Raw genomic sequence first — 72,089 nt, 5'->3', positions numbered from 1 at the left:
TTGCGCTGAGGAGCTTTACACTCAGAACCCTTCTCTCTGCACCCTGCCAAAACTACATCCCTCCTGGTATCACCACCTTCAGGGAGGCACTCCACACACCCTGCTGGGGGTTCCTTAATCCCAGTCGCAGTGAAAGCTTCTGGAACATGATGCACTGGAAGAAACTTTACCAGAGACATCAACGGGAAGAAAAAATCCCATACGTTCTCAAAATTAAGTTTATTCTATCTGAAGAACAAAGACTACAAAGACTTCAACTATGAGGACAACTTCTAGAGAGTAATCTCAGAGAGCACTGTGAGAGATTGAGTACTCAGATTAACTGGAATTGCTATGATCTGATGATTTAAAATGATGTCTATTGATGCCCAGAGGTATTTTCAGGTCCAAGCTTTCTTTGCTGGGCATCTGTTACATACAGCAGTGACAATCTGTTTGGAAAGATCAGGGAACACAAAATCTAGAGGTGCATCGGTGTGTGAGCGCCTGCTCCAAAACCTCTTTGAAAATCACCCTAGGGAACAGCCATCAGCCAGCGATGCAGTTTGGAAGCAGCTAAGATGCAAATAAAAACTCGTGTCAGCTGAGGATTTTGGACTTAACGCCATTTTGCTGATGCAGATATATATTCAGATTTCCCTGGCCTCAGAGACTAAACCCAGTTTAAAAGAAAAATCTATATAATACCATTTGAACAACGTCGCTGCTCGCGGGGCTGCTATCCTCACTTTCGAAGCGCTGAATGAAAGTGTTGGAATTTACACGTCCACGTTACGAGGACTCGGGAGTCACATTTCCCTACAGAGCCAGAACATCTGCTGCTCATGGCATGGGGACATGCCTACCCATGCCACACTGCTTCAGCATCGTGCTATCACCTACCTGACCACATTTCATATGCAGCTAGCCCGTACTGTGACACCTCCACAATGAGTAACACACCTCCTACCCGCAGAGGGAATGTTTATATGGTACACATGCCAGGCTCCCCACTGACTATAACCAGCTGCAGTGATGACTGCCTTTGCAAAACTCAGTTTACACAAGAGGTGCACACAGCTGTCAGACCTCACCGTGCTGTTAGCCACCTCACAGCAGTGGTTCTAATCACCTCACTAGCTTCGAGAAGGCTTTCCCCTCTGTCTGACCAAGAAGCACCTGCTATGTCCTGTCTCTGCCACAGGCTGCAGTCACAGTGTGAGCAGGATGACTCTCAGAAGTTACTCAAAGGGAAGCAGAGCAAAAGAAAACTATTTCTCTTTCTCTGTGTATTCACAGATAAAAAGGTAACTGCGCGCTATGGCCCATTCTCAGAAGTCTCACAACCAGCCATGTGCCTACCATGCTGGGGGACCAAAGTCACTGCAGGCAGGATTCAGGAGCCTGATTCACATGCTTCAGAACAGGAACTTTTCAATTGTGTTCAGCACACCTTTAGACTTTATGGAAGGAAACGAGCAAGGCAACGGTCCTACTCAGTTATATCGTGCTCAGTTTGCGTTACCTCGCTGCTTCTTATTCCTCTTGTCCTGTTTTCAGAAGTGAGCACGCTGTGCTGTATTTTTATTTCTGTAGACCATGCAGACTCAACAACTTGCACTTTCTCCTCCCTCTTGCAACTGGTTTCTGTGAAAGGGCAGGAGAGTAAGCGCTCCAGCACCACACGTGTGGCAAGGGTCAATTGGAAAGGAATGGGAAGTGTGGCCAAATGACAAGCCAGGGTCTGTGGTTTGTGGCGAACAGGTCTGTGGTGAACTCAAGCACGTCCCTTCCTTTACACGCTGCTAGACATCCATGTAATATTAAATGGAGCAAGCTTCTGGAAAGACCTCCAAAATAAAAGGCTCAGTGAGCAGTTCATAGGCTTCAGGCACTCTGGAACTCAAGGTGCTCAGCTCTCCTAGACATCAAATCGTGTAAGGCAAATAAGGACAAATACAACGAGAATCAGTACCTTTACGATACAGTGATACAATATATATGGCACAATAGTGCAGTTACTTCTTAAAAAGAGGCGGGGGGGAAGGAAAGCTGGGATGCGCTCCAGCGGCCAACAAGCCATCCTTGCCGGAGCTCCCAGCACCGGTAACCTCGTGCAACAAAGATTCCACCTGACGTCAGCGCTGTCCCGCTCGTCGGACGGCACGCAGTCTGACAAAGCGCGGCGCTGCACCGGAAGGACGGCACCGAGGGCACGGGCGCACCGGACCCCGGCAGGGGGCTGCTGTAACTTTGCCTCCCAGTGAGGCAGCCGAACAGTCCCTGCGAGCCTTCAGCCCGGCGCCGAGCCGGCAGCGCGCCGCGTGCCGAGCGCCTCCAGACGCCGAGCGTCCCTCGCGGCCGACCCGCGGCTCTCCCGCGCTCCCCGCGGCGCCCCGCTCGAGGCGGCTTCTCGGGCCCCCCGGCCGCACAGGGCGCGCGAGCTCCGGGCCGACCCGCCCCGCGGCCCGGCACAGCAGGGCCCGCGCGGCGCGAAGGCTCTGGGCCGGGAGAACGGGGCGCCGCCGCCCCTCCCGGCCGCGGCCCCGCAGAAGGCTCCGCAGCGGGGCGGGCCGCGGGCCGGGCCGTTCCCGCTGCCGGCCGGGCGCGCGGGGAACAAAGCGAAGGACAGACCTGTTCTCCGGCCTCTCCCGCGCCGGAGGCCGCGCCGCTCCTGCCGGCCGGCAGTGCTGCCCTCAGCGGCTCCACATGGCTCTGCCCGCCGCCGCGCTTCCTCTCCCCCTCCTCCCTCCGTCTCCGGGGGGGATAAACGAGGGCCGGCGGGACCCTTCTATTCTGATTTATTCTAATACGTTCTGGGGGCTTGTGGTTCCTGCAAGCGGCGGAAGTGAAACCCGTCCTCGGCCCCCTCCTCCCTCCGCGCTGCGGTGGGGCCGGGGGCGGCGGGACCGGGGGCGGCTCCCCCTCGGCGCGGAGCCCCGGCCGCCCGAGCCGCGCCCTGCCCGATCCCGGTGCGGAGCCCGCGGAGGGGCCGACGAGAAGGGGAGGACGCCTCCCCCGGGCCGCGGCGGGGCCGTGTCCGCGGGCACACCTGGCCGGGTGCTGTCGGAAGGGCGGCAGGAGGCGGCCGGGCACGAGCGTCCGGCGGCTCCGCAGTGACATCCCGCGGCACCGCTGCCCGCGGCCGGCCGAGCTCCTCTCAGCGGGGCCGACGTGGACGGGCGGGCCCGCGCACAGCTCGTCCGTCCTCGCCCGGGGATTCGGGGCATGGGGGCTGGAAAAGGTGCTCCTCAGTGCAGAAGAAGCTCCCAAGAGGCGACGCAGATGTCCGGTAGACGACCAGGACGCCCGTCCCTTGGGTCCCAGGCGTCCTATAGCCACCTGCTCGCAGCAGCGTGGTGGAACTCATGCTTTGTAAAATTCGGGCATTGCCCTTTCTTCCGTGTGGGAAAAGGGAAATTTTGGTCAGTGATGCTGACACCTTGCCAGCTGGCATTGGGGTACTGCTGCTCTGGGCTCCTTGGCTCCATCTCTGTGCTTGGGTTAAACATTATGCTTAAACATTTACATTACATTAATGCTTAAACATTTCATCCGTGTCCCACCAGCACAGGAGCAGCACATCTCACCTGTACCTGCCCCATAGCCTCAGGGCATCTGAGGTGCCCTCCTGCAGGTGGGACTGGACTTAAGGTTGTACCTCATCCTGAGGAGTGCACATCAGAGCACACTGACACATGAATTTGTGTCTTGCAGCTTAATTACTGCAACTCCCTATGCTTTGAAATAAAGCACAGCTGCTGTAAAACACAGCAGATGTCTGCTTAGCAATGGAGATGAGCCTGATGCTTTGCTCGCATTAGTTTCTTACTCAGAACTTTGGTTTTCTGACATTCAAAGCCTTTCGTAACCTTCCACAGCCAGCTCCCAACGGAACACAGCAGCCGAAGGTGAAGGGGTAGGACCAGACAGAGAATTTGGCTTTTCCCAGGCAGTATTTCTCCACTATTGAACTGATTTTACCCCGTGGGGATAGAAATGACCCCAATTCCATAGCATTCAGAAGTAAATGCAAAATTTCTCTCCTCAGCTTCATTTCTTCATGCAGAAACATGCAGGGAATGCCAGTCCAATAACCCCAAGCCATTTAAGCCAATCAAGCTTTTCCTCTTATGGGCTGGATTGAAAGCAAGACAGAGAAGGAAACAGCTTTTTTCTATTTTAAAACACTTGAGAGGCACACAAGTCCCACAGAGATGGGAGCCATCTAAATATATATAAAGACACAGCTAGATAAATGAATCCATCTGTTGTAATCTAGCAGTTTCAGAAAACCAATGAAAAAAATTGACAGTTTCATGAAAGCTCTGAAGTGCTATTGATACTTTCAAGTGTTTAAAATTCTTCTCAAATGTGTACAAGTGTAGGAAATCAACCATCCCCTATTCCTGAGATGAATGGAAAAGGAGCAAGACTGAGCATGAAACTGATGCAAACAGATCCACAATGTAATTAAAGCAAATTGCCATTAACAATCTAACACAGACTTCCCAAAATACATGCACATAATACATCAGCATACACGTGCACTGCCACCCTTCTTCAGTCCCAGAGATCTCAAAGCATCTCACAGATGGTGCTTAAGTGAAGACATGCACCACCTCCATGCCACCTCCATTCTTCGCATCGCAGACAGAGCAAAGGGACTTGCAGTCAGTTAGCAGGGAGTATAAAATGGCCAGAAAGGTGTAAGTGTCCGATCTGCACATATGCCTTGCTCTCACTATTAGATAGCACTTCCAGGATGAGTCTGCTTGCAATTAGAGAAAGCTGTTCTTTTAAAGACTGCACTGAGCACTCCACTGACAGCCTTGCAGGCAGAGGATGGCAAAGAAATAGTGTTTTGCTTCAACCCAACAAAGCAATGCCTTTTCTCAGCTCTGTGCCTGAATGGTCACACGGCAGCTATGGAGCAGTGCTCATTAATGCATCACAAATTCACACCAGCTTTTGTTTGTTTCAGATGTTCATGTGTCAGTACAGTTAGGGGACAGGTATGGAGAACAGCCAAAGGTTCCCGCACATCAGGGAATCCAGCAAAACATTCAGCAGGAAAATCCATGCAGGAGAGTCTCCCTGAGCAACCAGTGTACCTGCCACCAGCTCACAGGCACACTGCTGTGTTCTGAGAGCTGCCAGCTGTGTAAGCTGAGCCGGTAAGTGGGAAAGCAATCATGCATTAGCCACTGAGCTGGTAAATCCCTGGAAGTGCTTCCCATGGAATGTGCAAGCAGGTTCTGCTTCCAGGAGCCTTAGTGTCTTCCCTTTATCACAGCCCATCTTAGTGTGATTCATGTCCAGTCCAGCTATGATCTTCCTCTGGGTAAATCTCTGTGCCCCGTTGCAACCAGAGTGTAAGAGTCTGAGGAACTGGCAGAACAGAGATTGGACAGGCTGAGTCCTGACCATTCCTCAGCAAAAGCACAGAGATACCCACAGGCCTCAGAGAGCTACCAAACAACCCCAGCAACGTCATTAACTGAAAGAGCATCTGCTGTACTACTCTGTGTGCTCAGTTAATCTTCCTTGGGGAGAAGTACCCAAGAGCCAGTCCCCCTGCTACGCAGAGTCCTCACTAGGTATTACTGCAGATACTGGATACAAGGCTCCCTGGTGGCTGTGGGCATCGTGGATGGCCATGAGCAAATAAACACAAGTCGAAGCTGCAGTGGTAGGTCACTTTTGGAAGTCATGTCTTGGTTACTATTTAAAGTACTCCTCTGTTTTCCTTTTGTTTCCTGTTCTTCTAGACATTGGTAAGTGATGTCTCACCTCCATTATCAGTATTTTAATAGTAATGTGCTGTCAGTGTGTATAAAAATTACATATTTCCCCCCATAAATGTTACAATATGAAAAAACAGTCTGCTGTTAATAAAACAGAGACAAATTCCCTCAGGAGGGGAATGCTCTTAAAAACCACAAGCTTGAAGTAAAAACCACTCTGCTGCATTTGAAGCAATTGCGAGAGAAAAATGAAGAAGACTGTTTCTCCTCAAAACTTGGCAATTTTTATATCATGCTACTGATATTCTTAATGAAAAATGGTGCTTTTATTCACTGCCACTTCTTTTACTTTGGCCAGTGCTGTAGCCAAACATCTGCTTGTTAAGTTAGCAGAGTAAGCTCATGGTTAGTAATGTACAAGTTTCCAAAGATCCCCACAGCCATTTCCAAAGAAAGTCCAGCTCTAAAGCTGTGTAAGGATGCACTTATGACTGGAGAAGACTATGATAAAGCATCCACGTGAATGTTCAAACCGGTTCAACTTCCCCCCTGAAAAGCCTCAGTGGATGATTCGAGATGAGTTTGCAGCTGAAGGCAGCTGAGTGCAAGATTTACACCGAGCACAGAAAAAGCCATCATGCCTGGAGAAAGTTGTGAGCACAGGAAATGAGGCTGAAAGCAGCGGTAAGGTGCAGACAGTGCACTGCTAAAAGGTTCTGTTTCTTTTTCTTCTCTCTTTAGAGAGAGGAAAATCAATCATGATTATTAGAGTTACACCTCCTGAGCCTGTTCCCGCTAACATTACGTGCATACATTCTCTATAGGAGGCAACCAAATACGTCCCAGTACACTGAATCCTGTATATCCAGGATTAAGACAAATCCCCAAAAAGCTTGCTGTCCAAGCAGATAGAATCCAGGCACCCCGTCTCCCAGGCCCCATGCTCACACTAGCTCCACATGCCGTGCTAGCATAACGCAGAACTGAGACTTGGGGACCTCCTGGGAGCAGGTATGAAAAGGGACCATGGTGTAGCCAAGCTCTAGCAGCATTTCCACCAAACGCCCTTCCTTTCCTATTGATGATGATCAGCTGTCGTACACCAGGGCTGAAAATTACAACAGAAAACAGTGTATGGCAGAAATATAACTCTGAGATCTACAAGAAGTTACACGAACAGGCATGTAAATAGTCTTAATGTCCTCTAACATAAAGCAATTAGATCCATTAGAGTGAGGAGCAGAAAACAACTCTGCTAGCAGCAAGGACATCCACCACAACGCACAACATAAAATGATAAATAACTGTGGAACTGTTCTTGAGCAATACTTCCTTGCCACCACTAAGGGACAGTGTTTCCTACTTTAAAACTAAGGAGCAGCTTATCTACAAGTTCAATTTTAATTAGCAATGGCTAATGCCTCGTTTCAGTGCCTGAAGAGTTTCATTTTCTATGTTATGTTTGTTTAATAAGTTACTTTTTCAGGACAGTGAACAAATAACAGGCCCATTGATCATGCTTTCACTACCACCAGCAGGCTACATTGATAAATGAAACAAGTGTATTAGTCAAAATAATTCCTCCTATAAGGAATTCCTCTCCTATTCCTATGCCTCTCCTATAAGGAGGAATTATAAAATTATAAGCCTAAGAGAATGGCTAGTCTAAGATAACTGGTTTACAGTCTGATTTTAATCAAAAGGCATAAAAGGCTTTGCAAAACATATCACTGTTTCGTTTTTTAATTTTCATTATTTGTGTCTGTGAAAATCTAAAACTGCCCTCACCTGTATTAGTAATTCAAACAGCAGTAACCCTGTGCACCAGTGCTCTTTGATAGGTAGTGATCCTGCTTCCATTTATAGCAGAGACATTTCTGCCACTGCCTTTACTCAGAGCAAAGATTGTCTGCTTTTTTCAGAGACAAAACTTTGCTACTGGTTCCATTCCTTCAGGCATATCTTGTGTTCTGGAGAACAATCTGTGCAACTTGACAGACTCCACCAGGTAACTTCTGAACTTGTGTTTCTGAAAAGTACTGCTGAAGTCCTGCCTCCACCAGAAGGAAATACATTTACTATCAGGCTGTGGCTGACTGGGAGGAAGTGAAGGTTTTATAGGATACAGCAGAGGTGCCTGGTTTCCCCTCCTTTCACACTCTTACAACTGAGAAAAATCCACGAAGCAGTGGTTAATGACAACATATGACTGTGTCCAGCCCGCTGCTGTACAATTTCAAGACCATACTCCAACATCTTGTCTGGAGCCTCATTCAAAGACAATCAAATATGATGGCTAGAATATCACAAGCTTATACTGTATCTACACTGCCAAAATTCAGCCTCCTTGAGGTCTCTTCTGTGAGAGAAAGCACAAGACACATCACCCCCAATTAATACAGAGTAACTGAAAAGTTAAAAAGAAACAAACTACAACAGGTCATGAGTCCCATGAAGAGGGGGATGTCTAGATTCAGTACTCCAATGTACAGTATGTCTAATCTTATCTACACAGATAATCCAGTGCAATTAGCCCTCACTGGTGCTAGCAAAAGGCAATGATACAGCCAAGTGACAGATATTTTTACTACCCACCATCTAACCCTGCCCTGTAATTAACTGCAGAGCCCCTCAGCTTTCTGTCTGATTGGCTGCTTCAACTAATGAGAGGCTCCAGACTCAGGCAGCACGAAGTCTGAATTACCTGCCACTCACGGAGCAGCCTTTGTGGCCGCACGCAGCAAAGCACAGGTGCGGAACTGAGCTGGAGAAAGGACACAAAGAGGAAAGGGGGGCCCACATACAAACCATACTCAGCTCCTCTGGCCACTCACACACATTGAATGCTTTGGATGGTTACGCACGTAGGAGCAAAACCCAGCAGTTCCTGTATGGCCATTACCCAAGATATAAAATGTTTGACTTTTTAATTAAGATCTACAATATCGATGTCACAAAATGAGTCTGAAATTACAAGAGCAGGATCTGATCTGATTGTAAAAAGCTCAGCTATTCAATTGAAGGCCAATGCTCGGTCATAACCAGAGAAAAGTTAGGGTCAGGAGTCCAAGTTCAGGAGTGGAGAAAATAAGGAGCTGAAGGAAACATTATATCCTCCAATAATCCTTGCAGGAGATATGATTTCAGCATGAAAGGATGCTGTCCAGCTTTAAAGTTTCCAAGCAGAAATCATTCTACTATAACTCCACTGAGATAAAAGCAGACATGTGATCTAGTAATACTGGCCTCTTTGACTGGTGTTTTTATTGGTGCTGCCCTCCATCTTAAAGAAAACAAACACTCCGCTTTTAATATTGAGGATAATTCCAACAGGTCTACTTTAGAGAACCCTTCTGTGCTAATCCATTCCTTGTAATGCAGTTACCCTTGTGTAGCTTTGGAAGGTGGCCTGTAAAAGAAAAGCAAACGGTAGATTGGTTCTTTTTAGAACTTTTCTTCTGCTGGGGGGAAATATTGCTTGTTGGTTGTTTTGTTTTAATATCCTCCTTCTTCCTTCTCTTTTAAAAGCTCAAGGTAGAAGAATAAATAGTGCTGTATAGAGCTCACATGTGGTTGTCCCATTTAACAGGAAGGAGGATTTTTGCATCCTCCTGAGACCTGAAATACCTAAAGGAATGCAAAAGTACAAGAAGGAGCACACTGAGTGGGTAGAAACATCGCTCTGCTGGTAGGACACCAAGCTGCAACTCAGGAGACAGGATCTACGGTAGTTCTCTAAGCCTGATGGGTAACTGCACACAGAGCATTTCTTACTATTGTGTCTCAGCTTCTTCATTTTTTAAGAAGATAACATGAAATGTAGACAAATTTCCACGTTCCTTGAGATAAGTGCAGTATAAGAGCAGGTGTCACAGCCAGCCACAAACTCACCAGGTGAGCTGAGGGATGGTTTCTCCATTAGCAATGTCCCCTGTAGCCCAAAGGGACACACACGTTTTGGCAGTGCAACACGTAGCATTGAGCTGCTGCAGCTCCCACTCACTTCTCCCTCTTCATAATGTGGCTGGATGCTACACCAGCAAATGATTGTTTTGTTCCCACATTACTGCCATACACCAATGTTCTTGTACTTACATCATGCAATCAGATATTTTTAAATATTCCTTAAGCAAGTTCTGTCAGCTTGTCAAAAACCATGGCACTGAAGAACCAAAAAGTGATCAATTGCTGACATTAATGACTTCAAGTAAAATGGAGAAAAATTTTTCCTACACATTAACACAAGCCACAAAGTTGGAATGTAAAACCTCTCATGACTGATCACCAGTAAAATACTGGTAACTTCTGAATGCACAGAGAATAAAGCTCTTTGGAGACAGAATCGGCAGGTAACTCTTCCCTCACAAAGTGAGATGAACACACTGTTTGATGAGTCATGTTTGGTATTGATACAGTTCAGCTAAGAGTTTAAGTTACTGAGTGTTACGCAATAATAACAAAGAAAGAAGGGAACAAGGACTGGCTCCAGTGTCAACAGAAAGACGAGGTGTGTTTGCTGAGACAGAAGTTGGAAACACTGTCTTTCTGTGGTGCATGTTCTTCAGCTGCTTATAGCAACAGACATCATTTGTATCAGTTCTCACCGATAAATATTTGGATGAGTTGGAGTGCAAGAAGAGATGCTGTCGCCTCAATCATTTCTGCAGCCAGAATAGGTCAAGTGCAACTTTGCGCCATTAGTAACACCAGGCTTCCAGTTTTACATGGTGGAGTCCTTATATTCAGCCTGAGGACAGTTTTACACTGTGCATCTGCCCATCCCAATAGAAATTTGGGGAGAAGGCAAAGAATTAGCAAATTAAAACGTTCAGGAAACCATCTCCTCTATGGTTGAACAGTACCACCGCTGCTGCCCTAAACCATCTCCTCCTACAGGAGAGAGATACTGGCTGGTAATTAGCCAGACATCAAAACCTTCCTAGGGAACTCCTCCTCCTGAGAGGCACACAGATCAGAAGAGGAAAGGCTGTCTAAACACAGCGAGTCTCCTCTCCCTTGCTGGGTTATTTTCTTTGTCCCTAGGGGAGCTCCAGCCAGGGGAAACTCCAGCCTTAACAGAAGGTGGCTTGGTTTCCTCCCTGTTTTCATAGCAAGAACAAGCTACGGAGGCACCCTTTCAATGATGTCCAACTCCAGAGAAGTCAAATTCTCTGCATCTTAAACTTTGCTTCTGCATTCACTGCAATTTTATTTAGCTTCTGCATTTCTAACCCACCTGGCACACCAGTACTCTGACCCAAAAGGTACTGATGTCAAACCAAAAAGTGAAAGACATTTCATGAGTCAATTCTGTGCTCACTGCAAGGAAACGTCAAAATCCCACACCAGTACTGTTTACATTCAACAAGTCAGAGTTGCAACGGCAGTAGTCATTACAGACTGAGACTGGTTTTGCTAGCACTAAGAGAGACACAGACCCGAAGGAATACAGGTTTCACCTTGTAGGAGCTCAGCTCCAATGGACGGTTGCTGAACTAATCTACTACATTTCAGATACAATGCCTGAAGGTACAGGAAAATTGTGTGCATCAGCATTAAATATGTCAGAACTAGATTATGTTTGGATGCATGCTGGCAGAGTATTTGCAATAGATTTAGAATAGTTGGGAGTTGGCCACAACCATATAATATTCCTGAAGTTGGATAAATTTAGCAGCAGTAAATTAGGGAACTTCAACAACTTCAAAGCACTACCCAAAACTTGGGCCAAAATGACGCACTGGCACTCAGATGCTCTGGAAGTGTTTTTCCCTTTTACCAAACACTGTTGATCAGATAAGAGATGGGCTGTGGACCCCAGGAACAGGAATGCTGTTGCTAGAGAAGACTGGGCTTTGGGAAAGAGACTTTGTGTCTCTGAACTGTGATCAAAACCTAAAATACTTGCAGTTCTGTGTAAGGGGCAAAGGAGATGGGCTGCGGGGGCATCGGCACATCTCAGATGAAGAGCTCTCTGGGCAGTGGGTGTTGCTCAGAGCAGACCTGTGCTGCACTCCCCACCTCAGGGGGTTCCTCACTGGCTGGGGGCAATGCCCCCAAACGACGACCCATCTCGCTGCCTGGCCCACTGGAATGAGGGGAGTGATCTCCCAAAGCCACCAGATTGCGCGTGAGCCTCCGCAGGGGAGGCACAGCCTGGCACGGACCCTTCCCTCTGCTGCAGGATGATTCAACGTGCTATTTAAAAGCTTCTCCCCATCTCTTAGAAGTGCAGGGGGGGAGGATCTGTCTGATTGTATCTGTGACCCTGGCAACTCTTCACAAGCAGAGACAGCTGAGTCACTAATATTTAGAAAAATAACATAATTGACTGTATTCAGCCCTGTGGAGGACCCCTGCTGGGTATTCACAGTTAAACATTAGCAACTCGGTCATTTCTGGCAGCCTTTGTGAAGGGTTGCCAGGGCTGTAGATTCAATTAGATGACCTCCGACAAACCTATTTCCACTGCAAATATCTTTGAAAAAATACATTAAATCCCCAATAAATACAGTGAAATTGGAGGAGACAGCCCTTCCTACCTCATTGGATGTCCCAAATCACCCTACAGACCCAGCGAGATGTCTTGCCTGGATGTCATGCATGCACGGGCTCTATTATCACCACTGCCTAATGTGATTTAGACCTGTCTGTGGATTGAACTCTTTAAATCTGAGAATGTGACAGTGTCACAGTTGGATGCAGATTAGGATATAAAATGATGTTGAAAAGCTAAAAACATTTGCATGTATTTCTCTTTTCCTTTTCACTGGGTAGGAGTAACAGGTTTTTTACTACTATTTTTTTATCCTCAGACAGCTTTTTTCCATTACTAGTCCTTGAATTATTTTGATGTAAGAAGCATTAAGATGAATTGCTAGACCCAGTGTTTTGTATTATCCATTATAATACACTGCAGCAGTGCATTACATTGAGTCGTAATATTTACTTTCTTCTCATAAAATCTATACTAAAAGTGATTAATGTACCAGTGAGGAAAACAGAAACGAGAATTTAAAATTCTGGTTTACATATAGGCTTTTATGACAAGCCCTGCAGTAAAACACCTTATGTGGACACTGTTTGTTAACGCTATCACAATGAAATCAGCTAACACCTTAATTACACCTTGTAACTGCTTCTTACAGTGTGTAAGACATTCCTAACTCAGCTTTTAGACATCCCAACTGCAAAAGCTCCTGACTGTCCCCTCAGTCTATAGGACTTCATTTCAGGCAACATATTCTGCCCGGTAAATCAGTGCTCAGCTCAACCATTCTGTTTGCTTGGGTTTTGTATCTTAAACAGTTCCAAACAACCACCAAACCCTCGCTTTTCTCACACATGTCAACATTTGGAGGAAAATAAAGAAACGGAGCAGTGCTGGATGCTCCCACGTCCCTCCAGAGAGAAGCTTAACAAAGCAACGTTTTAAAGTAATGCATCCTATTGTGAGGGTTAGAAAAAGATACGAATCCTACACCAGAAAATTATAAGTGGACAAAAGCTATTATGAAATGATAATCTAGAGAGCCACAGACACATTATCTCAAATGGCATTGTAGTTATTCTTGGTGCACGGTGCAAAATAAGTGTAGTTAGAGAGAGGAAACTTTTCTTTATATATAGTGTAAGTTGGGATATGGAACAGAGACACTGCGTGGAGTTCAGTCCTGATTTTTTTTTCCTTCTGAATGTTCCCTGCTGAGCAGTGCCACAATTAATCAGGCTTTCTAGGTTTTAGTTAATTGCTGGACCCCAATAAATTGGTTTGTACTGGCACTGGTCCAGGTCTGATAATTTCACAACCTTGGAAACTGCTGCATGTTCACACAAGAACTGTGCAAGTGGGGAGCTGGGATAAAAAGAATAAAAGAAACTCTTGTTCTGCGAGGTTCCAGTAATACTTACAAAGCCAGACCACTAGCAACAGCGTCTTCACTGTTTGTTTATTTTCTCCATGTGTTTTATACTGATATATTTTTTTTTTCTTAACAATTAAGGGAAATCCCCTCTTTTCCTTATTTGAAACTTCCACAGATAATTGTTCTCAAAGAGCTATTTCCAATTTCAGCAGTATCCTTGTGGAAATTTCCACTCTGCCCATCCTCTGCTGAAAACTCATTGTGGCTTTTTGTGGAAGCTCAGCTGTTTTTTCCCTCTTTCTGCAGCTTCCTTTGTGAGGAAGAATCACTAGAAGAAAGGCTCAACACGGGTGGCTGACCTAGACAGGAGAGGAGCAGCCCCGTGCTCTGGGTCCCACAGTCCCCTCATGGTCTGTCGGGTGCTGCAGAGGACATCAGGGCTGTGCCACAGTGCGCAGGTGGAACCGGGCAGCCCACTGTCATGGGTTGGTGCCAGCCTGATGCACCAGGGCCTGTTAGGAGTAAGCACACGGTGCTGTTATCAAAGGGAACGGCAGCTTCACAGCCATCAGTTCATTTTACAGTTGGGCTCAAGGACTTTACGTCCCCAAGTCTCACTGGTAGCCATGGGATTTGTGAAGGCTCAGCCTCCGGCAGGCGCTGGCTCCATGCTGGCACACGTTTGACTTTGTTCCCCCCAGAGAAGGCTCATTTGGCAAATTCAGTTTCACTAATGGGTTTCAAAAGCACTCACACCAGCGAGTTTCTGAGGAACAGAATTACATAATAGCTGAGGTGTTCGGCAACCTCACTGTTATTGTCTTTGGCTCACCGAGGCGAGATTAGCAGTGCTAATCACAGTTCTGTAAAAGTATTTTTGAATTGCGAATGGAGCTTCATTCAGTCAGCCTGGACTCCTTCTGCCATGCCTTGGAAAACGACTGAACAGAGCTTCTCTGGTGGATCCCAGCTGCGGAGAAGTGAATTTTTATCATGGTATGGACAGTCTGTAGGACTTTTTACTGCTTCTCTTGTACACAGCCAGGTCCTCAGCAAGCACAAATCACTGTGATTCCTTCCAACTCCTGCACACATCTGGGTGAGATCCCTCAGTGATCCCCATGGCAGGGGAGAACATCAGCTCTTCTGTGTGAATGACACTGCTTGCTGCTGTTCTTAGGAACGCAAGGCTCTGAGAAAACAATCCAGGCGAAGCTCCTCCCTGAACTCTGAAGCCATCACTGATAAGGATGCTGGATGCTCCTTTGCGCCTACTGACTGCAGTCACCAGACAGCACTGCACTGTGGTAGAAGCCAGGAACTGTGCGTTGTGCAGGCTTCCTCCCAGATGTGCTGTCTGTGCAGGAGTTAGGGATGAGCATTTGGAATGAAGATATCTTTGATTTTTGATAACTTTACCAAAGCATCTCTCTTTGTTTGCTGACATACGTGGCATCAGCTGGTGATGAGATCTGTTTTCAACAGCTTTATCACTGTTGTGTCTCCAACACCCATTACAAGACCAAGTAATGCAAAAGAAATTAATCAATACCCTTAATACTAAAAAACAAACTTTGAAAATCTGTCACGATTCAAATTTTCTTAAGTAAGTAAAGAAATAAATAAATAAGAAGTAATTCAATTGGCTAAGCACAGAAAGGGGATAAATCAGAAACCAATGATTTCTGCCAGAGATTACTGTGCACAACTGACAGCAACATGTATCTGATTAAGAATTTCCCAACTGGACATTTCAAGACAGGACAGACATGAATGCGCCCTGGGAATGTCACTGAGATCAGCCCTCTCACAATTTCATTTATGCCAGTTCCTTGGGCTCACTTGAAAGGTTGACTGAAAATTGCTTGTACAGATCATGGAGATAACACTGTATATGTTTTTATTACTATTTCTCTGTCAGTAAACCACTGAGTATGGATGTTGTCACACATTGTGGTGAAGGATGCTTTCTATATAGCTCATAAAGATACAAATCCTGGTCCTGCTGACTTTCTTTGATGTTAAAGGTATGAGAAAGATTTGTGGGATCAACGCTGTACACACTGCTGTGGTGATAGAAATAAATGTCTAGATTAGATTAATTAGATGGATTAGAGACAGCTGCAGATGAGCACAGTGAGACCAATGCAAAATCCAGTGGTGTTCTCAACACCTCACCTCACAAAGCATTACCTGCTCTAGGACAGACTGAAACATGGACAATTCTGGTCCCCTGCATTTTCATGTCTGTTAACTCTTATGACTGTGTTCACTTATGTATTTGGAAGTGGCATTCAGGAATATATAATGTAGTTGCATTTTTTTGATACAACAATGGAAGACTTTGAGCTGCTCTTCAGTTTCAGATGAATCAGCTTGCATAAAGGTGAGGAAGAACTGGGCCTCAATTTGACTTTTTATGTAATGTTGCTGTTGTTTTTAGCCAGCCATACCCAAGGATTTCCGACTTACCAAATCCATCTGACTCTCTGCTAAATAATTAATTTCCAGTGTTTGAGGACTGAAACCCCACCACAGATGAAGTCAGTGCTACAGGATGAGCAGGAGGGTGGAGAATGCTCATGACCATCCTATGCCATAATCACTAAATCATGCACATCTGAAGCCCTTTTTGTTTAATAGCGTATGCGAAGACTGCTTGATGAACATCCAGATTGTATTCCCAGTATGACAGTTGCAGGGCTGATCCAAACCACAAAAAGTAATTTAGAGATTATTATAAAATCCTGGGAAGAATATTTAGCATTTTAAGATACATTTTCCAAAGGGCTTAGCAGAATGCAAAAATGCAGAAATTCATTAAGTTTAAGAACTTCCTTCCACGCTTTTTCAAAATTGAAAAGCTGACCATAAACATTTTTTTCTTGAAAGGAATGAAAAAAAAAACAAGACGGGGAGGTAAATGGCAGTAGTGTCACGTGCCTGCCATCTCTCCAAACTCCATATCTAATCCAATTAGGAGAGTTTTACATGGTGTATAAACATGTTAGCATTGGCATGAATCTTTTATCTTGTTTTTTTTTCCCCCCTCACAAGAGCTGAGGAGTAACAGTAGGGTAACTGCATAACTGCATGCCGTGTGGCCGCTGTGAGGCACAGCACAAGGAGATGCACTTCCACTCTCAGTGTCACAGCTTGTTAGCTGCATAAGGTCTGTTATCTCAAACAAGAGTTGCGTGGCTACATTTCTGTGCTCTTAAGAGTTTAGGTACCCTCAAATTTCTAATGCCCACTGCTGGGAGCCAATTTTTCCTTTCCAGACAGCAGGACACAGAGCACATTGTAACAGTGAGCTCTGCCTGAGAACATGATGGGTAAGAGCCACATCTCCAGCTTCTCTGGAGCTCTGTGTCACACGTGTGCAACAGAACTAAGCTTCAGTCACAGCCCAGCACTGAGCAAGAGCACATGGAGAGGTGGTTCCTCAGTCACAACAGCAATGCAGCCTACAGGGGAGATTCCCTAACTCAGGGCCGCATCAGCTGCAACGTCAGGCAAAGCACAGCAGGATGTGATGAGACACAGACAGGACTACATTTAATCGTACCTGCTCCTCAGTGGCACCCGGGCAGAGCTGGGAAAAGAAGGGCTTGGGCATGTGTGCAGCACGGCCCATACATGATGGTGTGGAACACTCAGTGAGCTCAGCAGGGGTTGCTCACCATCAGCCCACCTGCAAACGTCTCATTCACACGCAATGTCCAGAATGTGTCACTCTGCCCTTTGCACCACCAACCGTAACTCTTGCTGTGCCTCTGTACCCTGTATGGCTAAATCCAGCAGCAGCCTTTCTGCACAGTTAAACACGCACAGCCCTGGATAAGCAGCGGGAGCAGGAGTAAGGCTGGGGCATGCTGCCAATGTCCAGGTTCCCACCACGTTGCCCTATGAGTACCAAGCCCACACTCCAGGGAAAAGCTCTTTCAGCCAATTCGCTCCAACTTAGATCTGCCAAAAGGTGGGAGAAGGGCCTCCTGTGGTCTATTTCTGTGTTCACCAAAGGTCTCACACCTGAATCAATATCTCCATAGACTGCCAGAAAGCACCATCTCCTGCAGCAGCCTCGCAGCATGCAGAGTGAAGTCCTGGCATCTTAACACAGCTCTCTCAAGGCACACTTCAGGCCAAATAAGGAATTTCTCTTCAAAGAATCTCTCTGCAAAAGAATTCGGGTCACAGTCCATAGAAAACATTTAATTTCTCATTACTCCTATACCGACTAGGCATGAAGGACTTTTGCTGTCCTTACCACATACACTGGGCATTGTATCGGCCCAGAGGAGCAACGCACATGAAGGGCAGCGGCCACAGGACATGTGACAGGTTGGTGCTGGGGCAGGTGGGCTGTTTGGGGATGTCCATGTAGAAAACTGAGCTCTGTCCTAACACAAAGCTACCCCCCGCTGAGGTCACACCGATGCTATGAAACCAAACTCTTCAGCCTGAATGGTGATACAGGATGATGTACAAGGATGATGACATCCTGCTCACAAAGATCTGCAGTCTCTTTTCTAGACAGATTTACATATTGTGTATGTGGTTTTCTGCTTCTAAAGTTACTGCAAGTTCACAGTTCAGAAGGACGTGTGCATACCTGTACCTGCCCCCGAGTGTGGCTGTACCTCTGCATGGCCAGAGCTCACACTGCCTGGATCGTCCTGCCTGCCAGTGCCAATGACAAGCTTGTTTCCAATTCAGCGTCCTTTTCTTTTTCCCATTTGCCCATTCCTGTGTCGTGTGGTGGCTCCCCCAAGGCCATCAGCTTGTGGCAGAGGCCACCACGTTCAGGTCTAAGAGCTTTTATTTCCTTTTATTTCTTATGAACATGGATTGTGCCTGTGCGTAGCAGGGCAGAGTGGCACAGCAGCACAGACTTAAGCGCAGTGTTTTCAAAAAGCTCAACTCCAGAACGCAACTTCTTTTTCTTTCTCTTGGGATTCAAAAGCTACAAAGTTGTTTTTCCCTAACGCGCAGCGCTGGTAACTCACGGCGTGGCACCAGAAACCTCTCCGCAAGCCATCTGCCGCGCTCGCACTGCTGCTCCCCGCGCTGTACTTTCAGGATTTCGCCCAGCCCAGCTAACTTGGGACAGATGGAAGTTCCGCTCAGCGTTCGGCCCCCGGGAAGGCAGCGACGCGCCCGGAGGTGCGCTGTGACCTGGAGCCGCGCTCCGCGAGCAGCGCTCCCAAAGCGGGGGAAATGGGCTGACATTTGTTTCTGCGCATGATGTCTTTTCATACCTCACCCTTTTTCTCAGATCATTTGTCAAGGGTTCGCTGATCTCTTCTTATTAGTTACAGGGGCTACAACGAGACGGAACAAGAATGTTTGACCGAGCATATAATGTCACGAGTCACGGGTTTAATTTGGTCCCACCAGAATCTCCGTGTGACCCCAAAAACTTCTAACGCAGCGCGGGGGCAATCAGCAGAGGCTGCCGGCCAAACGCCGCGGACGGCGCTTCCCGGAGAGCCGCGGGGTGGCGGACCGGGGGGGGCGCGGGGCGCCGCGGGGGCGGGCGCGGTTCTCGCCCCGCCGAGCGCTGCCCCCGGCACGAAGCAAACTCCACCCCGGGCCGGGGCCGGGCGGCAGGAGCGGGGCGCGGGAGAGGAGGGGGCCGGGGCGGGAGGCGGACCGCCGGGCCGACGGCCGCACTCCGCCTCCGCCGCCGCAGTGCCGCAGGGGCCGCGCGGCAGGACCGGCCGCCGAGCATCCTCGGGCCTCGGGTGGCGGCAGGTGTCCCGGGGCGGCCCGGGGCCTCGCGGAGCGCCCGCCCCGCAGGGGTCCGGGGGAGAATCGGCGGAGCGCCGCCGCTTCGCCCCGCGCTCTACGGGGCCGGGGGCCGCCGGTGGCCGTCGGTCCCCAGCTCGTCCGCGCCGCCGCCGCGAGAGCGAAGGGAAGAGACGAGAGCCCGGCTGAGCGGCGGGAGATTATGGCGACGTGAGCGGCGGCGCAGCCCCCGACCCGAGTCCCCGCGCCCCGGCGCAGCGCAGAGGTTCCCCCGGCGCCGCCGCGGCTCGGAGCGGCCTCCGGCTCCCCAGGTTCGTGAGCCGCTCTCTCCTCGCGGGTAAGGCGCGGTGACGCCGTCGGAGCGCGGCTCGCCCCGGCTCGCCCCGCCGTCCCGCTCCCGGGAACTCTGTGCCGGGAGCCGCCGCCCGCAGCCTCCCCGGCGCGTCCCCGCCGGCCCCGGGACCCGCGCGCTGTCCGAGTCCCGCCGGCCGGGACCTGCGGCTCGGAGCCCCGCGGACCGAAATCCTCGACGGGGCCGGCCGGGGGGCCGCGAGGCCGAGGCTGCAGGAGCGGAGCGGGCGCCCGGCGGTGCGTGCCCGCTGCTGGACGGCCGCCGCTCCCGCTCCTGCCCGGCGCGACGTGCGCGACGCCGGCGCTGCTGGGGCCGAGCGGTACGGAGCCTGAGCCTCGCTTCGGTGCAGCGAGAAGGAGATCGCTTTGCTCGTTTCTGCTAAGCGAAGCACACCAATAATTAACAGGTTAATCCTAACTGATTATTTAAATCTAGGAATATTTTTAGGACGTTGCCCTTTGGGGAAATAAAGGGAGTGTGCTAATAGTGAAAAGTATGTGTTTATATTTGGAGTAACAACAATGCAGAAATTAAAGAGAATTAAGGAAGACATCAAAAGTCCCCATCCCATCCCAGTTATTAACTCCTCCATTTCACCGCATGCAGCCTTTCTGAGCGTGAGCAGCCGAGGTGCGGCATTGAAACGGACGGCTCCCTGAGCCCCTTCTAGCCGAGGCGGCCCCGCTGGCCGACAGGTAAAGCCCGCACAAAGGATGATTGTGCTCCCTCTATAAATACGGTTTGCTCAGGCACCCCCCGAGCGGGCCGGAGCATTCAGCGCTGCCCTTTCTGCCGGTCCCAAGGATGTGCTGCTGCTGTGCTCCATGCATGCATGCTGCCCCGGGACTCAGCTGCGAGGTTTTCATTTTAAACAAGTTGTTAGAAGTTTGTTTGGCCTCAAAATGCCCTGTGTGATTTGAAGACGTTGAAAGGAAAAAATGACTTACATCTTTCTTGTGAAATTGGAATATTATTCTCATCTTCCAAAATAAATGGAAAGTTTTATTTTCTTACTGCCATAGGGAGTGTGCTTTTAAAAAGGCATTATGGTTTTGAATGTTTTCAGATGCAATTTGCATTATTTTGAATGAGCCCCTTGAATAGAGACAGAGTTCGCTAAATAGTGTGTTAAGGAAGATGTCCTCTCTGCTGGGGCTTTGGGACTTTGGGACTGTGGAGAGAACCCCTAAACAGCTGTGATAGGAGCAGGTAATTCTCTTTCTTTGTTGAAAGATCACACCAGCAGTTTTAATAGGAAGGTTTTCTTTTTAAGCAGCTGACACATTCAGTGACTTCCTCATAGATCATCTCTGAATTTACTTAATTTCTCTATGCTATCCACCCCTTAATTTTGAATAAACATATATGAATTACTACTTCTGCTCTGGTTATCTGTCAACTAAACCAAATCTGTGTGCCGTTCTGTTATTTACATGAAATCTGAAGAGGTCAAATCAGTTTACAGAGCACGTTGGTTGTTTTTCCAGTGGTGGATCTTTTTGTCAAACTTTTATAAAACTGTGAAGCCACTTCCAAGACTCTTGAAATCAAACCCAAATCTTTCAGCACTGTAAGTTATGGACAAGCGTACTCCATACAGTGAACTCTGACGAGCAGTAATGTATCCACAGATCTCTTAATTTAGGATCTTAAGTTGGCTATCAAAAAGAAATGGTACTTAATTATTTTTTCCCTGTTTTTTTTTTTCTTTATTATAAAATAATCTTTTCAAAGCAAAAAAAAATAAATAAATAAATAAACAGAATGGAGCTTGCAGTGAGTACAATACTATCTCTGCACCTCTCAGAGAATACCTTAAGCTTTGCTCTATGTGCAAGGGTTTGATAGCTAAGATCTATTAGAATGAAGGTGGCAGCGTACTTTCAGATTTGAAGGCAACAAAAGGGTTAACTAGAAAAATTAATTGTACCCAATCCCAGAACAATAGTAGCTGGGAGATGGGAGGAGGGGTGAATCACACAGTTGGGGGAGCCTGTTAGATTGCATGAGGAGGACTCTTGTTGCCTGCAGCCTGGCCAGCACTTCTCCCTACACATGGATTTCCACGCTGCAGAGCCAAGGTACCAGCTGTGTCCAAGGGGAATCTAACGATGAAGGCATTCTGCTCAAACGAGACTTAATGAGATGTGGTACCCACTTTTCAGCTTTCATGAATGGGAGCGTGGTCTCTTTTCCAAAAATGAAATGATTCGAAGCCAAAGGTGTTTCCACAAAATGAAGATCTCTGGTACCAACAGATTTTTTGCTTTGGGCAGCTTAGGATCTCTGGGTGCTGGCTGAAAGCATGTCAGAGAATGTAGGTGTATTGCTGGATTTGAGTTTAATTCATCTCTTCTTTCCAACAGCTCAAACATTCTCTACCTTGGAGACTCTTTCTCTCCCTTTTGTTGATAAAGATGAGAAGAAAGTGGAGATTGGAGGATTTTCATTTTATCTTTTTTGGTGTGCTCTGTCTCCTGCTCATAGACGGAGGTAAACTAGAACAAGGAAAACGTAAGTACACTTCTGACAAAGCTTTCGCATTTCCCCTGACCTGACATTTTCCTTCCATTTGACAAACGCGGTTCAGAAAAGACTTCTAAGCAAGAATGTCCTGAACTGTGGAGCTGCATTCAAAGCTTCGTGCTGTTCTTCCTCCTCCTAATCCTACATTTAGTCAAATCAGGTCACAGCCATGTTTGGGGCACATTTTCCTAAAGCCATACAGGTTTATACAGACCATAACACATCGGTTGGAGAATCTGTTTTATTTCACATACCCCGAATTGAGAGAGTGCTTAATTCTATTTTAGTGACCTCTGTAAACATCTGACAGATTATCTGGATTTTGTCCCCTGTGTAAGGCCATTGTGCTGAGCTTTTCAGTTAGTGTAAATCTTGTCCAGGACTGTTCTGTTCTGTTCCAAAAACAATCTCATACGAACTGGATTAGATACATCTTTTGAGAAAATTAAGAGCCTAAGCACAGTCAAAAACTTGATGAGAAGCACTGAAAAGAATACAAACAAAACAAAGGAGTATTTCTACACAGCCTGTCATCTGCGGGAGATGTTAGCACACTTCAGGAAACGTGGCTGGGGGGAGCAGCCGTCCCAGTGAGCGTGTGGGAGCCGCGGCCTGCAGCCGTGCGCTGCTCTGCCCATCTGCCCCAGCTGAGCTTTGGCCTTACAAAGCACTAAGTCCCTTGCCCTTGAAAAGCTGTTCACATTTGGGCCTCAGTGTCAGCAGCTCCTGCTTTTAAGAATGTAGATTAAAAAAAAAAGATTTCATTGCAAAAGGGCTGAACTTAGAGACAAAGCAGTGTGCAGGGATCCTTGTTCAAGAGAAGTGTGGGGTGAGAAATGGCCAGCCTCCGCTTCAGCCAGCCGCTCCCGGGTCCTGCATTTCATTTGTCATGCTTCTTTAGTAGCTTACCTCCCAGTTGCTACTGGTAATCCCTACCTCTTGTTACCTTCTCTTAGCCCAGCACATGTAAAGAATGTTCCTGCTTAGGTTATCTCTTGGATTGTGTTTGATGGCAAATGAATTAAACTGAATTTGGACATCAGTAAAAATACAGAGAACTGCATCCTCTTATTTAAGAGATTTGACTTTTTAATATGCGACTGTAATGTGACAGGGAGGACAGGGAAGTAATTGCTGAGAGGCAGATGGATATCTGCAAAGCTACCTGCAAGATGATGAGTATTTAATGACTACTTTGGAAGCTATTGCATGTGTAAGACAGCACCACTTGTTTTGAAATATGAGGACAAGCTTCTTTTTATCGGGCTTTTAAAATATGGAGATACTGAACATACAGTGTAAATGCAGTGCATTCATATTCCTTCTATAAGTCCCCTTATTTACAAATCTCTACTGTACAACCTCAGATTTTTCTACGTGCAGCCAGTTGCTATGGTTTTGTGATGATGAGATTTAGTATCAACCTGCCTGAGCAATCAAGCACTTCAGTTCTGTTACCTAAGTGGGATGTGAGCCTATGCCTTAGTAGGTGTGAGAATAAACCCACCCTGTACGAACCACACTTTCAGCTATTTCAGGAGTTATAGTTTGGGAATGATGGAAGGCCATTTCATTTATTTTATTTTGAGGGATAAGAAACAATGGCCAAATTAAGAGCATTCAACTTCTAAGTGTCATTGTCCAGGGAAAGAATAAAAAATAATTCTTTACAAAATGTTCTGTATTGTCCACAAAGATAGTTTATAGGTATTGCACCTGTAAAAAGTTCTTATCTATGGAGTGGGATCTTTAATTCGGAGCTCTTTCAATCATTCTCTGTTTTGCAGATTCAGATACATACTGTGTGTTTCAAGACAAGAAGTACCGTGTAGGAGAAAGATGGCATCCTTACCTAGAACCCTACGGACTTGTTTACTGTGTTAATTGTCTCTGCTCAGAGGTAGGACCACTGAGTTACTGATCCTACAACTCCTGCTTTGCTGAATTGACTGGAATCCTCTGTGTCGTATCTACAATTTGACAGAGCCCAGGCCTGTTTTTGCTAGGGGCAGTGATCATGCTGTGGGAAATAGAGGCAGTGAAGGGAAACATCCTTGTGAAGGGAAAACATTAACTGAGAAGGCCAGTGCTGGCAAAAATACTTGTATAGGGCAGCCACAAAAGCTTATTAAGAAGCCACAAGCTTTGTCAATGCTGAATGTTACACCATGAATAACTGGGCCCATTAATGACATATAATACTTGTGCTTCCATCAATACAGAGGGTTATACTGAACCCACATTTCGTTGTGTTCTGATTTACGTACAGTGCCCACATCTTCCAAAGTGCATTTCCATAGTCAGGGTACCTCCTGCCTTAAAGTGTTGAAGAAATAACATGGTAATAATATTTGTAGAACTCTAGGATAAAGAAGAATGAAAAATGAGAATGCGGCACAGGGAGGAGAGAGAACTGCCTGGGAGATGAAAGCACGGGCCCTTGGTTTTACCATCAGCTGGTGTTTGGCACTAGAGTGCAGCTGTCATACACCCTCTGAGTATATCGTACAGTGCTGGGGAGGGACAGAAGAAGGAGCAGAATACATCCCTTGGAGTACTTCATAATGAGTAACACATGAGACACTCCAGATGCTGAGTTTTGTCTGCTGTATTTAATGTGGAATACATTTTTCTTGGCTATTTTCCTCCCTTGCAAGTGTAAGATACTGGGCTCCTGTGCAGCATTTGCTCTGGGGGATCTGCTACTACAATTTTGTGCAGAGATGCACAAACAGTAGTCCCACAAGCTTGGCTGCATCTCACATCTGTGCAGCAGAGTGCATCTGTAAGAGCAAAAGCAATGTACTATGAATAAAAATCCCTGGTTACAGCAAAAAGGAGTTCCTGCTCACTTTTGCTGTTCTACACGCAAAGCTGGAAACTCCCTTGGAGTCAGTGTGTGGTAGAACACTGAATTGCTGGAAGGCTGCGCCTTGGGTGGGGTTGAAGTTCCCTGGAAGCCCTAGAGATCTGTGTAGAAGTCACTGCTTAGTGGTTTTTAGGTAGATGTTAGTCTGGAGAGACGAGGAAGTACATGGAGGGCTCCTCTAGAGAACAGCATTACTTTGATGACCCATGCCCTTTCAGGCTCCAACAAATTGGGATGTGCTTTACCTCTTCCCTTCTCACATGTCCATAGAAGACCAGAGTGACAGTACAGGGCAACAAGGGAAGTAAAGAAGAAAACTTCTTGTGGTAATGATCAGTACATACAGCTTATCAAGTGGTCCTGTACTCTGCTTGCTTGTTCTCTCTGCTTTACTTTTGTTGTACTGTGAGGGTGCAAGATATTACTAGAGCCTATTTCAGCAGTGAGGATGCTGAAGGATCTCTGGGATACAACTCTTAATGCATGGGAGGAAGACTCCAGACAACTGCAGCATCCAGCCATTCTTCTGGGCTTTGTCCCAGCCAGCAGAACTGCCATCAGAACACTGACCTCTATAGATCTCCAGATCATCACAGAACTCTCAGCAGTTCGTAATTTTGACTCAGTTAAAGCTACGTAAAGCATTAGGAAACATCTTATGACATAACATAAGCACAGACCCTAAACCCAGTATTACAGCATAAAAGAATGAGACTACATTGTACACAGCAAATAAAAGAAACCTGAGTGGCACTCAACTATGATTCCCAGGCAGAAAATCAATTAGGCAAAGTATGTATATGGACAGAATCTGGAGCAACAACCTACTCCTTCACACTTCAGAGAAATGCAACAAAATCTCCAGAGGTCTACATAGCCAGGATGAGCAACATTTCATTTGTGGCCTCAAACTCTAAGATCTGTATGATCTCCACACAGATCAAGTAACACCAGCCAGGAAACAGAGACAGATCAGTGTTGTATCTCTGAACAACAGTTAATCCAGCCAGCCAGCCAATACACACCTGAAGTGTGCATGCTTAAGAAAAAAGTAAGACACATTAACTAGCTAAACAGAGGCCAAGTTATTGAGCCTGGGATTTAAAAAGAAAAAAAAAAAAAAAGGCATTCCTGGTTGTGTGTGCACAGTATTGTATTTTAACAAGTTACAATTTATGTACTCAAACAAAAAAAAAATCTAAACATAATTCAGTGTTTTTACTCTGCTCCTCCTTTCTTTCACAAGTACCACCAACTGCCCCTCTTCCCAGATCAGGGGAGCTGCATGCCTTAGGGGGCTGAAGTGAATGCTGTCCACAGTCAACCCTTTCCCAGCCCTTTGCAGCTCGGAAAGAGAGCTGTTACTCTGTGTGCCTGACACAGAAATTCTTTCGTGGCCCTGTCTCACAAAGGTGTGCAGCAGCTGAAGTCCCATAGCAATCTATGGGGCTTGGACTCCCAAATGTCCCTGTGAATCTAAATGTAAGGTCAGTAAAAGTCTGCAGAATTTTTATCACAGCTGAACATGCACAGAAGTAAACGTTCCTCTAGGAGATTTTACAGAACCAGGAAATAAAAAGGCAGGGATGCCACGGCACAGGTCAGGAAAGCAGTGTGAGCCAACCAGCAGACGGAGCCGGCCTTTCTTCGCAGGACAGGCTCTCGGATGATGGTCTGCTGGGCAAGGGTAGCCCTCATCCTGCAAGTGGGCAGAAATGTCTACACATACTAAAGCTAAGGAAGTCTGCACCTCCACTGGGAACATTTCAGTGCTCCACAAGGCACATGAAAATGAAATGGGTTTATTCCCAACACCACGTCAACCTACATAGTTGTAGCATTGTCACAGTATAGTATCAGTGTTCATACTGAAAGATTCTTTTTGCTATAAACAAGAGCAACTCAGAGCTAAATTAGGAAGATGAATTATAGATGGGAAATGGGAATCTGAAATGGATAGTCTTTTCTGGTCACAGATACTGGAGAAGGAAAATTCCCTGTGTTTTAATTATAAATCAAACTTAGATGTGGTCAAATAAAATATTATGTTAATGACATGAATAATGAACAGTATTCCCAAGACTTGCTCATATTTCTTAGAAAAATGGCTACTTACCAACTGGTGCTCTTTGTCTACGGGGGAACCCATAAAATGAAAACAAAAGACTCTCCACAGTTTTCAGGAAAAATTACAGACACTATTGTCTCCTGTGGTCTTGAACTAACCCTCAGTAGGGGATATCTCAGAGACCTACCATTCATTATCTTGTCTTAGTTTTGGAAATGCAATTCCTAAGTGCAATCTGCTCAAAAGAAAACAGAAGTGAAGGTTGTTGCAATCCATTTTTAGGCAGTTCTTCTGATTTTAAGGTTTGTATGTGTTTCTGCTACAGTCTGACCCCCAGCATAAATTCATAGGCAGCTGAAGTAGTCTGGGCTTACAGTGGTGTGACATAAGCCAGAATGCTGTAAAATGGCATTTGTTTTTAAAATAGCCAAATGTGGAATAGATAACAGATTTCTAAGGTAGCCCATTTCATTAAAGTATTGTGTTATGTTCCACCTGCAGAATGGAAATGTACTGTGCAGCAGAATAAGATGTCCAAGCCTACACTGTCCTTCCCCTGTGCACGTACCACAGCTGTGCTGCCCGCGATGCCCAGGTAATTTATGTTAATGACATGCAGTCCTTTCTGAAATAGCTATTTAACGTGCTCAGTAGCAGCAACACGACATGTCTGTGCTGGAAAACTTCTGTGAAGTACGCATCCTTCTATATCCGTTTAGATCACGAGAAGCTTATCCTACAGCAAGTTATCTTCTGTGCTGGGTTCTTTTTAGGAGAAAGGTTTGGGAATCAGGTAAGCCATCAAGCCCAGTCCCCTACAGCTGAGGCAGAAAGTAGCAGGATTTTCATTGATAAGGTCTAGGGACTATCTGCTCCCCACTCCTTCTGTTATATGTAAACTCTCTCACAATAAAACCCCATCCCACACATTTCCTAAGTTTGTGCTTTTGGCGCTTTTCATAAGACCTGGTTATTTGCAATGGTTCTCTCTTAATAAACAATTACAAATTGCTGTGTCAACACACACTAATGCACATGCATTTGTGTAGTATCACTGTACAGCCAGCCTGGTAAAATTTGTGTTCCACATCTCATGTCCAGGCATAGCTTCATTAGTAGGGACTGTTGTAAATCATAGAAGCAGTGCTGTGGAAGTTTATGACTACATAAATCCAATTGGGTACTGTATAGTAAATTCCTCCAGACTGTACACTTATTATAAGCTCATTATTAAGAGCCACTGTATGAAAGAAACTAGGCAGGATCTTTCATGAGGCTGTTACAGCATTCCCGACATGGCCTAATGGCTGGTAGATTTGGCTGGAGCTTTTCCCTAAACGTCTGTCGTAGTGGCACCCCTCATTTCTTATAAGAAAGCATTCATGCAGCATCACAGAAAGGGGTTTTATTTGACTTTCTCCAGAGTGAGTTTCATTGTCTGAGGAAAACAGCTGTTCTCCGACCAAAATCTGGGTGCAGGGGCAGCTTGCAGTGGTGGAGGGAGAGGAGTGCACAAGTCAGGTTGTGTTCGCAGGGATTGCAGTGTATTGGTCACACTTACTGGAGAGCAAATGGCACCCATGAGTAAAGTTCTGATAGCATTCATTTGTCACAACAGTCATACACATCTGTCTATCGGATATACGAGGGCTGCTCCAAAAGTAAGGCCTCCTGTTTTATTATGTTGGCCTGCCACGTCAGAGGCAGATGGTGGTGGTACAGCAGCAGAGGCTGAACTTTCCTGCCAATATCCCATTACATTTTGCTGCCGTGTGACAGATGGCAGCAGAAGGGCAGCCTGACAGAATGGTTTCTGACGTGGAAGTGAGGATAAAGCAGAGGTTTGTCATTGAATTCCTTCATGCGGAAAACATGGCACCCACTGCCATTCACTGATGCTTGCTGAATGTTTCTGGAGACCAAACAGTGGGTGTGAGCACAGTGAGGGGTGGGTGGTGCATTTCAGCAGTGGTGACAGTGAGAGTAGGGCGCTTCCACTGGTGCAGATTAGTATGAGAACAGCATGCAGGCTCTTGTTCATCACTGGTGAACATGCATAGCTAGTGGTGGTGATTACATTGAAAGGTAGTGTTTTGTAGCTAAGAATTTGCTCTATCAAATAGTGTTATTGTGCTCTTTGTATCTGTCGTATTTTCCATGGAAATAAATAGGAGACATTGCTTTCAGAGCCATGTATGTATCAATATCTGACCTAAGTATCTAGAATTGTATTTTAAACAGTGGTGAGGAAGCTCCTCTGATGCCATGACAGAAATCTAAAACGGGTGGATGAACTCTATCCTGGAAGTGCTGCTATCTTTCTGTGGACTGTAAACAGAATCCGAATGCAGCTTTGAACACAGAGATCTACACCATCACTGTATAAAGGTCAGGGAAATCACTCCTGTCCTTCCTGTCATTTATTCTCGCCTTTGTCACAGAGTGCCAAGAGTGCATACACTGTGAGGCAGTAACAGCTGTCAGCACACAAGGCTGGTGTTAACACACACTGCAGCAGCCTGTGCCTTTAAATGCCAGTTATTCGTTCAAGAGATGCAGCAGCTTCCTAAACTAACATGATTAATTCCTGCTCATCAGCACAGAACTGCTTCCCTCAAAACATTTCCTCATGTTCTGTTTCCTTTACATTTAAATCCCAAGCAGTATGTCTTCCCAGACATATTCTGTATAGTTGTTCCTCTGTATAGTTGTGGAAAGCAACCTAATCACATTTACAGAGGAAACAGTTAGACATACATCATAATGAGATCACTGTACCTTAATAGCTTTCTGATCACAAGGCCAGACTCACAACAGGCCTTTCAACAGTGACCTTCTGAGCCACTGATGTACACCAGCAGTGAGCCTGATACCTGCAGTCTGTTTCTCCTGCTGTACTGCTCTTATCATTGGCAGCTGAGTAGGGCAGCTAAGTCTCAGGAGCAGCTCGGAGGCCCCCCAAGAGATTTGAATGAACTTAGCTGCAGCTAGACTTCATCATACTGACTTACTGGGACACTGGTTGCACTTGGACTTGCTATGGGCAGGCTGACTGTTACTCAGGCAAGCTGGCAGTCACCGTTTGTTCAGGATGTAATATTATCATTTTGGGTTGAGATAATTATTGCACATTCTTTGAGTATTTTCGCTCCTCTTATGTTCTGGGGAGAGTTTCATCCTGTTCAACTCTAGATAAAAAATTTCAGCATCTAGTTGATTATAGTGATGATGGTCTAATACATAGGAAAAAAAGGCTGTAAGATAATACATTTCATTTGCCCAACTAGTGCAGTTAGGTAAAATAGTAAGATGCTAGGAACATGAACAACGCTTCTGTTTGCAGATCAAAAGCAGAACTGGCTTGCCCAAAAGCTCCGTCTGTTTTTCCAACTAATCCAGCCTCCAGTTGGCAAGGGAATCATCTAGATACCCTTTATAGCTGTTGGAAACACAATGTCCCCTGAGGGTGATTCATCCTGTTATCCAGAAGAAGAATTTATCCCTGGAGATGCCTGTCTGATTGTTGCCTCCACTGATTATGGAGGGAAGCACAGGCAACTAGGGTATGCTAGATGCTTACTTTTTGCACAGCTAAATATCAGAAATCCCACTCTTGCTATGCAATTAGTGTTTTGGGCAGCAACTGCTGGTTGAGTTTTTGCATATCTCTGTACAGTATTTAGTACTGAAACATAAATGATTCTGGATTGACTGTTTTTGCTTCAGTTGCTCTTTGGCAGTGAACTGTTTGTCTTTTTTTCTGTTTGTGGAGCTGCAAACCTGATACCAATCAAGATTTTAAAACATTCTTCAATAATCTTGTAAGTAAGGGGCCCTGTAAACTCTCAAATCTTTCCAATCAAATTCTTGCTCTTCACAGACTTGAGCTACAATTTGGTAATATATCTGTTTAAATTAATAAATCCAGAAAATTATAAGGATGAGACTTTCCTGAATTCTGACCCACTATCTTCATGCTTAGATTCAAGCTATAGTCTATGTGCTACATGTGACGGGCTGCTGAACTGCCAGCTGGCAGTGGCTCATTACAAAATAGGAGTGCCAGTAAACTTTATTTTTTTTCTAATGGAATCTGTAATGTAGATAAATCTGCACCAATGTGTTAAGCAGAAGATGACCAGGAATCTCTTGTGATTTTAGGGATTGTTTGTATTCTGCTTTCTGCAGTGATTACGTGTTTCATATTTGGATGCTCTGTCTTCGTAAATGTTCATGCCTGATCTGTATAGATATTTCAAGCATTCCTGCACATCTTATGCCAGCTTTCCATTTCTGAGTGTCCAGCACACGATGCCTTTTGTGCAGCATCCCTTGCTATGTAAGAGTTTTACTTGTCTGGTTCCCCAGTTATTTTATAACAGAAGGTGCCTCAGCACTGTCCAGTAGCCTTTCATCTGAATTGCCCTCCTAAATACTCATTACGTTGTGTCACCTGTGTTTCCCCTCAGTTCCTCAAGCTGCATTTCAGAAATGAGTAGTGCTAGTCACAGTCACTCCTTGCTTTCTGCTGGCCTTGTAGAGTGCAACTGCACAAATAACTGCCTCCTTATTTAATCAAGCAGAGGTAATGCCAGGAGGCAGCAACTTTCATTGGAAACTGACCTTCTTAAGCACCTACGCAGAGGAGCTGCTGAAGGGATTCCTTTGAGAAAAGTTGGCACCGCTCTCCCCTTGGAATTCATGTCTCCTGCATCCATAGTGACACTGGACTTGCTAACACAAAGAGATGCAGTGTTTGTATCCTGTCTCCCTGGCACCAGCCACCATGAATCTTAAGGAGTGGTCAGACATATATTATGAAGCATCTTCTACTTTTCACCAGAGGTTTACCCTACCAGCCTCTACCACAGATTCATTGCTAACTTTTTGGTATTTTTTCAATTTATGCTTACTAGCACTGCCAAAATCCAGACTCTGTGTCTTCTATCCTTCTGCAGCTCTGAAAAATATTTTCTTTTACTATCTGAACTGGATTTTTATTATCACACCTTGGCACTAGAACAACTAGCTCTGCATTCATTGAGACTCCTCTTACACATTAGTGAGGCCCAGAAGCATATCACCTGCTCAGGTACACTTTCTGACAACCCACAGTCAGGGTGCTGAGCTGAGCTCAAGAGTGATCCACGCAGGTGGTTTTAAAATCATACATCTGATCAAGCAACAGCTTGAATTCTTTCCTTCTACCTCAGGATTGCTCCTGGCACATCAGGAGAGAGGTGATTTAGACTCAGGGAGATAATTCACTGTCATTCTTAGGGCTGGATCAGCTCTGGAGCTAGAGAGGATTTCACACCTGCTGCCCTCTGCCATGAAAATAAACTTCACATGCAGCTTCTGAAAGCGTTCAGTTGCAGCTGTCTTCTGTCACTACTGTGGACAGTGCTTTTGCAAATGGAACGTTTATTGGAAGTTGTATCACCTCTGTATGGAACAATTGTGACTCAGAGATTTACAGTCTAGGTTTAGATTTGAAAAACACTCTGGAAGATGTAAATACAACATGGAGAATGCTGACATCAGAAGTAAAAATACATGCTGCAGGATTTAGAAAGGGTTTCTATATTCCACTTGCTGGTTTGATTTCTCAGCAGATAAGGCAGGACACTGAGGTATGAATCAGCCCATCTGGCTCGAGTATTTTTTGAGCTTGCTGTCCTGACTAAACACACAGGCTTCCAGGAATGCTCATAATTAGTAACACATTTGTGTTTGAGCTCCTTGGGTACTATGATTTTTCTGTATCAAATTCAAACCACTTTTCTGATGTACTTGTTGTTGTTCTCTAGACACTGAAATTACAAAATGCCAGGTGGCACCTACAAAGAGTTGACTAACTACAAAGGCAAACCAAATTGGGGATCTTACTGTAGTGGTATTAGAACATCACCAGCAGTGGATGAGGCTTTGTCTGCATGGTAACAGCAGCATGACTTTATAACAGCCATTATCTCTGACCTTGCTATTCGAGCCCCTGGAGGCAGCCTAGGTGGGACAGCACAGAACTCACAGCAGTGCAAAATTCACTCAAGAAGCAGAAAAATAAGGCTGCAATGAGCTCAGTGCTGCCTTCACTCAGTTCCTTCCAGTAGCTTCCAGTTACCCTCCAGGTAACTGATACATTGCATTCTGTAGCACCGATATTCTTAAAGACTCAGTCCTGCAACACCCTGCGTACATACTGCACCTTTTGACCTGATATAGATTATATATGTAACCAAACAACCATGTGTATAATACAGTGCATCTTGCACTGTGTTACAACCCAAATCTTCAATGCGGGCAGCTGGAGCACTCTGGAATGTTATGCCCAGCTCCTTTTTTCTACACGACTCTTGTTGCTACCATCTAGCCTTCTCATACAACTAAGTGAGAAACTCAGCCCAGATCTCACTGATGCCACAAAAAGTTTTATTTGCCTCGAATATATGGGTCTCAGTAGGAAATAAGAGTCCATGTAAAAATAGTAATTTAAAATATGTCCAGGTGGTCTCTCACTATCAGATAGCTTTACATGCTGCTAGTAAACAGTTGTTACCTCCCACATGAAATGTATGTCTATTGATGATGCTGTATCATCTGAAATTAGTTGGAAACTCAAACAGACTATTACAGCAATACTCAGGATCAAAAATATTTGAGTAACTTGCCAAACTGCGTATCATCCTTCGACAAATTTTGCCTGAACCAGTATGCATGGTTCAAATACCTGCGCACTTTTTGAGAATTTGGAGATGATCTAGACTTCATGTGTGACTTGTGAAACTCTCTGCTGCCCAAACCAATCTCTGCCCTACCACAGAAGATCTTCAAGGTTCTCTTCTCTGACAGGTTTCAATCACAGAAACCCTTTTCTGTTATGTTAACCTGTCCCTCTAAGTCTTTGGGCAGAATTTATTCAGGAACTGTTCTTCCAGAACAGTCTGCTTTCCATATGATTCTGTAAAGGGATTTGAGACCATTGGTCATGCAGTGATGTAAGGAGTCTCTGAGCCTGTGACCTCCTTTCCTCTATGCAGTAGTAAAAGCATTAAGGGGGAAGGCGACAGGGAGATTCTCAAGAGAAGAGTGATATGCAGATAACATTTCATTCTTTAATGATTCTTAATGAAATTTCAACCTGATAGCAGCAAATACTGTAGTTGTTGAAAGTGGATAGCTGCTGTCTTTTGAGACAATAACAAGTAAAAACACCTTGCAGACCACCCAGAGAGTCAACTGTGAGATGAAAAAAAATCCAACAGAGCATCAATAGTTGTCATTTTGTGAAAGAAATTGTAGAGAAATCTTATCAAGTCCATCACTTGTGATGCCTATAAGAGATTTTGATACTGAATCCTTAGTCCATTTCACACAGGAGGTGGGAGCACAGTGCTTGATGCATGATGGACTCCCAGTGCAGCAGGGATTCAGGAATTGTGGAGAATTTCTGTAGAAGTAATTGCTTGAGAATTACTAAATCTTGGGAGGAATGTTCAGATGAAAAAAATCAAAGACAGCATAAGCATCAGTACATCAGGCACTGGAAGTACAACAGTATAAAAATTGGGTTCCCCTTCACAGAGCCTTCACTTAGCTCAGCTATATTCATCAATCATTAGCATTGGTGAGGTTCAGACATCTAACCTAAGTGTCATCTACAAAGTCCAGTCTATCAGTGATGGAGTAGTGTACCACATGTACAGCTGAAAGTCCTTGGCAGCGTCCCCATACAAAACGCAGTGCTAAAAATGTGAGGAAAAAGAAAACTTAGTGTGCGGAGAAGAGTTCTATGCAGAACTACTGTGAGAATAAAAGAGTAGGGAAACTCAAGGTAATTATCATTGTTAATCAAACAACTGCACTGCTTGGAAGTCCTTCTGGTTTTATTCTTTACCCATTCTACATTGTCCACAGTTATGGAAGCAGCCAAATTCTCTGACAGGTACTATGAGAAGTTAGACTCATGAAAATTTTGACCATTTAAAAGCATTATCCATGCTTGTCCCAATTATTTATCCACAGAATAACATCTAATTTTTCTGCAACAGATGTGTATATAGGACATATAAGTTCATAACCACCTTATCAGCGAGTCCTACTACAACTGTTTTCCTCACACTAACTGGCACTTGAATAACAGCTGGCAAACATATTTCTTTGGAGCTACAGGCACATCTCAAATTTTAGAACGACTGGCCACATTCTCAGCATCCTGCCCACTACTCACACCTTGTCACATGTCTGACACAAGCTTCACTTCATGGAAGAAACACTGCACATTCAGCTCCCTTTCAGTGTTCATCTCCACCTTCCCATCTTACTTTTACTTCAGCATCCGAATGATGCTGGGATCATTCAGCAATGATCCCTTAAGACCTTCGATCCCTGCTTTCACACTGCCTGCAGGCCCTGAAGCTCCACCACTGCCTTCACTACCCATCTCTGCATTCTTCAGATGATGAAGAGCCTAGAAATAACCTGTGACCCAAGCTCTCATTAGTCATAGCACAGAAGGCCCCAGAATATTTATGCTAGCATGTACAGCAGCTGATATAATTAACTGGAGAAGTAATATTATCAATCAATAATCAAATTTCTCCAGTCTGCATTTGGTTCCTCCAGGCTTAGATATGGCTACTCTGCAAAGACCAACAATTTGGATATTCACATCTGGAATCTGAATGACACATAGAATCCTGAACAGTGCCAGAGAACAGTGAGATGTTCTGGTTTTTGCAGGGTCCCAACAGAGGGCTACTGCCAGATAGTTCAAATAAATAGCTTATTTGGAAATAAATGTTACTTGAAAATACAACAGTATAGGCATTCTTGGGAGGCATTTAGTTTTTTCATATTGACCTGGGCTCAAATAATTTTGTTTGATTGGTAATTTGTCTTTGTTACTGGATTCATAAAGGAATGTTTGCTATCACAGCCAGACTGAGGTTATGACTTGTTCCCATTCCATTTCTTTGAACATTAAAAGTTCAAAAAAGTCTATAAATCATCATCCAAAATGCACTAAAAAAAACCCATCTGCACACAAGGATGACCAGACTAGAACTTCCATTCTTTGGACTGATATGATAGGGTAGGGTAGAATCAGAATTTTTCCAAGACAAGTTCCAAGAGCTTCAAAGATGCTTCAGAGAGAGTTCTAAGTCCAGGAAAGCTTAATTCAGTTTGTTTCCCTGGCTGGGAAAATGACAGATAGAGTCATATAATAGTTCAGCTTTAGACCAGGAATTAAAATGGAGCAACCTAGAAAGTGTTTTATGACTCCTTCAGAGTTTTGCTGAGCAGTTTCTTTATGCCACTATAAAAGAAAACACAGGAAATTAAGCTGCAGAAAATATATTAAAATAATGTGAAGAGCTTGACTTTAGCCCTAGAAAGTTCAAAAACATCCAACAGCCTTTGGAGGGTTTACAGTGAAACGACATCTTTGCTTTGAATCTGTATGAAAGTTTATGCTGTCTAGATAAGGTGCTACTAGTTCCTTCAAGCAATGAGTTTCATATACTCTCTACTGGCTGGCCATACTGAAGACTGGCTGTTGCCATTACCTCTGAATTACCTTGGACTTTTTAGAGCTTAACACAGTCCTTGAAGTTATTTTAATGTAAAGCATTTTGTGGCTTAATATCTTTGACACCTGCATCTCTGAGAAGCACATATGGATTTTGTTTAGAACTTGTGTTTGCAGTTTTGGGATAGTGCACAACTTTCCAATCCAAAGTTATTGTCAGCCTCAGCCACTGCTTTAAAAACAATATCACTGCACTGTTGTTTTTTAAAGGGACCTTCACACATCATCTGCGTTTCTTTAAATCGCAGATTTATAAGAATTTTGATGGTGATGCATTCTGAGGGAAAAGGCTGATCCATAGTCTGCTGTAGTCAATCAACAGGTTTCCATTAGATCTGATAGTTTTTTGATGAAGCCTTCTATGAGAACAGATGCGGTTATTGACTGCGATACAATCCTCTCTCTAGAAATGCTAAGGAGCAAGCTAGAAATATGAGACAGAAGATCAAAGAGGAAACTGCCTTTATGCTGTACCACACAGAGTAGGTGTTTGGGCCAAGTTCCAAATCTACTTAGTTCAATGGACTTCAGATCAGACCTTGAGGTGACACATTCATGTGGAGTGGAAACAAAAGTAGTGGAGGGAAGAAATTAAGTAAAGGAATTTTTTATAGAAAGGAAATCCATTTGCTGTCTTACACTGTGCTATAATCCCCCAAGAACCGGTAGCCACCTAATAGCTAGGTGAGCCGCAGGAGGTAACCCTGCACTGAAACAGTGGGCAGCTTTTCTCTCTCTGAAGTTGCCGTATTCTCATGAGATGACGGATAGGGATTTAGTTCTGGTGATAGAATAGCTTTGCAGTATTTTTGTTCTTTACCCTTGTTGACATGATAGTGGTAAGAACACTTGCTCTTTCAGCCTTATACAGCCAGTTTGCAATGGCAGTCTGCCAGTTTAGTTGTGCAGGCTGAAGTTTCACTAACAGCAGATCAGGAAGAAGTAATGCTGATAGGTATCATGCTTTTCTTAGGCAAGTGTATGCACAGATAGCAAGGGAAGTTTGGCAAGTGTCTGGAAGAAAGAAAAAGCATGCATTATCCCAGGTCACCGTGACACTTGTCTTTCACAACACTCTATGCCGCTTATCAAACACAGATCCCCTGTCTTCTCCGCTTTCTTTATCCCCTCTGAATTTGGCTCTCTCTTACCAAGAAGCCCTAAACAATACACACATGCTAAGGTGGCCAGGACATTACTATGGAATGTCTCCTGCACTAAGGGCCTTTCTGGGGAAATGAACCATGCTGGTAGAATAAGAAAATCCACATTCTCAGCTCTGTGCTTTCTTGCAAAGGCTCCTCTGGTACAAATGGATCAGAAGATGAGCATTAACTGAATCTCTGTGTACAAAGCAAACCTACTGCTGTCATTTAACTTCAGTTTTACCGGCACTGCAGGAAAATAGGCAAGTGCTCTGTGTTATACGAAAGCACTGCTATTTGTGAATGAAATGCACTGCATAAATACAGACATATATTATTTGTGTTACCCTTTTCTCATATAAACACGAGGATCTTTTTGAAAAGAATATATTAAAAAATAGTTTGGATTGAACAGGGCATTAAAGTTAGTCCAGTCACCATAGTTGTTCCAGATTTATTTAATGTAAGCATGTCAAAATCTGTTTGACTGTCCCTCTCCTAGCAAGTTGCATAATCCCTTTCTGCAGGATGCTTCCCTCACTTACTTAAGTCTTAGGCTCTGTTCTGAGTTTGTAAGGATCAGATTATCAACACATATTCATTCCTCTATTCCAAACATGTGCCTCACAGAGAATAGCTGTTTCATATGTATAATAACCATATTCCGTTGGCTTATCGCATAGCAGAGGGAAGAGCCTAGTACAGAGGATTTCTGCCTGCAGGCAGGTTTCTTCATCCTCGGCTTGGAACATCACTAGCATTTAGCTTCTTTCCAGGACTGGGAAGCGCTTTGGCTGAACCCACTGGAACACAGATACCAAGGCAGCAGGGGTCAAAGTACTCATTACCGCTTTTTCAGAGCTCTGATTCTGCAGGAGGAAACACAGAATCGTAAAATCGTTAAGGTTGGAAAAGACCTCTCAGGTCATCTAATCCAACCATCCATGTACCACCAATATTGCCCACTATGCCCTGTCCCTGATAATCACATCTACACAGTTTTGAACACGTGGACACTGCTAATTAGAACAGCTGCATGATTGCTTGCATACTATTCCATGTTTTTCAATATTGCTGTCCCTAAATTGAAATTTGTTTTTTTGTTGAATTGTTTGTTAGAGTCCCAGCCTCCAGAGTTACTCACTGAAGAGCACTTCATTTGAGCAGTCAGTCCATAGCGCCACTGGAACCCATTTGAAAGAAATGAACTGATCTGTGCTATGGTGAGAAAGATGCTATACACCATGTGCAAGGTGCAACCTTAGGGCATATTATTACCCCTAAAATTTTAACGCTCTTCACCAGAAACTAAAAAAAAAAAAAAAATTAAAAATGAAAAAGCCAAGGACTGCTTTTGCTGCTGCCAGTCCCAGCTGCACCTTCAGATAAGAGCTGGATGTTGGGGTGGGAGGCACGCTTCCTAGCCAGGACAGAGCTGTAGTCTCAAGTGACAGTGCTCAGGCTGGCTAATTTCAGGAAGTCTTGCTCCACACACAAACACAAAGTGAAATTCACTCTGAGACAGATGCACAACCCCTGCGAATGATGGCCCATTTTTTGAAAAAAATATTTCATTGGCAGAGGAAAACACTGCATTTTTCACTCCTGGAGGCCTCTGGCAATTGTAGGCTGCATTCTGGGAGAAGTGGAAGAGAGCTAGAGAGGTAACAAAGAATGCTTCCAACATCTTATCTGCAGCTCTGTCCTCCCTGTATTTATGCCTCCAGCTCTTACCATGAATTACAGTTGGTGCAAACTGGCTTTTTATTCTACATTGCTGCACTGATTTTTTTCAACTCACTTTGTAATCTGCAAGATTTTATGCAGAAATACACTTCTAAGCTCATGAATAAATGATCCCATTACTGTTTTTCTGAGCTACTTCATTTCACATCTTGGGCCCTCCTGGGATTTGGTCTTCATAGTGCAACCTGACCTGGCTGCTCTATCAGCTTTTGCACTGTGGTAAAGTACCACCAGTATGAAGACTTAACAAGCTAGAATTAGCCCTGAATCTTTCTGCTGATACTTGTGTAAGTTACCCTAGGGAATGGTTTTTCTTACAGGGAACAGACCTTGACTCCATGACAGCAGAAAAGTAACAAACTTTTCTGAGGGAGACCTAGAGGTATGTGCAACTCCTACACAAGCAAACAATGTTCTGAAAACAAATCTGAGGTCACCTTAAGTGCTGCCCGCTGTGTTGGACAGTGTGTGGACCTAAGCTGAGTCAGGTTTCAGGTATTTTTCAATAAGCAAAATAGTGAGAAATACTCTTATACTCTAGTTCTGCTCCGCTTTGGCACCAGAAGTGCTCACAATAGGCACACTTCCAAGAATTGTTTCATTCTGATTAAGGACCTTCATAATTGCTCTTTCTGTGTTGCTTCTGAATAGTTATCCTGCAGTTCTGATGCCAATTTTAAATGTCAGGGCAAGTAATATGCCTTTGCGTGATGTTATGTTGCAATTTGGGGTGACTTGATGATTTCTGTATGGAAGCACAGTGTGCGGTGCCTGGTTAGCTGGTGTCCAAAGTCAGCTTCCTGCACTGGGATACAGCCTAGAGAGCTTTGAAGTAGCTGATGCAATTAAGCTAATTCCTCCAGTTTTGTTCAGTAAGTGTTAAAGTTCACTGGGAATGCAAATGATTATGCAGGAGAGATGGCAATGGGAATACAAGTGATTATGCAGGAGAGATGTCATTGCAAACAGTGGTCCCTGAATTATAGCAGGATTCTATTTCTTGTCTAGTGAATAGGACTCCAAAACAAATTGCATTTTCTTGGTCTGTGCATGCTTATGCTCCATGTTGATTCAAAAAACATGTTTCATAAAATCCTGTCAGGATTGAAATTCATTATCTATCATCTATCCACTTACAACAGACCAAGGGACTATGTGCAGAACAGTTCCCAGTATGGTAAGTTTCTTAAGGCATTAAACCTCGTGATTAATTTCAGATTGTTTAGCACTTGCTTGTTTTTACAAGGGTGGTTAATAAAACAGACAAACTGCAAAAACCAAGCCAGGCTGAGTGCCTAGCATTTCTGCTTGATATTAAAAGCCCATTTTTTTCAGTAAATGACACTAGGTGACTCTGAATGTTGCAGTTTAAAAATAGTTTCTAAGTCAGCAAGCCAAGAGTCTGTAGGATTTTTAAAAAATGATCTTTGCCAGATGTTCTGATACTAAAATAAGCAATAGTGAGAGTGTTAAGCAAAGTACTAACAAGAACAGCCAGAATATTGTACAAGAAAGTATCCCATGGAGATGCAGTAAGACCCCACAGACCTTACTGAGCGCTGTGCAGGGTGCTGTCAGACCCTGCTAAGCGGTATGCAGAAGCCAGAGTTTTGCTTGCACACCTTTCTTGTCTAATTTGTACCATCTCCTCTTAGGAAGTACACTTGGTTATCATTTCAGTTTAATATTGGTTGCAGATCAGACTTCATATCATAAATAGCTCACTGATTGTCAAGCCATGACTACAGTGACTTTGAGTTGGCTTTGCCAGTTTGTTAGCTAGTTTGTTTGTTAGAAAGTGTATGTGTATGTACAGAAGGATGCAAGTTGCAGGCCTCACTGACTGTTGTAAGGACTGGATCCTGAAGCCCTTCCTCACCTCAAGCAAGTCATCTGCTGGTAACATTTCCCATAAGGTTAGTTTGCCCATGCTTTTCATTGCCTACACAGAAATATTTTCAGTGATGTTGCCACTGATCCAAAGAGCAGGAACTGCCAGTGGAATTTGTCTAAGCTATTCAAGGGATTAGCTGCAGATAACTGATGCTCTTCTGCTTCATATCTAAGTAAGGATAAAGCGTCTCAGGAACAAGTTTTTGTAACAATCCAGGAAGAAATACAGTTGTAAGCAGAAAGGGTAAATGATGCCATTTCCAAAGTTGCATGTGATCCATTGACACTGTTCTGTTGTTCCCAGGAGACTGGAAGCTCCAGAAGCCAGGAAGCCCCTGGAATTCTTGGCCAGGGTCTGTGCATATTGTGCATACAAACTCACCCCCCACCCCCAATTATCTGATACAGGTTTACATGAAAAATCTGTGACTGAGCCAGAAAACTTCCACTGAGCCAGAAGATTTCTGTGGTTTATCAAATTCATATCTGTTACATCAGACTGTTAGAAAAGCATGGGCACTGCACTTCACATTAAGTTAGTGTCCCTTCATGGCAAACTTCTTCCCATATGGTTTCTTCATGCTTCTTGTCAAAAGGACAACATTTCATACAGTAAGCAAGCTATAGCTATGTGCAGATTTAGTTCAGAGTGAGCATTTATATCAGGCTTCACTATAAATCTGAACAGGTAGAAAATCTTGTTCTTTTCTAGATGAACAGTTCCTCCCAATACAAGCTTCCATCTCCCCAGTTGGAATCTTAGAGAGCAGAGTTACAGCAAGCACCTAGGCTGAATCCTGAAGACAAGCTTTCTGTTGGCTTGACTGAGGCCAGGATTTACCCTGTGTGTATGGCACACGAGTGAAAAACAGCCCAGGTAGACAGCAGAAGGTGGAGAAAATCCCAGGTTTGGAATAAAGGAATGCTTGGTATAAGAATTCAAGCATAGTCACCACAGTATCAAATTGCTTTTTAAAATAGAAAAATTTTGAAACAAATTAATTTTTGACATGATTGTATTCTGTTGCCTGCTTGTAAACCCTGAAACCTTCAGCCAGACTCAACCTTTACAGATACCTGCAGGGTCAGTTCAAATCCATAGCAAGTCATGTGCTCAGCCGTGGCTGCACATTTTAGCTCCTTGTTTTTACCTAATGCTAGACCTGTGATAAGTCAGGCTATCCATTTTAATAACTCACAGTCTTATCTTGAACCCTGTAAAATCACAGGAAATGCAAGCATGGCCTGTCAACCTCTATTTTGAAGTCTGTGCACTTGGAGAATAAATGGCAGCCACAGAAACAAAGCCACTTCCTTTTGCATTGATGCTATAACATCTTCAGCCTATGTTTTATATTGCTTCCTCTGACATGCTATGAATGCCAAAAATGACACCACTGAACGTAGTTAATTAAAAGGATTCACACAGATGGTTTGCCCAGTACTTTATGGAGGCAGCTAATTAAACCAAGGTTAGTCAGCACCATTAAAATGCCAGATAAAGCTACAGGAACGGCTGTGATTAAGAAACAAGGTTTACAAACAGGACTCTGAGCAGTGGCACATGTTTGCAGTTAGCTAACCCAGCTCTTACCTACCTTAACTGAGGCACAGAGTAATGCATGCTGATATCAGCATTAATGGCATGATTTTTCAAAGTTCCAACCTGGCACTTATTACAAGAATATACAATGTCTACAATTTCACATTCTACAGGAGAATATGATATGAGGGAGTCTGAACTCTTCTAATTAGCCACGATTCAAAGAGCACTGGAAAAGAAACCAAGGCAAGCCCCAGTTGTTGAAAGTCACTCTCAGAAGCTACACACAGGCATATGATACAAAGCTTCCTTGCAGCTTCAGATGCTGTGTTTGGAGGAGATCAACTGCACTCGTCAGTATGGTCTCTCCAGTATATAACACAATGTATTTTTCTGCAGTAAGAATCACGAGGTCTTGATCTAAAACTTCTAAACCGTGTTCTGTGCAACCAAGTAGCCCCACTCACTTAATGTGCTCAAAGATAATCACATGCACAGGTATGTGCAGCATCAGGACCAAAAACACGGTCTTACTGCCTGCCACTGAAACTGATTTTTCATACAATTATTACATCAAATAAGACTTCCAAATAGCAGTAGAATTGCTTCCCATGTTCCAAAGATAGTCTGGCATACGTGTGTTTTGGGCTGTATGTTATGATTTAACTGTTACAGGCCTAACCTCTGTGATCAACTTTAAAAGAAATCCAGATGAACGAAACTACGCACTCCAAACACCTACTGTTGTTGGCCAAGCACTTGTACGGGTAGCTCTGTTGAACAGGAAAACTTGTCTTTACTAGCATCTGTATCACGATTAAGATACAGCCTCTTGATTCTTGTTACTGAAAGATCTTCCTGGCTACAATAACTCCATTCCCAGCTGAATTGCATAACTGCATTGTGACTCTCCTGGTCCTCTGCTGATCTCAGGTGGCCACCCCACATCATTTCTGATAGATTTCTAATAGTCTCACCTGGTTTTCCACCCCTTCTATGCCGAACCTGATGAGTCTCAGAGAGAGAATTATTGTTACCAAGGAATATATCTATCTTCTGTGTAGACTGTAATATTAAGCAAACAATACAGCAGTAATCCTGAGCTGCTGGCCTGAGCTGGTCCAGAGCAAGCCATCCTATTGCCATCTGTCCTTTTCCTCCTGCAGCAGTCTAAAGCATCATCTTTTTAATCAGTTGAGGAGATTTCTTGTGACCATCTAACCTTACAGTGTTGAAAACTAAGGCAGAAGTCAGAGTAAGCATGAGCTATATAAGAAAAGTTTTGCGATTATTTTTCCCTCAGCCGTTCACCTTCTAATTAGAAAAGCAGCAATGATTCCTCAGCCTTGTGTTTCTTGACTCAGCTGTCATGTACCAGGGCTGTAACCCTGTAATCCAGCTGGAACCCTACAACAGTTCAAGTGTTATTGGAAATAAATTATTGATGATATTGGGACAAATAGAAGTATATAAAGTATATAAAAGAAGTATATAAAGAAAACTTTACTATCCTCCTTGTCTTATTCAAAAGCTGCTATTTGAAGGCACTTGGAGATTTCGTAGTAATCTGAGCAATGTGGCATGTACCAAGGTAAATCTGCAGTAAAATTTACACTCTTCATTCCAGTATTCTGATGTGTCATAACGAGTCTTTGTAAACAGCTGCAGACCACAAGCCATGTCTTTGGACAGGCATCCTACATGGGCACAGCACTGCCCTGCACAGGCTGCATGAACAGGCCCTCACATCCAGGCGAGAACCATCTGTGTTCTTTCATTCCTCCCATAATTTTCTTCCCAGTTCAACTGCTCTTCCAGTTGCCTGAGGTACAGGGGACATCTAGGGTTTGGCAATTCCTTTTTCTGCTTTCTTGTGCTTTCCAAGAAATTATGGTGGTATAACTTCTGAGAACTGGGTCTGTCCTAAAAAGCACCTCTTTATTGTGGTTTCCACTATTTGTGCCTAATAAGACAGTTGCTGAATTTGTTCCTTGAATCTTTTGCTGATGACTTTCAAATTTGTCTTAATTAGAACATGCACCTTGCTATTCCAGAATGTGCATTACCACTGAACTGACAGACATTGCATTTTCATGCCAAGCATGAGTGTCAATGCTTTGTGTAGCATGTTGGAAAGGTACCACTACACATCTCTGATTGCACCAAAATAATGCTGCATTTGTCTCTTCAGTGCTCACTCTGAGAGAAATCAAATATCAGGCCTGGGGCCCTAAATGGCCCCTCATGGATAACTTCTGCCTTTCTCCCACAGGTTCTTTGCTGACCCACTAGATTTTCAAATACTGCAGTATGTGTATGTTCCACAGGCAGATTTGACATTTACAATTTACCAGATAACTAATATCTGATGAAACCGATGTAACAAAATACATGCTTTTATCCAAAACTCTGAATGTCAGTATAATGCCAGTCAGCGTATAATGTCAGTATGTATCACCAGAAAACTCAGCTGAGAAATTTGCACTCTATGGCGGCATAGTTTCTCAAAAAGTAATCTCCCCACATTCATCTGATAGATAATAAAAGGGACTACAGCAGGACCTGAATTTTCAGGTCAGATTTCTTTTACATAAAAGCCCAAACCCACTGAATGAAATTTCAGCTGCATTCCTAGAAATCTGCAGTGATTCTGGCTCCAGACAACAAATACTCCACTGTTACTTCCATAGAGCTCTTGTTCAAAATGCCTCTTCCCTTGCTGAGATGCTAAATTCATGCAAATGCAAATGTATTAGTGTTGGATTTGCTGCCCAATATGTATGGAGTGACTTACATTTCATAGGTGAAGTATAATCCCTTTGCAGAGTTTGTCAGCTGTGTGATGGTTAAACAGTCTAGGGAATGTTTTAACTTAAGATATGGATTATTTTAAGAGTAAGAAGAAGATCTGACTCGTGGTGCAGAACTCCATGTGATCTTGAGTTGAAACAAGAGGTTTTAGGATTGAATGGAAAATGGTATCTTGTGCACTTCATTGTGTGTACTCAGTTCTGCAAACAAAATGCTCTGACTTGCACATCTCACCTTACAGTGTATGTAAGAAAAACATTGGCTTTTGGGTCGCTTTTACAGACTGCCTTTGAAAAGTTTTGCCCATTCTGAAAACAACAACAGCAGCAAAGTGTGAAGGCCATTGGGAACAAACATTTACATAGAACATAGTGCAATTATTCTTGGGCCTGTCCGCTCTTAACAGAGTTCTATCATCAGTTTCAATTCTCCTGTACACCAGAAGGTCTGCGCTGTGAATGGCACAGAAGCAGCTCTGTGCTTGCCCTGTGGTACACCTGGCTAACCTGCAACTAACTCCCACTGCAAATCATTAATAAAATAATACCAGACCTAAGAAGGGGGAAACAGAGCTAGAAATGTGTTCATGTGCTACTGACAGTGGAATTCTGTGTGTATACAGGCCCTCATGCCTTCTACATTAAAACTCAAAGAGCCATGTAAATTTAACAAGTGAGCACGTAACTGCACCTGCTTATCCTAATTGTAAATTCTATGGAAGACAGGGCAAAAGAAAAACACAGCAGCATGGGAGATGGCAGTCTGTGCTGGCCTTCATGATAAAATCCAAATCCAAAGATTAACTGAGACAGTCAACTCAAAAGTATGAATTATGAAAGTTCAGCAAAACAGCAGCATGGCAATTTCACTCATATTTTGTAGCATGACAAAACTTGTCCTTTTATAATAAAGAGAAACGGGGGAGCGGGGAAGCTTTCCTATCCCTGTACTTGTGATATTGCTAGTTGTTAGGACAATTTGCATGAAGTGTTCCTTTCCCATTGCTTTCAGAAGATTCGCTGTTTTCAGTAAGCAGCAAAATCACTGGAAAATCCTGTGAATACAATGGCACCACCTACCATCACGGCGAAATGTTTGTGGCAGAGGGGCTTTTCCAAAACAGGCAAGCAAACCAGTGTGCCCAGTGCAGCTGCTCAGTAAGTACCACAGCTTGTCAGAGCCCTTCTCTGTCTGAGCTTCATTTCACCTTTCCAGAAGACATGGCACTGAAATGCACGCAGTCCATAGCACACAGTAGAGGCTGGGAACTGGGAGTTAATGCAGAAACTCACGAAAGTGCTACAAGCCAGTCCATGGCACCTGGTAAATGCCAGACTGCCTGCTGCTCAAACACAGAGGTTAAAGCTCACCCTGTCAGACATCTGCTGTAGGTAAGCATGCAGTGCATGGCATTTATAGAACATATCACTTCAACCCGACTGGAGAATACAGCACTGAGTCATGGAAAGAAACTGGATTCATTTGGGCTGAGCTGATAAGAGCCCCATGAGCTGGGACTGGACAGCTCTGTAAGACAGCGCCGGGCCCCAGACCCACTCCTGAGGTGCCACCAATTTAAATCCAGCATATTGGAGCAGTCACTCGGTGACTCTTTGGAGGCATTTTTTGAGCTGAAACATCCTTCTCAAACCAATCAGGACCTCTTCTGATCTAATTATTGTTGTATTCAACATTCACAACAAACTGAACATGTTAGGTACTGAACAATTTTGTGTCACTGCCAAGTTCTTCCTCCAGATCAGCCATGTGACATGACTTAGGGAGAACGGGGAAGAATTTACACCAGGTGTAAACATTAGACAGATTTTAAGCTTATGGTAATTGCAGTTCCTTCCTTTCCCACACTTCTTTACCTTTTCTCATTTTGTAAAACTAAGGGACTTCCCTCTCCATGACATACGTTTAAGAACTGCTATTCAGATTCTTCACTGGTTTAATATTCTGAATTGGCTACTTGAGGGACATATATGTAAACATCCATACTAGATTTAAATATGTCCATAAAAGTGCATACATGATACCATACAAATTGATGACTCCTAAATGCTCCTTGTGTTTTACTGGCAGGAAGGAAATGTGTACTGTGGGCTGAAGACCTGTCCCAAATTAACTTGCTCTTTCCCAGTTTCTGTTCCAGAGTCCTGCTGTCCAGTTTGCAGAGGTAAGTGTTACACATGCACAGGACACACATCAGCATGTACTCCTTCCCCTGTCTGTGCACCAGCACTGTCACTTAGGATGTTGTCTGCAAGTTTCCCATTTACTCAAAACCCAATGCATGCTGGAAAATTAAACGTCAAATTCCAGTAGGGCAATATTATTAGCTTTGTTTTCCTTACTTGAAACAAGGAAAGAATGCACTGATGAAGTTGCATTCCAATGATGAAGACAGAGCTTCAAATGATGAATTTAAATAGTTGCCATTGCTTTGGCTAGACAGCTTTTGAAGTAAAAGATGATGTTCTCTCTGACAAGTTATCAATCCTGCTGAAGTTATACGAGACATAAGAATTTCAATTTCGAGGTTAATTTCAATTCAGTTTAAATTAGGTGTCTATCTATATTCAGCAAACATTGGTATTTTATTGGCAGTTCCGTTTTTGATCCTGTAAGCATGGAGAATTTGGTTACAAGGAAGCATACTGCCAGCCTTAGTAGCCCTTCTGAACGCCTACACTTAAACATCTGCCTGAAAGCCCATCTAAATATCTGAAGATTTCTAGATGTATTGTATCTCACTATTGGTATCGTGGCATTTGAATCGCCACTTCTCAAGAATCTAAGCAGCTGTGGCCAGTTCTCAGAGGTGCAAGGAGGCTAAAGGTGCCTGTGGTTTTCACAGATGCCACTCCTCTGGACCCAGTCCAGCAGCTCTGCATCCATCTTGTGCTGGGTTTCACTGTTGTCACTGTCCTTCCAGTCAGAGCAAGGATGGGGATTTCTATGTCAGGATCCAACTTCCCCTTAAGTTAAATGGAAAGTTCTCAAAAAATGCATTGGGTAGCAGAACCATGATGGATCTGACTGAGTGAAATCAAGTCAACTGCAGAACTGGAGATGCAACTGTATCAGCACCATGGCTCTCCCAAGCCAGGATCACATGCTGTTATGCTGTGGCAGCTGTCCTGTCACAGGGGCCCAAGCTTGTGCCTGGCACTGTTGCGTGCCATTCGTGAAAGCCAGCAGGTGTGCATGATGTGGTGGCACTGCATTGTGTTCCAGAGAAATTGCTCAGTACACACAGAGCTAGGCTCTGAGCCACTAGCAAAACAGCTTTATCGGTACCTGCATCTGAATTCCATGCCTGGGATAAATTCCAAGGTCAGCTCCATGCTAAATGACTTCTCCTGCTCTTGTACAAGTTTTCCAAAAACCAGATATCAGTTCAAGTTCCACGGCTTGTCCTATCAAGGAACACCTCTAAATATGTCTTTAACAACTCTTATAGCTACATTCTCTCTCTAGCCCAAAACTGATGTTTCCCTGCTGTTACGTTCACGTGGCTACTAGTTGTGTATGTGTTTATGGAGCTTGTCTTTACCCAGAAAACAGCTGGATGTTACTTCTGAATAGAAACTGAGAATTTCTTCTTTTCAACTTTTCCCATGAATTACATGTTTGGCTGTGAGGGAACAGAGGCCGGCTCTGCAAGTCCCTCACACTGATTCTCAAGAGCATTCATTACTTCTACATTGTATGCACAGATCACAAGTGCTCTAGCAAAATCTTTTCTATTTAAAAGACAAGTCAGCGTGTCCTTGCTTTGTTATGAAGGTTATTACTGTTATGAGCCTTACTTCTGTACTACTTTTATTGGCCCAATTCAAAAAGGAACACTTGAACATTTCATACTTTCTACATTCAAATAAAGCATCCTGTGAGCTTACATGGGATCCAGTCTTAGTGGGTCAGTTTCTCATATATGACATCTCTGCCATAACTCAGTGCTGTCGATGATCACATCATATATATATATATTAAATAAAGCATAAAAATAAGGAAAAAGCCAACCACACATAGGGGTATAAAATGTGCAGGACTAAGTATGGCTTACATTTTCCTGACGTAATAGAATGTAAATTATTAGTGGCTACACTTCAGAGTCAAGTTACAGTCAGTCAAGTTACATACCCACTGATCAACAGTAACTGCACTTGTGGGTCCCCTCAGCACACAGCAGATGGAAGGTCACACAGCCTTGCCTTTCTCTGTGAGCTCAGCTAAGCTCATTTCTCCTTGCCTTTGTGACCACATATGTTCCAAGATATTTGGGAAGTCATCTGTAAATAATCTAACACAATCAAGTCAGACTAAAGACTGACAAATTTAGCTGTAAAGCTGGATGAGACTTTTCCTCTACATATCTCCCAAATCCTTGCACGGTGACTCCCCTAACTGATACTGCTCTACTTCATGTACAGGAGATGGAGAGTTATCCTGGGAGCAGGCTGATGGAGATATCTTCCGGCAGCCAGCCAACAGGGAAGCTGTAAGTGTGACCTATGATTTAAGGACACATTTTCTGCCCATGCATGCCAGTACATTGGGGGGAAAAAGAGAGAAAAAGAAGAAAGAGGATGTTAACAGATCTGACAAGGTATAGAAATATCTACTGCAGCAAGCTCCTTAATAAACTTAACCTGAATTCATGAGTAAGTCTGAATTACAAATTCACATGAGCTCCTGTAGGCTCTGAATTTGGCCATCTGTATGTGCTCTATGAGAATAAAATTCCACAGCATTTTGTTTGCTATACAAGCAACGCTTCAAAATCAAAATTACAAATTCTTATTTCCCAGTTGACATATATACATGTGTATTTACTTTAGGGGCTTCACTGCCTCTGGGGTTAACAGTAACCACTAAAAACTTAGTCAAGAGAGGCTTTTTGTAACAGCACTTGGAGAGAACATGAAGAGCTTTTAAGCATTTTTAAGCACACTACCCAAATACATGAACCAACAGGTCTTTGGATTAGTGAGAAGAATCATGCCTCATAAAATATCTGCGTTAGTACACACTATCCCTTCATGCCCATGGGTATTTTGGAAAATAATTCTCTGAAAATAGCCAGCTCTTTTGCTATAGAAAACACACAGACTACTTTCCTCTGCAAATCAAATGAGATTTCCCAGTCTGCAAGACAGATTGAAATAAGGTTCTGCTCAGTCTGTGTAAAGTTGGCTCGCCTGGCCCAGCACAAGCATTCAGAACAGCTGCATGCAAACAAGAAGCAGCCCAAGCAGAAAGCAGCTTTGATGAGGAAAACTAGACAGGCTCACCTGGTCTTAAAGCAGACGTAAGTAAAGAAGGTGTCTAGCTCTGAATTCTGTTTATCATAAATTGAGTGAAATGGGGACTTCTGGGTTGTGATTCATCTCCTGAGATCTACAACAGGTCAGATGGATCACGTTCAAGAAGTACTTGATAAGGGACTTCAGATAATCAGTTTAGAGGTAGACACCTACACTGAATATACAGTCTGGTGAGGTGAGGTCCAACTGTGTATATGTAGTTAACTTCATTGCCACGTTAAGCACCTGCAAAATCTGCTTTGGCCTTCTTTTGTTTGGTGCCATTCCTTACACTTAAGGCCGGTTTGTTGATGGAGGCAACAATCATTGCCCATACTGAGTTTCTAGTATAGCCTCTTTCCTCATGCTCCCTGGAATGATACATTTACTTTCCTGCTCTCTTTCTGTCTCCAGAGACACTCTTACCACCGCTCCCACTATGAGCTGTCACCCAGCTCCACCAGGCAGGTAGTCAATGTTCCACGATTTCCAAGTGCCAGGAGTAACCGCGGAGTCCTACCAGATCCCCAGCAAGCATCAGGAACAATAGTACAGATTGTTATCAACAACAAGCACAAGCATGGACGAGGTAAAGATAAGTATTTTGTATGGTATTACTCTGGGTCAGGCATTTAACACCTACAAAAAAGTCTTCACAAAATGTACAGCAGTCTCTTGGAAATTCACACTGGTATCAGGAGACCCAACGCAAATCAGAGGATGAAAGCAACAGACTAGTGAAGATATGAAATAAGCTCTTGACTGAGATCAGTTGTGCCTGCATTTCAGTCTGCATGGGCACAACATTATTGTGTTGCTTTCTGAATTGCTTTGTGGTATTGTACTACATAATTCAGAAAACACATGCTGCTGTGACCAGCAAAGTGAGCTCTAAGTGCCTCAAAGGACACCATGATGCCCTTAGATTTGCTAACTGGTTCACACAGTGACTTGTCCAGTAGGAAATAGATGGTGGTTATGTTCTTTACACTGTCTCCTATTTTGTAACTTTACCAGCTGCAAACTGCATGTATTTAAACCGCCCCACAAATCTCAGGCCGTAAAACTTTGCTGTAGAATTGGAAGTCTTCTGCCTCCAAGGCTTAGCAAATTATTCCAAAGAAAGAAAATATCATGACTTCCCCCACCTTAAGCTGGTTGTCTGAGATGCAGGGGGTCCTTTTCCTCCACCGTGTCTAACAGTAGATGCAGAGCAGGTAATTAGCTGAGACTGGATGTCTGAGGTGTAACCAGGCAAAGTTAACCAAAGCAATGAATTCCTTAGTGCCTTCCGATAGTATATTACATTATGTGGGCAGCAGGACTTTGAGCCTATATGGCAGACCTTACAGAAACATGACTAAGACATTCCTGCTGCATTGTAGGACTGACGAAAATAGAGGGAAAATATCAGCTGTCAGTTCATGGGACAGCAGGTGCTGTACAACCAAAAGGGCAGGATGCTCAGGTCCCACAGTGGGTGTATGTAAGCTAGCTGTGGTCTGCAGGCACAGGCCTAAGAAGCCATAAAATAAATAGCTGTAAAAGTACATGTTCAGAAAAGCAGTTATCCACAAACGCCACTCAGCAGGCACTCAGAAACTACCCACAAAGAGTTAAAAGCCCCTGTATTAGGGCCAACTAATCTTTCAAGGTATTAACTAACAGAAGGAATGTTGGCCATAGGATCTTTATTATCCACCTGAACAACCATGAAAAAGCATTCAGATCATGCCAGTGTTTTATGCTGAATCTAGGAGTAGGAATCTCCACACAGTGCAATATCTCTGACATGTTATTCACACATAAAGACATCATCAAAGCTGTTTCTAACTGATTTGTTTCAGCAAGTAAAAAGCATACAGATGAACAGCATATTTCTGAATGCAGTGTACTAACCGCTACAACTTCATGCATTCACTGCCTGGCGAGTGTCTGACTGATCCCCTTGGTGGAAACCAGAATGCTGACCATGTGTTTTCCTTTGTTCTTCCCCAATTAACAAGTAATGCATTAATTAGTGCGTATGCCCCTTGAGACACAACAAACTAAAAAGTAAATACTTAGCAAATAAAATGTGATTGTATGGATACAGACATAATTCTGAATGTGAAGAACACAAAGAAAACACAGGGCATTTGGGAACTAGAAGTTATACGCCACATTTTATCTTCTTCTGAAGGCTTCATTTGCTACCCCGGACTGTTCTGTGCTAAACAGATCCTTCTCTCATTTTCAGTAAACAGATAACACATTATTTGCTTTCATGTGAGAAACAAAACTGTTTTTCACCTCTAAAATAAAGCCGTGTCTTAAGAAGGAGTTAAAAAGTAGCAAATTATAAACCAAATGATAACATAACCTCATGAAAGATAATACATTACAAAGAACACTCCCCATAAATCTCAGCAACTCAGCAAAGTAAAAGCCAGTTGATCACATCTGTTACCAGTTAGATGTAAATTTCAGATTACAGATAAAAATTAAATTGCTTTTGAAAGTTACAGGCAAAAAAGGAACATATTTTACAAATAAAAGCATTAATAAAAATGATGGCATATTAAAAGAATTGGAAATATTTGCAGCATACCCCAGCTTCACTTCAGTTGCCTTTAGAATTCAGGCAATGCCCTTTCTTTCACCTTGTTAGGATTAGTTTGCATTTTTCTTCGTGTTTATAAAATATTTAAAAAGAAAGAAGTAAGGTTTATAGGACAAATGCAAACATGGTGTAAAGTGATATAATCCCCATTAAATGCAGGGTGACCCAAACTGACTTCTACCAGGTAGGAATTTTTCCACTCTCCTTTTGCCAGCTTTATTTCTCTGTCTCTCAGGGGCACAGATGAAGAAAATACTGTGAGATGCTAAGATGCTCTTGGAATGAAATCTCAGCCCCATACACATCCTTTCAAGTTAATGTTTTCTCGTGATTCCAAAGGCCAAATGTCCCTAGATACCTATAGACATACATATCCCCACAAACGACATCAGACTTCTTTTTGTAACATTCCACTGCTTTTGCTCTGTGTTGTGTAGCTCAAGTCCTGTGTATTACAGGCCTAGGTGGCACCAATCCGTCCTGTCGATAGTATGCTCTCCCTGCAAAAGCCACGTTCAGCTAATACTAGCAACAGCTGTTCAGATAACTTGTAGCAAATGTCCTGATTTTGCCCACTGCAGATTCAATACTAGAAGGCAGAGCCAATTTAGCAGGCTATGCCCTGTGTGTGGACTGAGATCAGCTGTAGGAAGGAGGAGTTAGTTTTGTAAGCTGGTTAATGATGCACAACTGAAATGCGTGCGCTGGAGGGGGGCTGCTCAAGTACTTGACTCAGCCACCTTCTCCATTGTCTTCAAAATAGTGGTGGACACTGGCATTGTGGGATTTGGAATCAAAGCCAATCTGCTCAGAAAAGTGTGATCACAGGCTCTGGCTCATTTTACGTGGCAAAACTCTGACTGAAGCAAACAAGTAGTGAAGTGAGCCAGAGACACTGACGAATTAGATATGGAGACACTGCTTTAAACAAATGTGCAAGAATCAAATGAATGTTCACAGAAGAACAGCCAGTGAACGTACCTTTTCCAGTCGTACTTTTTCTTCTTTTTCTCTTCTTTTGTAGTTTGTGTTTCAAATGGCAAGACATACTCCCACGGTGAATCTTGGCATCCTAATCTCCGGGCCTTTGGAATTGTAGAGTGTGTGTTGTGTACCTGCAACATCACCAAACAAGAGTGTAAGAAAATTCATTGTCCAGAGCAATATCCCTGCAAATACCCTCAGAAAGTGGAAGGAAAGTGCTGTAAAGTCTGTCCAGGTAAAAGAAAGAGTTGATGATAAACCACTTTTTTTCTGTGCATGTCAAGGATTCCAGTTACAGAATCTGATGAAAACAGCAAAGCAGTGCCCACAATTCTGATTTATGTGCAGAGATATCCGTGTGAGACACACAGAGCTGCCTGCCTAGCCCTCCCATTAACTGTTGTTACTCAGATGAAGGGCTTGTTGCATGTGGCACGTGTTCTCATCAACTCCTGCCTTTCTCTGTACTGTTTGCGTGACTTCCTGATTTCCAAAGAGAATTTTACAGAAACATATACAGTTCACCACTATCAGAAGACTCTTCCATTCTTTCCCCACTGCAGTGCGCACAGAACATTCAAATCATCCCGTCTTCTTTCTCCCATTTTTGTCCAACTTCCAACTAGCATCAGAATAATTACAATTTCCACTTCTATGTCCTGTGACTTCTCCAGGCTGTCATGAGATAACGTGCCCTGAGCCTAGCCCAGGCTTGCACTGAACTACTGGCTGGCCACATCCCTATGTGGCCCCTGCTGCTGATCAAACTGCAGAAGATGTAGGTTCTCCCCCTATCCTTTTCCTGAACAAAGCATTAACTAGGATTTCTTCACTCTCTCCAACCACTGATTTTCATTATTGTTTAGTTACCTCTGAGACTTCCACTGTTATTTCAGATATGCTTGGAAAGTGGACAGTGGTTCAAAAATCCTGAGGATTCTCACAGACCAGTATAGCTCATTTCTTTATGAAATTCTTTATGGATCATAAATACAAATTTATGTCTTGCCACAAGAGGCAGGCAATGGGAACCTAGCAGAATATAACACTATTAAATGCCTATGGCTTAGCTGGAGATGGATTTCAAAGACTACATAAGTGAACATGTGATTTGGTTGAGATGATCCTTGTGGGCCCCTTCCAACCTGGGATATTCCATGACTCTATGAAAACTCTGATTTTAAACTAAGCCTGCTTGGTTTAGTGCCACGTAATTTCTGGAAGACTTGTTTACAGCTGTAGAATGTGTTTTGGGCTTTTTTCTTAAACAGAAGAAGTGCCAAGTCAAAGCTTTGACAACAAAGATTACTTCTGTGGGAAAGAGACCTTTCCCGTCTATGAATCCATTTTCACAGAGGAAGGAGAAACCATCAGAAAAATTGCAGTAGAGACTGAAAAGTCACCACAAATAGAAATACACGTGTGGACAATCAGAAAAGGTGAGTTGAACAAGGTATATATTTTAAATTGTATAATCTCTCATTAAAATGCCACAGAAACTTAAATTGCAAGCATTTAGGGACTGCTATCCTCTTAGCTATTTAGGATACCAGTCCTACAGCCATGGCCACTACTACGTTTTGCTCCACCAACATCATTAATGACACACACATTTCTAGTTCTGCAAACTCCTGGCCTTTATTGTGAGCAAAACAACAAAACCATGTTGGGTGTCAGTAATACCATGTGTAATCTGTGACAGAGAAGTGAACAATGGGTTTGAACCAGGTGCTTGCTTAGCTGGATCAGAAAGGTTTCCTTTGAAATTACTGTCTGCCCTGTCTTCCTTAGTGATACGTAACTGCATTCATGATGGCCTAGAATATTGACAACAAATGTATTAAGGATGAAAGCAGTATCTCTTATTAAACCAACTGGTAAAATCAGAAAAAAATTCAAAAGCTTTCTGATTTGCATTACTGCAAATCCTCAACAGTTAGGACAGAAAAAATATTATCTTCAGCTCCTTAAAGAGCCTATCTACTTAATCCAATTTAAGCAAAAAGGATGCAGTCCCCTTAGGAAAACCTCATCTAGTGCAGCCCTTTCCACGGAAATGATCTCCAGAATGCACTATAAAGCACAAAGCCAAACCCCAACTGTGAGCAGAACAGAAGTCGCAGGAGGGCTGATGGTTAATAATTACTTTATGTGTTCAAGAAGCCACAAAGCCTTGTGATGACTTGTCAGTAATGTCTGCTAACTCACGACAGGCAAAATGGCAGCTAACAACAAAATTGTACTGTCTTTGTCCAAGATACTGAGATTTTGGCTTCTGTTGTAGTTTTACATTTGCCCATGCTAAGAAAGGTTTTAGCTATGTCAGAAAAAAATCAGCTAATTCTCACACCCCTCTGCAACTCTCTGCAATCATAAATCCTATGTAGAGCAGCACCAGAGTAGCAAACAGACAGAAAAGGCCGAAAGTCCACATTACTGGTAAGGATTATTTCACAGTGTAGCTCAAAACAGCAGTAATTCTGCATAAAGACCGGGCAGCACCCCGGGCTTAGAGCAGTGTGCATGCTTCCAGTAACAGCCACTTCTTGTACCTTTGCTGAAGGGATTCTCCGTCATTTCTACATTGAGAAAATGTCCAAGAGGGAATTTGAAGAGCTTCCCTACTTCAAACAGATAACAAGGACAACCTCTAGTAAGTAAAATTCTGACACCTTCAGGCTTTCCTCCATCCACACAGCCTTGAAAAATACGCCATTTTACTCAATGCAGTCAAATGGCCTCATGTTCCTCTAGTATGTGGCTTTGTATAAAATCAAATAGTCAAAATACAGCAATTTAAAGAGTAGGTACACACAGCATGCTGTGCTAGTCTCCTGTCATTCTGAGAAAACAAATTGGCTGTTTTCTGCTTATAATGCCATGAGTCTGAAATATGACTGATGTCAGCACAACAGCACTATTTGACTTTATTTAAGCCCGTATACATACGTATGTTGTACTTGAAAGAAGCCTTTTCTATGTTCTTAGTAGTATTTTTATTATTAAAATTTGTCTTTTGAAAAGGTATGCAACTCATTTATCACTCTTGCTTCAATTTCTTTTTTGTATTTCATACAGCTTGGGATATGATACCTAATTTGACAGTTTAATTAAGGTATAGGCATTTTTAGCCACTAGTTCTTCTGCACTACAAATTGTCTTTTTTCTTTTTTTGAAGTTCCAAGTAGGGAGGGAAGCATTTTGACCAGGAACAATCCATTCTTCATAATACAGGCTAAGTGAGAGGCAGACAGCTTTTCATCTTGAATATTTTCTAATTTGTTCCTTTCAGCCTTCTCTGCACTTGTCATTGTTATCTGTACTATCACATCCTAGTTAGCAGGACTGTGAGCAACTCTATTAACCTTAGCAAAACTATACTGGAATACTGTTATCTGACACAGGTTGTATAATAAGCAGGTAGCTAGAGTTCATATTGCATGAAATGCTGACTTGTAAATGCTTTCTTTTACCATCACATTTAAATTTTTATATCACTGTCACAAATCAGGGGATCTGACTTCACAAATGGTTGAAGCAAATAGTACTACTTGACTAAAGAAAAGGATAGTCAGGTTCTTGTTCATCATTTATAACAAAATTGTTTTTCATGGAATATGTTAAATGACTGTAAGATACTTTGAATATTTTCCATGGGAGGATTGGACATCCACTCTTTGACCACTGTGAATCAGTTTGTCTGGAGAATGCTTGTGACTCCAAAGTTCCCTATGCCCTTCCTAAGAGAGTGTCTTTCTCCTTTGTGTTTTTGTTTTCAGGCCAGTGGAAAATATTTAGCGAGGGAGAAGCTCAGATCAGCCAAATGTGTGAAAGCAGAGTGTGCAGGACTGAGCTCGAGGATTTGGTAAAGGTTTTGTACCTTGAGAAGTCTGAAAAGGGTCACTGTTAAGGGAGACAGCACTGGAGGGAGAAACACAAGAAAACTTATGAAAACTTGGATCTGCAGCTGGACTGCAGGCTTATTTTGCTTAAGTCAACAGTTGCCCTAAAAACCAAAACTATAATGCAGTAATTATTCACATCATGCACAGCAAATTTGCTGCTTTCTGTGTAGTGGTCTGTGTCAATCGTTCAAATATCTCCTCCAGAATTCTAGGAGGCTCTGTGTTACTGGTGGGGGAAGCAGAAAGAGAGACTGTACTTTCCCAGAGTTGCATTTCTTTACAAGTTAAAAAGAGAAAACAGAATGCTTTTATTATTTGGCAAGTTTTTCAAACTAATGAAAAGAAGGACACCTAATAAATGTGCAGGAGCTGTGGAGAACATTATTTCCTGTGCCGAGCTCATACCATTTCTGGAGTTGAAATGGCTTGTGGATTTCTTTTTAAGTAGTGGAAGAAAAATACAAGTGCTACAGTACTTGTGTTGGAGACATGAAAAACAGATTTAAACTAACAAACTTCTAAGCAGCCTGCCTTTGGGATGATGTCTTGTAGTTGAACAAATGGAGTCCATAAACTGAACAGCAGGTGTTAGTGGCAATCACTCTATTTTTGTAGCAACTTGAGCAAATGTTCACTTTTAAGTGGTTTTCACTGTTTTCACCACCCACTTCTCTAAAAAAATGTAGGTATTATCTCTCAATCACAGCCCTATTAACTTCATTCTTCTGGGCCTGATTAACACGTGATTTTGGCTAATAGACTGCCTTGTAAAGCGATGCTGAAGAAGGTGGTGAAGTACTTGCAGCACTTTCGGAATTCCTAGGGCACCTCCCACTTAATAACTCCTTCGTTACAACAGAGCTTAATTTATTTGTTCTGGTTTGTTACAAAGCTAATCTGCATTTTTTTTTGATGATGACTTCCCAATTCTCAAGCTTCAAGGACAGATTTCCCCCATGACAAATACCAAACAGCTACAGCAAGCCTTTAGAACACAGTAGCCCTATGAAAACTCTTATCTTTGTGAAAAAGAATTTTGAGATACTCTGTTAAACTTAGTATAGCCCATCTACAGTGTTTAAGAAAGGTGGCTGTCATCTGCCAAGAAAAAAAAAAAAAAGCAGAAGGCTGTTATTTTGAAAAATTATTTTCTCTGAAGAGTCGCCATAATGCTGCACTGCCCAGGGGCTGCAGTGTTCGGTGAATTCCCAAGAAGCAAATGACTCTGCCTGCTTTGCCTCCATTTTCTGCTCCACAAGTGGGAAGGAACACCGCTGTTCAAACACACGCTAGGAAACAAAGCTTTGTGGAAACAATCTGAACCAGGGCCTTCATAGGGAGTGAAGTCACAGTGACTGCGAGGATTTTGAGGTTTGTTGTTCTGCCAGCAACAGCACTGCAGGGTGTACCATTTCTAAAGGGATGGAGGTGTGGGAGAGCACAGTGCTGAATGCCACCTCCCTGCAGCTCCTCTCAGCCAGCCTGCCAGGTGCTGCCCAGGCCCTGCTCTGCTGCAGGCAGCGCGGCCTGGGGCTACCCAGCAAAGAGGAGCAAGTAAGGAAAACAGGCTGAAAGGGGGAGGAAAGCTGGAGGGAACTGTGATTGATCAAGGCTGTTGTAACTCCAGGATCCTGCATATAATCGCCACACTGTCCCTAGGCCTGGGCGCAGAGTGGCTAACATAGAGGAACGCTTCCCTCCCTGCCAAGCGCTCGAACCAGTCCACCATGTCAGGAAAACATGCTAAAAAGGGGAGCGTGCAGGTGGATTTGCAATAATAAAACTAGTCTGATGTCAGTAAGAACCAAACCTCATCAGGCTGCAGTGAGGACAGCTGCTCCAGCACAGGTCCTGCACAGACAGCCCTGCCAGCAGAACAGCCCAGCAAGGCCACAGGGAGCCCCTCCCGCCCTGACCTGCTGCAGGGCCACTCCTCACACTGCTGGCCATTTCACGCCTTCGGAAATCCCCTTTTCCCGAGGCGCCGCTGCTGGGCCCAGCTGTGCCTCTGCAGCCTTGTGACAGCCCAGCCTCTCCTCACAGAGCCCCAGCAGGACACAGACACCACTACCGCTGGTAATGTGCTGCGTGCACAGAGACTGAATGGGCACCTGGCCATAAGAAAGACAGCGATTGGTTCCATTGAGTTTCCACAGTATCGCTGCCTCCATAAGTGCTGTGTGCGTGTTTGGAAGTGGAGTAGGGCATCCTAACCGAGGTCGTGAGGCCTTACTGTACCAGAGGTCACTGCAAAATAATTAACTGCAGAAGCACCTGCTTGGTCTTAGCAAAACCCACAGCATGTGGCATCTATTGAGTTTGAATGTGCTGTAGAAGTGCTAAATCTCACTAGAACTCTTCTGATAAGCCATGAATTATCCTGATCTTTCCTTTGGTGAAGACGCCATAAGGAGGACTGAGGAACTGTAGTGATCTGGCGGGAAGAGCAGCAGCTGCCTTCTCACCTCATGGGCACAGTCCGTAGCAGTAGCTGGTGAACAGAGACTGAGGGGAAAGTGTACAGTGTTTGTGTTTTTATGAAGGCAGCAATCAGCTTTTTGTATTTGTGACAGGACTGGTGGAGTCCAGATTGTGTATTTATTTTATCATAAACACTTTCTAAGAAAAGCAAAAAAATCATAAGCACCATTTAGTAAAATGCAGTGTTGCATTTTTACAGTTTTTCATCACATAGGGAAATAAAATACACTGTCATCATGCTTCCAATTCTTTTCATGGGACGTATGATTGTTACGGTACTTATTTATGTACTTGTATCACTTCAACCTGGTTTTATAAGTTAATAAACTCTAAAGTTGTTAAAAAAGCAAGCCGTTCTGCATGTGATGTTACTGGGTATGTTACAAGAGTCTTTCCATGAGAACACACTGTAGGTACACCTACCCGCTCTGCTCCCACCTCATCTTGCAGCAGCTCCTTCCTTCCCAGGCAGAGCTGTCTGAAGGTTGGCAGTCACCATTAGGCAGGACTGCACAGCTGCATTTCCACTGAATGTATTCTACTGATTTCATATCTAAGCTTTTTTTTTTAAAAAAAAAAAAAAAAAAAAAAAAAAAAAAAAAAAAACACCAAACTAAACAATTTTGCTTCTTGCTTCACCCCTATTCCCCTGTCACATAACAGATCATCTCTAACCCAACATCATTCCACAGAGCAACAAGAGGGGCAGGGTACCAAGGGAGAACTTAGAGCTGTGCTCTTCTGAAATAACTTTAGAGGATACCCATACAAGAGAAAGAATGCCACAGTGTAAGACTCACGTCCTTATACACTCTCCATTCGGAAGAAAGGTCAAACCATTTCACAATTCAGATGATGAATACTTCCAAAATAATTGATAGCACATGAAGTATTTGTGTAACATTGGTGTGCTCTGGTGCCTATTGTGTTATCCATCTAAGATAAAAGCCAAGATTTGGGAGATTTATTGTGGGAGGGGTGAAAATTGACGAAGTTAATCCTTGTTTCCATTTATTGTTTTTGTTTGGGGTTTAAGAAATGTCTTCATCTTCTCCACTGAGATTTTAGACTATTTTATTTCTTGGGTAAAGTATGTCTGCAGCAACATGAGTAGATGAATACGAACCCATAACCCTGCCCTTCTCACATAACACCAACCCAACTGTGAGCGAGAATGCAAAGCAGCCAAAGCAAAAACAAATAATTGAGTTTAACCCGAGAAAACAGCTTTCAATGTAGGCACACCGGCTGCTAAATCAGCTTGTTCAAAAAAAAAAAAAAAAAAAAAAAAAAATTTCATTTCACTCATTTCACTCATTTCACTACCAAAGTAAAATTAAAATCTCTTGCTCTGTCCTCAGCTGACCTCAGCTCAAGAGGCAGAGACAGTCCAACACACACCAGGCATTAAGCGCAGCTAACTGCTTGTCAAACAGCACCACCAATTACTTTATCTGTCCACCAAGGTTAATTTCATCTCCTAAAGACAAATTTCTCCTGTGTCTTTCTTCACCCGTCTCAGAATCACAACACCAAGAAAATTTAGGTCAGGAAAAATTAAAACTACACCCTATTCCCGCTGAAGTAAATAGAAAAATTCTCAGTCTCTGCAAGAAAAAGTCCCTGAAGAATTCTCAGTCCCCAAAGAACTTGTACTGGCACACACTATGCAGGCATTAAGTGCATTTCAGCATGCGTTAGTGTTTTTGTGTTCCAAAGGTACATTTTCTACTTTTCACAGACAGGCTCTTAGGCACACTGCTACTCAGAAGTGTGTGAACAGCTAGGATGGGGCAAATAATCATTTCAGTCTTATTCTGGGTCTTAATTTTAGAAGTATAAATAGGAGTCAAGTGATACTTACAGTTTGTGTATCAGTGAATATTTTTGCTCTCCATCTTTAAATGGGAAGATTCAGGCTTTCCCATTTAAATACCTAACTTGACTTTAATATGGTACTTATTTTAATTTCATCTACCAAAATGATGTGCAGAATGGCCAGACTGTGCACTGTTAACTATGCAGTTCAAGTACAAACTTTATGTAGAGTACTCAGGATGCAGGAGGAAATTCCACAGCAGCATCAAGCAAGGATAGCAACACCTTGGGACCTTATTCTTTCTGCTGGTAAAATTCTTGTGTATTGATAATGATTTTATGAACAGCTCATAAACGAGTAGACAATCATTCATCAATTAATCAACCTTAAAGTTCTTCCTAGAAGAATGAAGATTTGATTTGATTGCAAATACAGTTATTTATTTAGGAAAAAAAATTCTTAAGTTATTATGTGTAGCTCTAAGTGACAATATGCTCCAAAGCTATATTCTGGTGCCTGAGTTCATGTTCTTAATTCTGTGCTAGTAGAAAACATTTCATTGCTTTGATGACCATAATACCTATTCACATAAACTAAGTATCACAAAATCTTCGCAGTTAGATCAAGCCAGACAGTGGTGTCCTCTAAAAAATGGTCCAATGACAGCACCACATAAAACATTAGAGGATATTTACAATCAGGACTCATTATCCAGTAAGTTTAACTTTGCCACTCAAATTAATGCAAAACAGTTGAAAAGTCACACAAGCAAATCCTACCAGTAGCCTTTCTCACTCACTTCAGACCATGTACATGACTATAAACAAGTCTAAATTTTAAAAAAGGGAGAAGTTATTTTGAGCTTCAGCAAATGTGCTAAGTTTCTGGAAATAAAAACCCCACTGCTAGTTTGTTTGAAAGACTTAGTTTATAAATTATGAGTTGTTTTCACAAGCAAGAGGAAAAAAATGCAGATTACTTAGGAATTGAAGGAAAATTTTGCTTAGTCTCTTTTATTTTGCAGTCCTACATAAGTGAAAGATTCAATTGATAATAATTGTCAAAGCCTTTCCTTTTATACAGTTATTTAAGTACTTAAAACAGCTTTTCCCAATCTGCATTTTCTTTTTAGCTCCAAGTCAGACATTTTTCAGAGCCCTTTGCACTGATGAGTCCCTGCTGAACAGACCAGGCTCTTCCCATGACATCAGCTTGCAGCAAGCTCCCAGTTTCTTTCTCATCAGCATGTGTTGAGAATTATTTACTCCATCGTAATTATACCCACAATGAGATCACTCTTATTAAGAGAAAGCTATTATAACTGCCACATTCACGATGACCACAGTTCACATTAATAAATGTGAGTGCCTAACAAAACACAGTAACTGATAGTTCACTTTTCAAGCAAGAATTTAAGCAAACCATAGAGAAATTGAGGAACAGAAAATACACATGGCAACTGCAGAACCTGCACTTGACTGATCGCTAAAAACTGGAGTTCTGTAGTCTGGCTTCTCCATCAAGTAGTTTCTTTCTTAAGAGATGTTTTATCTTTCTGCTAATTATTAAAATGTTGAAAGGCGCGTTTGCTGGAAGAGTACCTCTAGAATGAATCTCCTGTAACATGGGTCTGCTGGAAGATTCTTAAAGCCATGAATCCAATAACAAGCAGAGTTCTTCAGATTTCTGGTGACACAGCTCAAATCCACCAGAAACTCAGTACCTGCTGCTGTTCTCTTAAAAATATATTTCCCTGTAAATCGACATCACACTCACAATAAACTCAAAAAGTTTCAGTGAAACTCAGTAGAGAAGATACGCCAAGTAGGATTTCAAATTAACAGGCCAAATTCTGTGGAAATCAGCCTATTAGCACTTTAGAGGAACATCTGACCATACATAGGAATAAGCACTTCAATCCGGACCAAAGGCATAGGTAAAAGAAGTGAGGGAAGATGTGACAACTGCTATCAGCGTAAGGAGAAAGATTTTTCTCATCTTCTCGTCTTCTTTCCTCTTAAACTGCTGTTTTCAGAGCCACTGCAACTCTTTCATCACAAGCCCTGCTGGACAATCTGTGAAATCAGATTCCTAAGCAGAGCTTCTAAGGGCACTGCTTAGCTCAAAGGATTACTGAAGACAGCAGGGATGTCACTGCTCTCAGTTCTACTTCAGGGCAGTGTGATGAACACAACCTTTAAGGACAATTCTGCCTTTTATTTCCATCTCACAAAACACAATCAAGAGCCTTACTTGTAATTAAAGATCTCTCTGCTCTCATACATGTCAGGCAGTCAAAATAAAATATGGGATCTCCTCTGGGATTACCTCCATGGCCAACATATCTTAAAGTCACTGGTAAAATAGTCCAGTTCAGTAGAACAGACACATTAACACACACACAAAGTCAAAAACAATAGAGACATCTCCCTTGCATCAAAATAACCCGATTTCTATCAAGTATCTCCTCAATTTCAGCTTCCTCCTAGTCCTAGACTTAAGGATACTTTCTTGTACTTATTCTGCTTTGGGGAATTTTCAGAAAAAAAATAAAAAAATAAAAAGACTCTGTAGCTAAAACAAGCAGAAGAAGTGACATCTACCACCTAAGAGCTTCTGATGTTCTTGCTAGGAGAAATTCTTAAAACTTCCAGCTCTACTGGAAATCAAAAAGGGTCCCAACGTTCTTCTGCAAAAGCATGGGAAAAGCCAGTCTGCTGCTGCCAAAAGTGTAACTTATCACCACAAACTGTCAACTGAGAGAGGATCCTAAAAGAAAGTTGGTTTTTAGGCTTGGGAGATCTCAGGATGATGTAATGTTTGACAAAAAGCTTTTGACTTAGGGTAATCCAAAAATTAACAAATGTATTGAATTAAAATATTTTAATGATCAAAGAGTTTGCCTTTCTGACAAAGTTTCCACTGCAGTATAATCATCAACTTTTCACTTTGGAGGTTTGACTAGAGCATAGGAGATGCCAAAAATCAAGAAGGAAATGAGAAAATAGCCTCTGCAAAATGAACTCTGGAGTAAAGAAAGATAGATTAATTTGCTTTTCTTGCATTTTGCTCTGTGGACGAAATACTTTAAATATCTCTCTTTTCTCACTGTAAGTTCTCATTAGCTCCTCACTGGAAGCACAGCTACCACAATCTGTCTCGTATAAAACTGATTTTTCCAAAATAACAACAAATAATAGAAGGTGAAAACAAGCTTAACACAGTGATGGAACTCTATTATGAAGTGAATAGGTGCTCCCTGTGCCAATACAGTCTATTCAATCACAGTCTAACATTTTAATTATGTATATAGCTAAGGGGACTAGCTGGCAGTGGCTTAATTACTCTGCATGATAATGCGAACAAAGGGCCTCTGTTAAAGTAATCAACAAATATTTTAGCTGGCTGAGTTTCCTCAAATGTTCTAAGACCAATGAAAGACCTGATCATTAAGCATTTACTGCCCGAGAGCTATTTTAAACCTGTGCCCTTCATATCACAGCTGGCCCTTTGAGTAGCCTCAAATTCTTTATATCTGAAAGCCCTCATAAGGCAGAACAAAAGAATGCTTCTCGTTTGGAGCAAGCTGCCTGTGTCAGCTGTGTGATGTTCACTAGCAGGAGACGTCTATCTTAATGAGCTTTTGGACAGGAACAGCGCTGCCACTTTCTAACTTTTGTCCAGTTCACAGGACTCCTGATGCAGGGTGCACTGGATGTGTTAGAATTGTAAATGAACCCCAGCAATTGCACATTTCATAAGGATCCCACAGTAACAATTAAGCAATAGTCTCTGCTGCTGTGGGCCTCTCCTGCCAGCTAATTGACCACGACGGGAGCTATGCAGAGAACCACGCTGAAGGCAAGGACACATAACAGAAGTGAAGGTTCATTATCTGGCAATGAAAAGGCAGTTAGCACCAATGGGAACTGGGTTTTAAAAGACTGAAGGTTTAAGGCTTTCACATTTTGGAGGCATTTGTCATTAATTTCTCCATTGCCCAATAGAAGCCAAAAGCTTTTAAGTACACTTCATTCTAGTGAGCCTTGGGAATCGGACCAGTGGTGTCCATGCACATGCTCCACATCTACCCAAGTAGATGGCAGAAGAGCATCCAAGAATGTCAGAAAGTTGTGCAGACCGTTCGTTTACTAAAATTCCACCAAAAAAAAAAAAAAGTTAGAAAATTCATGAAGGAAACTGACAGTGACATCACAGCTAGGGAGTATCTTCATGGCACCCTGCGGGAGCTGAAGTCCAAACACTTCACAGTCCCATTTGTGCCTTCACCCTCTCCCAGCAGCACAGCCTGCTCCATGGCACATGGGGACTCACCCCCACTGTGCCCTGAGTGGGCCAGCTCACGTGAGGGAGCAGGGTCAAGGGGAAGAGAGCCACGCAAGTCGTCGAGCATCATGGTGGGCATTTACGTATTTCTATGTTGAGTCATTCCTCAAATATCCACTTTCTCAATGAAAACGGAACCTTCCCACCCTCCTCCTTAAACAAATACGCCAAAATGTTGGTGATAAATCTAGCAGGCAAGTAAGATCTAAAAACCTGTTTAGTTATTACATCAGAGGAGATTTACTAGAAGGAGAACAGGGAGGTCTCCTGTACTTGCAGACAGCCCAAGAATATATATTTCACACATCTGACTGAGCAGAAGCTATAGCACTATGTCATCCCCACTTCAACGCTACAGCTATTTCAATTTCACTTCCACTACATGTCAATGTTCTGAGATATTCTTCCCGTCCAGTACAAACACCTGTTCTGTGCTCCCTTCTGTGCTGTGCCCAGCATTTCCCAAATCCTTCCTCCTCCCCATTACCCCAGCTAACAGGCCCTAGAATTTCCCTTAGCTCTCACAATCCGCCTTGCCTTCCAGTTCTTCTACTCTCAGACTACAAAGCCCAGTCCTTTCCTAACATCTTATTTATACAGTTGATCATACCAGTGGAAAGGCAGTGGCGATAGATGATCGCTTTGAGTAAACTCATGCACAAAAGAAATAGCATAGCTGCAGGGAGAAGGTACAGTGCCACTATTCTGTTATGGAGCAAAGCGCCTCTAGATGACAGCGAAATTGTTAACATGCTGCACCATTAAATAAGGCAACGATAAATATGTATTTTTTAATTCACATTCATTCAGAGTCAAAGCCACTCTAGAAGTGACAATTCCCAGGATCTGATTTCCCTCATCTACATTCTAGTCCAGTCCCTAAAGCTTTTCGCTTACCTCATTTGCATTTTTTCTCATTATTTTCTGTTTCCACAAATTCAATTAGTTTTGCCCAACAACTCAAAAGCACTAAAGGTTACTGGAGAGCAGTGGGGATTTTCTGTCAACTTACTGGCACAGTTGTTAAAACATAAACCTGAAGAATAAAATGCAGCAGAACAGTGAGTGAAACTCCTATAAGGCTCCCATGGTCTCAGAGCACTGGATGTCTGTGCGGTTACTCTACTCTGGCTGGAGATGGAAGCAGGAAGAAAGCAAAGGAGGAGGAAAAAGGTCTTTTACAGTTCTGAGCACATGAGGAAAGCATGTACGATGGAAAAGAAAAGGTGAGGAAGCCACCACGTCAGCCTTGTCTTGTTCATTTCTGGGTAACTACCGTTGACTGACTGCAGATTCCTGAGCAGTCTGCTGTGCAGCTCTTCACAGCCTGCCTGCACGCAAGCCTTCTGCTGTGGTCTTGGCTGCCATTTTTGTCATACTTCTGCAGGAGAAACCTCATTTCCAGACATACTTCCCCCACCACAGCCATTGGAGCGGACTATAAAACATTCATAGCCACATGCTTGGGCACAGCACAAAAACGAGGTCCTTAAATTGTACCCAAATAGCAACCTATATGGTACAGCATTGGTATGATCCCTTAGGGAAGAGGTCCTACTGTCAGAGTCATACTGGGCCATTCCCAGCTTTTACAGCTCACGTCTCAAAGTCACCAGGCAGACGATCCCCAGCACATGCTGAAACAAACAACATCTCAACCTTCTTTGCAGCAGTTCGCTAAAAAAGTGCAAATCACAGAACTTACCGACATCATCAGATTCCTTTTTGGACTGAAGGCATCTACTGAGCTCTGAAAACATCAGATGCTCATCAGAAACCAAATGGATAAATGCTCTTCCATACAACAAATTCCAAATTCTGGTGTCTAACTTAGGAATTTTCTGACTGAAATTATTGGTGTTATTCACATTCATTTATTAATGCTCATATCAGAAAATACATCTCTGTCTTAGATACTTCCCAGTCTTCATTTGGAACTACTTACAGAATTAGTAACTTTTGGTTTCTGGGAGAAACAATTCCAATTATCCGCAGCATGGACTTGTCTAAGCACACAGCAAAAGTCAGCAAAAGGTTCTGGGGATAAAATGGTTTGGATGGATGTAAAAGGGTTACTGGTTTAAGATCCAAAAAGTTACCCTGGGAACCAGCTGCACCCCAAGACCTTACCAAACCCTTGCTCCTTCTCCTTTACTCTACTGAGGAGTAGCAAATTCAAAACTGATTTAAAACTTTCTTCTGCCAGCACAGTCTTTGAAAAAAACTACTGCAGGAGACTGCCAATGTCCAGTGTGTTAAAAATAGATGAGAAACTTGCATGAATAAGAGAAGCAATAATTAAAACACTAATCATTTCACTTTTATAAGAGGACAGCACAAAAGAGGGAAATCAGAACTGATTTCTGGCAGTATGCACTGTTAGCATTCTGGCATCATTTTCCATATACACAGACCTACCAGAATAGAAACAACTATTAAAACAGTTTTTAAAAAAAGAAACTTGCTTTCACTAGTGATAACAACACTCCTCTCCACCCTGAAAAAGCATCCTTTTCTTTGTCAAGTCAGGAAAAGAGGTCATGACAGTTTTCATAAAATTTGGAATGTTTTCAGGCAGCTCTAACAACAATGACAATGACAGCTGAGAGACTTACAGCCAGTGTATGGGGAGAGATGGGAAGCTCTGCACTGAGGCATTCCCGCTTTCCTGTAATGCATTTCTGTAGTATTTACTTTTTATGAGTCTAGAAAATAATTTATACATATGGATGATCAGATCTAAAATCATACCTGTGTTCAGGCAGCTTACATCTATGTTTCTCCTGTTTGCCCTTCCAGATCTTTACTATTAATTCCTGTCTAAGTGAATTACTCTGCAATAACTCTCAAGCTATAGTCTTCTGACGGGAGAGAGGGGGAAGTATGTGAAAAATATGATGACAATCCTGCTTTTCCCCAGTTAGGTCCCTTCTCCAATCATCTCTGTTTACTTATACGGGTGTGAAAGCACAAAAGGGGAAGATGCAGGTCAGTCTGGCTCCAGTGTCCTACTGGAAATGCCTCTTGACTCTTTCCTGCTCAAAGCAGACATTCCGTGTTTAAAGGTGCAGCATCCAGACTTACCATCACTTAGCTAACAGATTTTCTTAAGCCTCTCCTAGATTTTTAGCAGCATCCGACTTGCATGGGTGGCTCCAAAAATAATACCGCCTATTTATTTCCATGGAAACTACAACAGATATCAAGACTGCAATAGTATTATTTGATAGAGCAGATTATCAGCCACAAAACACTGCTTCTCAACACAGTCACCAACATTCCAGAGATAAACAAGAGCATGCATGCTGCATTTGTAAAACTCTGCACCAGTGAAGGTGACCCACTGCTTCACAGCCGCTCCCATCACTGCTAGGAAAATGTTGCCCACACAGTTCATCTTTCATCAGCCTGAACAGATGGAAGACAGAAGGCGTCAAACCCAGTCCAACCAAGATTGGCAATGTGCCCCATGGTCTTCAAGGTGGCACAAGCCTGGCACTAGCATGTTGCAAGAGGAAGGATGTCATCCCCTCTGGCCTGTCTCTGGAAGCTCAAGCTTTCACCTTAGTCACAACATAGCTGTCAGAGCCCATGGTTTATCTGAGCTGCAGGAAATCCAGAAGGATCACCCCTTTCCTATTCCATAAGACACATCACTTTACCTCCTGAAGGCTGCATCTGCAACTTCTTTGATGAAGAACTCACACGTCACTACTCCAGGAATGCCATTTTTACTCCTATTGTAGTGGTCTTGTCATCAGTAATGATGAGATTCAGGTAACTGTCACTTCAGCCCTATAGAGGTTCAATAGGTCCTGACAAACGTGCATACGGTGTTCTTTCTGTTCTTGCGTGAGCATTCGTGGGCCCCACCTGGCACAAACTTTCTGATATTCCAACAGTGCCACTATCGTTTTCAATGCACTGAAGTTGACGTTCAGCTCTGTACACAATTCCTTCATCGTAATCTACCAATTCATATGGATGAGCTTCATTTCATGGCATGACAGCTGTGCATGGCCATCCAGAACATGGCTTGCCTTCCATATTGCTGCCACTGTTGCTGAAACACATCACCCACCACCTCACTGTGCTCACACCCACTGGTTGGTTCAGCAAGCATCAATGGATGTCAGTGGGTGCCATTTTTTCCTCATGGAGGAATTCAGTTCCACCCCTTGGCTTCATCCACACTTCCATGTCAGATGCCATTCTGTCAAACTGTCCCTCTGCTGCCATCTGTCACACAGCAACAAAACAATGGCTATTGGTGGGAAGGTTCAACCTCTGCTGCCAACCCACCAACATCCACCTCTGACATCCTGGGCCAAAATAATAAAACAGGAGGCATTACTGTCGGAGCAGTCCTCATAGATCCATTAAGAAAGTGAGAATTTTCAAGAAGTTTCAGATCATGAAGACAAACAACTGTAAAGCTAAGTACCAAAAAATTACAGCTTCTTTGATCAGGGTGGATTACTAAGAGTTAGCGAGAGCCAATAAAAGACTCTCCTTCCTGAACACACACGCAAAAGAAGTCAATAATCTTTCTTTACACTAGAAACCCAATAATGAAAATGATGTTAAGGTCAAAATATCTTCCCCTGGTTTTGTCTGTGTGTTTTCTAGTATTGTTGCATTCACTGTGGCTTTCTCAGCCCTAGGGACAGTATCTCAGAGTACCCCTTGGCACACCTACCATGAAAGGTAAGTAAATGGAAAGATGAAGTATGGAGTCACTGTAGAAGT

At 43.3% G+C, this 72,089-nt stretch overlaps 1 protein-coding gene across 1 annotated transcript; it reads left to right on the top strand.

Annotated features, from left to right (window-relative positions):
* Nucleotides 1-22,111: 22,111 nt before the first annotated feature.
* On the top strand, nucleotides 22,112-58,698 carry CHRDL1 (chordin like 1; the record flags this gene model as incomplete). Its single annotated transcript, XM_079542124.1, has 11 exons — nucleotides 22,112-22,208; nucleotides 24,008-24,120; nucleotides 27,659-27,752; nucleotides 46,899-47,044; nucleotides 47,976-48,069; nucleotides 50,330-50,397; nucleotides 51,617-51,791; nucleotides 54,829-55,023; nucleotides 56,060-56,227; nucleotides 57,352-57,441; nucleotides 58,568-58,698. 11 exons carry the CDS (start codon nucleotides 22,112-22,114, stop codon nucleotides 58,696-58,698), a joined length of 1,371 nt encoding a protein of 456 aa, XP_079398250.1.
* Nucleotides 58,699-72,089: the final 13,391 nt, after the last annotated feature.

Source organism: Tetrao urogallus, assembly GCF_951394365.1.
Source record: "Tetrao urogallus genome assembly, chromosome: 13".
Taxonomy (NCBI): domain Eukaryota; kingdom Metazoa; phylum Chordata; class Aves; order Galliformes; family Phasianidae; genus Tetrao; species Tetrao urogallus.
The sequence above is the reverse complement of the archived record's forward strand: the minus strand, read 5'-3'. Positions and strand labels throughout refer to the sequence as shown.